This window comes from Tubulanus polymorphus, chromosome 12 (genome assembly GCF_964204645.1).
Source record: "Tubulanus polymorphus chromosome 12, tnTubPoly1.2, whole genome shotgun sequence".
NCBI classification, from domain to species: Eukaryota; Metazoa; Nemertea; class Palaeonemertea; order Tubulaniformes; family Tubulanidae; genus Tubulanus; species Tubulanus polymorphus.
In genome coordinates, this window is record NC_134036.1 from 9,907,193 (window position 1) to 9,979,281 (window position 72,089).

Genomic DNA, 72,089 nt, shown 5'->3' on the forward strand with positions numbered 1-72,089 from the left:
AATCGAGCTCTGTAGCCTGTAATGGTTGATGTGAATATTGGCATCATGACCCATGTGGTCACAAAGCATCTTAAGCTCTTCGGATTTCATGTCGAGAATCTGAAAAAATTAGTTATCTGAATGTAAATATTAGTTTCATTCATGAAATATAAAGTTGTCAATGAAAGTCGTACTTGCGAAGTAGTTGCCAAATAACGCCTCAGAGCTGAACTTCTGATGGAGGTAGCATTTTGCAAGTTTGGACACAAACTTGTGATGACTCGAAACGCTTCACATCCGTCCAACGGGGTTCTACTAAGTGGGCTCTGTCTGAAATATACAAAATTGATAGTCAGATAGTTTTTCAGTTGCAGAAATTTTGGAAAATTGCCATTTTTGCAAATCCATTGTAGCATTTAAAAATCTTCCCAAAATAACTTGATTCTATCTAAAACGGACGCTGGAACCTAAGGCGAAAGCTGATAAGTGAGCTGAAAGTGATGTCTAAACAGAATTGAGCATAAGATTGATACACAGATGAGACATTTCATGAAAAATTTACCGCGCGAATAAATATGGATTCAACTTATTCTGATTAGTTTGAGTCAGGTACGTTATGGCATCGATCATATCATTCGTCATCAGAATGAACACCTTCCTCAGGCCTCTCGTGCTCTTCCCTCTAACCTCGAAAAGCGACATCCTGAAAAATAATGAATATCAAAATTACTTGGTTTTCTCATTATATGTAGTGGACTTTTTTTTAACCAAATTCCAAGAATGAAACTGAATTTGAAAAACTTCTGTTAAGTATGTAAACCTTGTTAACAAGAGGACCGTAAGGTCCATATGGTCGAAGACAGTGTTTAAAATTGACTAAATAGTAGTGATTGGATGCATGAGAAGATGTCATCAGTGACAACAAATTCATGTTTCCAGGGTTTTTCTATGAGGCTGTTTTTTTTACCGCTTAACATTTTCCCCCAGGCAAAAGTGGTCCTATTTTCCCCAAATCCTGAAAAATTCATAGAGGAATTGTGAAAATAAATTATTTGCTTTTATAATTATAGTGTTTTTATATTAGTTTATTTGAATGTAATGATCTGTTTGAATAACAAAATGCGTGGCTGACGATGTAGTGTCATAGTAATAGCGCAGAGGCCATATCTACCTCCCCTACTAAGTATAATCCCCCAGACAATCTTTCCTACCCTATATTCCATAATCACTAATTTTACTAGCGACGATCCCTATATGGTCTTCGACTATAAACTAGGGGTCCAGGGACACCATGCCCGCTTGGGACGTGGTTCCAATTGCTCGACAATCTAATAATTTCAATATTCAACGCCCCCTGGTGACCATATACAAAAACCAATGAACTTGAAACTCACCACAATCATAGAAGATGTCAGCAGCTACGATTTTGTAATTCATTGTGATAACAAAATATGCCTCGTTACCAATTTAATATGGAAATACTAAGTTATTCTACTATTTAACGCCCCCTGGTGACTATATTCAAAACCCAATGACCTCAAAACTTACCACAATCATAGAACATGTCATGAACTACAACTTTGCAATCGATCATGGTAACAAAATATGCATAGGTACCAATATAATAAGGAAATATTAAGTTATTCTACTATTCAACGCCCCCTGGTGACCATATAGAATAACTTTTGTCCTTAAAACTCGAAACAATCATAGATGATGTCATGAGCTACAACTTTCCAATTGACTGTGGTTACAAAATATGCATAGGTACTAATATAATATAGAAATGCTAAGATATTGCATTATTCAACGCCCCATGGTGGCCATATACAAAATCCAATTACCTTGAAACTCACCACAATCATAGAACATTTTATGAGCTACAACTTTCTAAATGATTGTGGTAACAAAATACGCTTAGGTATCAATTTAATGTGGAAAAACTTTTTCCCACTTACGAATGAGTACTGGTGACACCAAGATGGCCACCAATTGCGTCATAATTGGCTGATGAAAAATACCTGTCTCAGGTATAAAACATCCCTTTCTAAACAATACCCATCACAAATTGCAATGAGAAATGGTAAACCAGTAGGAACTCAGAATTCGGGCCAACATTAACATTTTTGGGTACTAAAAAGGTCATAGGACGGCCATCTTGAGTCCAATTGACCCAATTGTTGTTATGCTGATGAACCCTGGGGAGATTCACATATATCCGAAAGATCAAGGTAATTGATCAAAGCGTCTTCGAAATTTCCCTCAAAAGTTCAAAAATGTGTAAAAAGTGCTGATTTTGGCGAACAACAATGGCTGCCAGTCGGCCATCTTGAATCTGACAGGGCCAGTTTTTGGGCTGAAGATGTGTCTAGGGTAGATACATGTGTAACCCAAATATCAAGACATTACCTTGAAGCGTCTGCAAAACTTCCCAAATTAACTGGATTCCGTGTACGGACGGACGACGGACGAAAAGTGAACGCAATAGCCCGCAGGGACTAAAGTCTCAAGTGGGCTAAAAAGAGGACTATCGCATACCTTTTAACGAGTGTTTGTTCAATGACATCCAAAGAGTTAGTGATTTCAGTATTTTCAGTCTGTTGGCATTCAACGAACTCGTGACATTTGATTTCGGCAACTTCAGAAACGCGTCTTTTATTAAACATCACGATTCTCACCAAGATCAGCTGAGCCATGAAAGTCCACTCTTTTCTGTCTGGATTAGGATTTTTCTGTCCTTCTTGTATTTCATCAACGCTCCAATTCTTTAAGGTCACAAGGTCATCCGTAAGTGGCGTGATAGATTTCGTGTTGATCTTTCGAAGACGTTTCCTCCTATTAGCAACACACGACACCATATTGTTCCAATGGGCACGGTATAAATATTCAAAGTCTTTTCCTTCATTTTGAATGTCAACGGAGTTAATCTTGATGCCGTAGCTAATTTTAAGAATTATGGAATGCTTAATGTAGCTTCCTAATTGGACAGCCAGTTGTGGGGAGTCACTTTCTTCTGAAAGCGATTTAACACCTTTGACCACAGCATCGAACTCCTTTCCTGTTATATAATAGTTTAAATCATTTTTTGTTCCGGCTTGTTCATTCAATTTGATCAATAAACGGCCAATCAGACGAACTTTTGATCTGACGTTTGCGAAATCTTTTAATCTTTGCTCTTCGGAAGTTCCCAGTCTGCCTAACATGGAGAGTGCGAATTCCCGTATCAAGATATCATTCCTGACAGCTTTTGCGATGCCAGGGTTGGCAGCAGTTTCCTTCAAATTAAAGACATCGTTTACTGCAGCGATCTGCTCGTCATCCTCACTCAGGAACGGCATAACCATAAGGCGGCCGCATCTCACATAGTCCGCAGATGGCTCCTTTGACGAAGGTTTGAGAAGACATGCCTTCATATGTTTCCATAGTGAGTTTTTTAGAAAGAGACCTTTGCCGTACTCACAAAAGATGAAGTTAGAAGGGCTCTCTACGGACGTTGGTCTCCGATTCACTACAAGCTCACCACCATCACCACTACTTATCACCTGTAAGGGTGGTACAAAAAATTTACTACAATATTTGATTTGAATGCGGAATAAAATTGAATGGGGTACGGGGACTCACTAGATGGCGCCAAGATCCACTCGATCGTTAGTTATGAAAATCAGTTCATGTTTAATGAAATTTGAATTTTATTTTGGGCATCCAAATCCGAAAATTATCAAACAAGTATAAGGAAATAGATTTCACTAATAATTGATTTACTCAGGGAGAAAAGTTGAAGGGAATTTAATTGCAATGCATAAGAAATTGAAGCGCAGTAACCCAGTGCTACTTAACAAACTGACAGAATTCTCACTTGCCACAGTCGAGTTGCCGGTACCACATTTGATTTGATGTTTACTTGCATAACAAAATTTGATTGAATTTGGCATACAATCACATTGCTAACTAGCATATCAACGTCATCCATCCCTAGCAGTGAATTAAGAAAGATATTTTCCCGACCATTGCACAATTACCATGGACAAATTTTGCGCAGTACAAATTTACATGGTGCAAAACAAATTTGCTCCCAAAAATCAAATCAATTTCCTAAAAATCAAATTTGAAATAAAATTCTTGGTTGTAAAATGAAAGCTGGAAGTAAAACAGTAGACGATACTGCGATACCGCGCGTTCGCGTGAACACCTCATATTTTCAAGAAAAAACCCTGTACGTTTTGACGGGTTCGTTTGCAAAATTTGGCCTCCTAGGATTTGGAAAGTGGATAATGCAGTAAAACATGACTAATGAACCATCGTATTTAATTTGCTCCATTAGTATAGCAGTATGTAAAAACCTATGGCTACCCCAAAAATTACAAAAATAATAGATTTTGTGGAAGTTATTTTGAATTAGACTATTCTGATTTGCGCTGGGTATGCCTGTATACATTTAACATTTATCAAAGAGATCTAATTAGCAAATCACATTTTTGGTAAGGGTGGTTGGGAATATATGCAAGGTGCAGAACTAGTTTTGATTTACAAACTGTCAAAGTCATTAGTATACCTTAATATTATGATGGAAATTGCCCAGATTCTCGAGTTCGTACAGGCGTTTTTTTCTTCTCTGCTGATCCATTAGGTAATGACATGATTTCTTTCACTTTCTCTTCATTGTAATGGATATTACAATAATGGGGTGCAATTTTAGAAGTGAACGTATTTTTGCAATAATAGCAATGATTAACCTTTCTGTAATCCCTTTTTCCATCATTTTTTTTATAGACCGGAATGGTAACTGAAAATATTTCATGAGTAGAATGGACATAATATGAATTTGAAATGTACAACGAAGTGGAATATTTAGTGCCAGAGCAAGTGATTATTACAAATGTGAAATAAAAGCATTGTTAACACGTTGTCATCTGGTTATTTGGTAGCAAAGGCTTTAATGATGTAGGCTGTACTTAAGGCTCAAAGCCTGTTTAATTTATTGTATTCAATTTATCAAAACATGCCTACCATTTCTCATGATGTATCGATACTTGGCAGCTATTTGATTTTCTTGTTCATCATCTTCTCGAGAAGCATTGATTTGACTTCCATCTCCATCATCTTCACAAGAGGCATCGACTAGACGTTCATATTCGCCACTTTCACTTGGGTCTTCATGTGGAGCGTTGATAGGGTCATCATCATCATCATCATCATCATCATCATCATCATCATCATCATCATCATCATCATCATCATCATCATCATCATCATCATCATCATCATCATCATCATCATCATCATCATCATCAAGTGATCCATTTTCTATTTGATATTCACTGCCACTGCTTTCTGCTACCGAACTCTCGTCACTTTCTTCATCACTTCCATTGTCGATTTGTGAGTAACTCTTTGCATCTGAAAGATCAAATATTTCTAAAGGTTCTCGATCATGGTTGATGTACATAGGTCAAAAATAATAGAGCTCATCCTCCTTTCATCCACTATCTACAAGAACGTAAGTCCATAACTAAAGACTGAAGAAAAAGGTACAGAATATCAATTTCAAGCACAAATATGGCTGTGGCCGCCACCTTGGATTAACTAGATCATTCAAAAGTAGACATAAGCCGCGAACACACAAGTGTTCTTGGCCTGTGCCAAATTTGACCCAGAACAATTGTTCACATAAGTGCCAATTGGGCCTGTGCCTGTTTTGCACGAGCAAAAACGTCGGACCAGACTCGAGCCAAATCATTGCATAGAAATCACTACAAGTTCCGGAAGTAACTCATTTCACTTTCTTTAAGCATAGTTTAGTGAGGAGTGAGTGGTTTACGTTTGATCGCACTCCCTAATAAGGCATGGGCCTGTTCCGTACCAATTTAGCCCAGGCCAAATCATGTCGGAATGATCAAGGTCCACTCTTATTCCCACAAACATGGCTATTACACCATCTTAGATTACCGACATACTTCAAAAACGATACTATACATCCTCCTCCCATCCATAATCCACCTACCAAGTAATGAGAAAATTGAACAAAATCTGTACAGCCGGAATAAACTCTTACTCGGGGCCCTCTAGCCAAGGGTGAAAAGTTGATGGTATTCAAATTTACACTTCAAGTTAAACTTATATTTTAATGGACAAGGTTGCACGATGGGAAATACATACCAGATTGTTCATGTCCTTTAAGAAACCTCTTAAATGAAGGAAGATGATACGGGTGACAAGACTCTGAAAAAGAAAATTAAATGATAGTGAAAGCTTCACAAAAATGATATAAAATCCTACACTTTAACGAAAAAGAGTCCTTGAGCTTATTCGTATAAGACTTAAGTAATATGACTGAAGTTAAATATAGGATGCATGAATCATCTATAAGTGACTTCTAGATATCAAGTGATTAGCGGGCTGTGTACATGCAACTGATTATGCTTTACCTATTTACTTCACCTATACCAAGTGCGGTGAATAAAGCTGTTATACCACATGATACACCACATTTCATTACAAATCAACGTTTGTAATTTTTCCATTTTGTTTGAAATTACTATAATCTGTTATCGGCAGAGAGTTATGTATTTGCGTAGAATCACCACCAGTGAATAATATTTTCACCCCCAGTGAATAATATTCTCACACGCAGTGAAAAATATTTGTGGGGTGAATCATCTCAGCAGCTTATGGTTAAAATAAATATTGTCATTAGGATTTGCCTTTACTTGTGGGGTGAATTATCTATCCATGGCCTATACAGATCAAGCATGTACAGGTGGTCAGGTCATCAGTCAACCTGAGTTAGACTTAATGAACATATATTGGTTTACTTAATTTCAGGTGCAGGCCATAAAGATGTAATTCGTCACTTGTAGTATGTGTAAAGCTGACAGAACTGTTGTAGGGCCTAACCAGTACATTAATAGTCATGAAGTGCAAAACAAGCTAAACCACCACAAGTTATTCCAACCCAACAAGCCAAAAACGTTCGAAGCCAAGAAATGGTCCATATATGACAAAGAAACTATGTGTCATCTTTTTCGAAATGGTTGGGTTTACTGCCCCTCCCAAAATGCATTGTCTATTGACCTTATGCATGAAATATGTATTGCATATTGTTATAAAAGTTATTATTACACAGAAATTTACTAGAAGATCAATCGTCTCATTTTTCCCTTCTGATTTGATTTACCTGTCTCATTTAGAATCACAAACATAGACATGTACGCTTTGATGCACTGTAACATACATTTATTTTGGAAAACAAAACTGGTTTCAGTGAAACCACCAGGACTAAGCTTATAAACTAATAGGCCTCCTATTTGTAAGGTGAATTATCTTATAGTCCTAGTTAACTTTTAGTAACATTTAATACTGTTTATAGGGTGCACCGATACTTGTGGGGTGAATTATCTATAAGTGACTTAGATCAAGCATATGAGTCACTTGTTGGTTGTGTACAACTGATAATTTAACATTTACCAATACCTTGTGGGGTGAATTACTTATAGGCACAGGCACATAAATCTCTAGTCTTTCGTGGGGTGTTTAAAACAGGCAATGCTTTGGCATGATATTCCTATTGTTCCAGAGCTCACTAGGGTGATTCCACTCCACCAAACTGAGAAATTGACCCCCACAATCTATCCATATATCTCACTGACTATGAATTTATTTAACATCTTGCATTGAAATTGATAGGTGCTTTTAGTTCGTTCCCGCCTGTTTTTTTCCAACCCGCTTTCGTTTCTCGGACCATTAAATGTTTCTTGCAGTTCTTAGTACAGCCAGTATTACGGCATAGGTTCCTTGCAGGTTTGAGTACAACCAGATAATTATGGGACCCTCCTGTTTTTCAAAGGGACCTGACTTGGCAATTTCTTATTGAAAAGACTGAAAACCTGTCTAATATTTTCAAGATCCCTTCCCTAAATATACCATGACAACAACATAGGAAGTAACACTCGAAATTGAGGCCAAAAATGACTATTTTGGGCACAAACAATGTCACAGGATGGCAATCTTGTGTCCAATATATCCAGTTTTACTCATGGGCAAACAGTTTGATGCACTGTACCGTATATCTGCTTTTCACAAATTTCAAGACTGGTTGCAGTGGAATCACCAGGACTAAGTTTTTCGACTAGGCCTAATAGGCCGATCTGTGAGGTGAATTATCTTTTAGTCCTGGCAAACTTATACAGTAGAACTGGTGTAAGTCTGACTATTCAAAGTTGCATCCCGAATTTTTCCAGATTATTTTCCTATTAAAATCTTTTATCAAAATTGGATTCTAGAAGTCAGAAATATCAGTTCAGAAAGTTTCAAAGGGACTAGCTAATTTCAGTTCTTTTTAGAAAAGATTGTCACCGGCGTGCAGTGTCTATTATGTACCGGCAGAATGATTTTTCTGATGACGGACAAACATGATAAGCACAATAGAAGTCCGCTATAGAAAATAGCATTGACCCTGTGTCATTAGGGTTAGGGTCTTAATCTGTAGCTTACGCATATTACTCTAAGAAAACCTCCAAAATGCGACTCATTCGTAAATAAGAATTTTTCTAATTCTGACATTTTCCGTTGTCCCTATGTGTCCCAATTGAGTCAGTTCTCTAAAACTGTTTTTAAGGTACACCTATACTTGTGGGATGAATTATATATAAGGGATATAGATCAAGCATGCAAGTGACTTGTTGGTTGTGTACAACTGATAATTTAACATTTACCAATACCTTGCGGGGTGAATTATTTATAGCCCCAGGCCTCTGTACATAAATCTCTAGTCTTTCGTGGGGTGTTTAAAACAGGCAATGCTTTGGCATGATATACCTATTGTGCCAAGAGCTCACTAGGGTGATTCCACTCTACCAAACTGAGAAGTTGACTCCATAATTTACCCATATATCTCACTGACTTGCCGGGCTTGAAATTGAGGGAAAAAATTACTACATATGGCACAAACAATGTCACATGATAGCAATCTCGTGTCCAATACATCCAGTTTTACTCAGTTTGATGCACTGTACCATACATCTGCTTTGACAAATTTCAAGATAGGTTGCAGTGGATTCACCAGGGTCTAAGCTTTTCGACTAGGCCTAGAAGGCCAATCTGTGAGGTGAATTTTCTTTTAGTCCTAGTAAACTTAGGCCCTATACAGTAGAACTGGCGTAAGTCACACTGCTCAAAGTTGCGTCCTGATTTTTTTTTTCAGTTCCTGATTTTTTTTAGTTCATTTTCCTATCAAAATCGGATTCTAGAAGTCAGAAATTCAACTAAGTCAGCTAAAACATCAGTTCAGAAAGTTTCAAAACAATGAATTTTTTTATCTCTAAGTCAGTTAGCTAATTTCAGTTCTTTTTACAAAAACATTGCCTCTGGTGTGTAGTGTCTATTATGTACAGGCGGATCGATTTTTCCGTTGACGGACAAACATGTTAAGCACAATAGAAGTCCGCTATAGAAAATAGTATTGACCCCGTGCCATAAGGGTTAGGGTCTTAAATCTGTAGCTAACTCAGATTTCTCCAAGAAAACCTCTAAATGAGACTCAATCTTGAATCGAAATTTTTCTTATTCTGACATTTTCTCGTCCTTACGTGTCCGTCCGACTTACACCAGATCTCTAAAACTGTTTTAAGGTACACCTATACTTGTGGGATGAATTATTTATAAGTGAGTTAGATCAAGCATATCAGTGACTTGTGGGCTGTGTACAACTGATAACTTAAGATTTACCAATACCTTGCGGGGTGAATTATTTATAGCCCCAGGCCTCTGTACATAAATCTCTAGTCTTTCGTAGGGTGTTTAAAACAGGCAATATTTTGGCACGATAAATACCTATTGTCCTAAGAGCACACTAGGGCGATTCCTCTCGACCAAACTGAGAAATCATCTAATATCTAATGATGAAATTGATGGGTGCTTTTAGTTCGTTCCCTCTAACACATTCTCTGTTGAACTATGTGTGGAATATGTTCTGGGACTTAGCTCTTATTGAAAACACTGCAAATGACTGATCAGATGATCAGTGTTTTCACTAAGAGTCAAGTCCCAGACCCATTCCTAGCAGGTTTTAGTACAACCAGAAAATTATGGGACCCTCCTGGTTTTCAAAGGGACCTGACTTGGCAATATCTTATTGAAAAGACTGAAAACCTGTCTAATATTTTCAAGATCCCTTCCCTAAATATACCATGACAACAACATAGGAAGTAACACTCGAAATTGAGGCCAAAAATGACTATTTCGGGCACAAACAATGTCACAGGATGGCCATCTTGTGTCCAAAATATCCAGTTTTACTCATGGGCAAACAGTTTGATGCACTGTACCGTGTATCTGCTTTTCACAAATTTCAAGACTGGTTGCAGTGGAATCACCAGGACTAAGTTTTTCGACTAGGCCTAATAGGCCGATCTGTGAGGTGAATTATCTTTTAGTCCTGGCAAACTTATACAGTAGAACTGGTGTAAGTCTGACTATTCAAAGTTGCATCCCGAATTTTTCCAGATTATTTTCCTATTAAAATCTTTTATCAAAATTGGATTCTAGAAGTCAGAAATATCAGTTCAGAAAGTTTCAAAGGGACTAGCTAATTTCAGTTCTTTTTAGAAAAGATTGTCACCGGCGTGCAGTGTCTATTATGTACCGGCAGAATGATTTTTCTGATGACGGACAAACATGATAAGCACAATAGAAGTCCGCTATAGAAAATAGCATTGACCCTGTGTCATTAGGGTTAGGGTCTTAATCTGTAGCTTACGCATATTACTCTAAGAAAACCTCCAAAATGCGACTCATTCGTAAATAAGAATTTTTCTAATTCTGACATTTTCCGTTGTCCCTATGTGTCCCAATTGAGTCAGTTCTCTAAAACTGTTTTTAAGGTACACCTATACTTGTGGGATGAATTATATATAAGGGATATAGATCAAGCATGCAAGTGACTTGTTGGTTGTGTACAACTGATAATTTAACATTTACCAATACCTTGCGGGGTGAATTATTTATAGCCCCAGGCCTCTGTACATAAATCTCTAGTCTTTCGTGGGGTGTTTAAAACAGGCAATGCTTTGGCATGATATACCTATTGTGCCAAGAGCTCACTAGGGTGATTCCACTCTACCAAACTGAGAAGTTGACTCCATAATTTACCCATATATCTCACTGACTTGCCGGGCTTGAAATTGAGGGAAAAAATTACTACATATGGCACAAACAATGTCACATGATAGCAATCTTGTGTCCAATACATCCAGTTTTACTCAGTTTGATGCACTGTACCATACATCTGCTTTGACAAATTTCAAGATAGGTTGCAGTGGATTCACCAGGGTCTAAGCTTTTCGACTAGGCCTAGAAGGCCAATCTGTGAGGTGAATTTTCTTTTAGTCCTAGTAAACTTAGGCCCTATACAGTAGAACTGGCGTAAGTCACACTGCTCAAAGTTGCGTCCTGATTTTTTTTTTCAGTTCCTGATTTTTTTTAGTTCATTTTCCTATCAAAATCGGATTCTAGAAGTCAGAAATTCAACTAAGTCAGCTAAAACATCAGTTCAGAAAGTTTCAAAACAATGAATTTTTTAATCTCTAAGTCAGTTAGCTAATTTCAGTTCTTTTTACAAAAACATTGCCTCTGGTGTGTAGTGTCTATTATGTACAGGCGGATCGATTTTTCCGTTGACGGACAAACATGTTAAGCACAATAGAAGTCCGCTATAGAAAATAGTATTGACCCCGTGCCATAAGGGTTAGGGTCTTAAATCTGTAGCTAACTCAGATTTCTCCAAGAAAACCTCTAAATGAGACTCAATCTTGAATCGAAATTTTTCTTATTCTGACATTTTCTCGTCCTTACGTGTCCGTCCGACTTACACCAGATCTCTAAAACTGTTTTAAGGTACACCTATACTTGTGGGATGAATTATTTATAAGTGAGTTAGATCAAGCATATCAGTGACTTGTGGGCTGTGTACAACTGATAACTTAAGATTTACCAATACCTTGCGGGGTGAATTATTTATAGCCCCAGGCCTCTGTACATAAATCTCTAGTCTTTCGTAGGGTGTTTAAAACAGGCAATATTTTGGCACGATAAATACCTATTGTCCTAAGAGCACACTAGGGCGATTCCTCTCGACCAAACTGAGAAATCATCTAATATCTAATGATGAAATTGATGGGTGCTTTTAGTTCGTTCCCTCTAACACATTCTCTGTTGAACTATGTGTGGAATATGTTCTGGGACTTAGCTCTTATTGAAAACACTGCAAATGACTGATCAGATGATCAGTGTTTTCACTAAGAGTCAAGTCCCAGACCCATTCCTAGCAGGTTTTAGTACAACCAGAAAATTATGGGACCCTCCTGGTTTTCAAAGGGACCTGACTTGGCAATATCTTATTGAAAAGACTGAAAACCTGTCTAATATTTTCAAGATCCCTTCCCTAAATATACCATGACAACAACATAGGAAGTAACACTCGAAATTGAGGCCAAAAATGACTATTTCGGGCACAAACAATGTCACAGGATGGCCATCTTGTGTCCAAAATATCCAGTTTTACTCATGGGCAAACAGTTTGATGCACTGTACCGTGTATCTGCTTTTCACAAATTTCAAGACTGGTTGCAGTGGAATCACCAGGACTAAGTTTTTCGACTAGGCCTAATAGGCCGATCTGTGAGGTGAATTATCTTTTAGTCCTGGCAAACTTATACAGTAGAACTGGTGTAAGTCTGACTATTCAAAGTTGCATCCCGAATTTTTCCAGATTATTTTCCTATTAAAATCTTTTATCAAAATTGGATTCTAGAAGTCAGAAATATCAGTTCAGAAAGTTTCAAAGGGACTAGCTAATTTCAGTTCTTTTTAGAAAAGATTGTCACCGGCGTGCAGTGTCTATTATGTACCAGCAGAATGATTTTTCTGATGACGGACAAACATGATAAGCACAATAGAAGTCCGCTATAGAAAATAGCATTGACCCTGTGTCATTAGGGTTAGGGTCTTAATCTGTAGCTTACGCATATTACTCTAAGAAAACCTCCAAAATGCGACTCATTCGTAAATAAGAATTTTTCTAATTCTGACATTTTCCGTTGTCCCTATGTGTCCCAATTGAGTCAGTTCTCTAAAACTGTTTTTAAGGTACACCTATACTTGTGGGATGAATTATATATAAGGGATATAGATCAAGCATGCAAGTGACTTGTTGGTTGTGTACAACTGATAATTTAACATTTACCAATACCTTGCGGGGTGAATTATTTATAGCCCCAGGCCTCTGTACATAAATCTCTAGTCTTTCGTGGGGTGTTTAAAACAGGCAATGCTTTGGCATGATATACCTATTGTGCCAAGAGCTCACTAGGGTGATTCCACTCTACCAAACTGAGAAGTTGACTCCATAATTTACCCATATATCTCACTGACTTGCCGGGCTTGAAATTGAGGGAAAAAATTACTACATATGGCACAAACAATGTCACATGATAGCAATCTTGTGTCCAATACATCCAGTTTTACTCAGTTTGATGCACTGTACCATACATCTGCTTTGACAAATTTCAAGATAGGTTGCAGTGGATTCACCAGGGTCTAAGCTTTTCGACTAGGCCTAGAAGGCCAATCTGTGAGGTGAATTTTCTTTTAGTCCTAGTAAACTTAGGCCCTATACAGTAGAACTGGCGTAAGTCACACTGCTCAAAGTTGCGTCCTGATTTTTTTTTTCAGTTCCTGATTTTTTTTAGTTCATTTTCCTATCAAAATCGGATTCTAGAAGTCAGAAATTCAACTAAGTCAGCTAAAACATCAGTTCAGAAAGTTTCAAAACAATGAATTTTTTAATCTCTAAGTCAGTTAGCTAATTTCAGTTCTTTTTACAAAAACATTGCCTCTGGTGTGTAGTGTCTATTATGTACAGGCGGATCGATTTTTCCGTTGACGGACAAACATGTTAAGCACAATAGAAGTCCGCTATAGAAAATAGTATTGACCCCGTGCCATAAGGGTTAGGGTCTTAAATCTGTAGCTAACTCAGATTTCTCCAAGAAAACCTCTAAATGAGACTCAATCTTGAATCGAAATTTTTCTTATTCTGACATTTTCTCGTCCTTACGTGTCCGTCCGACTTACACCAGATCTCTAAAACTGTTTTAAGGTACACCTATACTTGTGGGATGAATTATTTATAAGTGAGTTAGATCAAGCATATCAGTGACTTGTGGGCTGTGTACAACTGATAACTTAAGATTTACCAATACCTTGCGGGGTGAATTATTTATAGCCCCAGGCCTCTGTACATAAATCTCTAGTCTTTCGTAGGGTGTTTAAAACAGGCAATATTTTGGCACGATAAATACCTATTGTCCTAAGAGCACACTAGGGCGATTCCTCTCGACCAAACTGAGAAATCATCTAATATCTAATGATGAAATTGATGGGTGCTTTTAGTTCGTTCCCTCTAACACATTCTCTGTTGAACTATGTGTGGAATATGTTCTGGGACTTAGCTCTTATTGAAAACACTGCAAATGACTGATCAGATGATCAGTGTTTTCACTAAGAGTCAAGTCCCAGACCCATTCCTAGCAGGTTTTAGTACAACCAGAAAATTATGGGACCCTCCTGGTTTTCAAAGGGACCTGACTTGGCAATATCTTATTGAAAAGACTGAAAACCTGTCTAATATTTTCAAGATCCCTTCCCTAAATATACCATGACAACAACATAGGAAGTAACACTCGAAATTGAGGCCAAAAATGACTATTTCGGGCACAAACAATGTCACAGGATGGCCATCTTGTGTCCAAAATATCCAGTTTTACTCATGGGCAAACAGTTTGATGCACTGTACCGTGTATCTGCTTTTCACAAATTTCAAGACTGGTTGCAGTGGAATCACCAGGACTAAGTTTTTCGACTAGGCCTAATAGGCCGATCTGTGAGGTGAATTATCTTTTAGTCCTGGCAAACTTATACAGTAGAACTGGTGTAAGTCTGACTATTCAAAGTTGCATCCCGAATTTTTCCAGATTATTTTCCTATTAAAATCTTTTATCAAAATTGGATTCTAGAAGTCAGAAATATCAGTTCAGAAAGTTTCAAAGGGACTAGCTAATTTCAGTTCTTTTTAGAAAAGATTGTCACCGGCGTGCAGTGTCTATTATGTACCGGCAGAATGATTTTTCTGATGACGGACAAACATGATAAGCACAATAGAAGTCCGCTATAGAAAATAGCATTGACCCTGTGTCATTAGGGTTAGGGTCTTAATCTGCAGCTTACGCATATTACTCTAAGAAAACCTCCAAAATGCGACTCATTCGTAAATAAGAATTTTTCTAATTCTGACATTTTCCGTTGTCCCTATGTGTCCCAATTGAGTCAGTTCTCTAAAACTGTTTTTAAGGTACACCTATACTTGTGGGATGAATTATATATAAGGGATATAGATCAAGCATGCAAGTGACTTGTTGGTTGTGTACAACTGATAATTTAACATTTACCAATACCTTGCGGGGTGAATTATTTATAGCCCCAGGCCTCTGTACATAAATCTCTAGTCTTTCGTGGGGTGTTTAAAACAGGCAATGCTTTGGCATGATATACCTATTGTGCCAAGAGCTCACTAGGGTGATTCCACTCTACCAAACTGAGAAGTTGACTCCATAATTTACCCATATATCTCACTGACTTGCCGGGCTTGAAATTGAGGGAAAAAATTACTACATATGGCACAAACAATGTCACATGATAGCAATCTTGTGTCCAATACATCCAGTTTTACTCAGTTTGATGCACTGTACCATACATCTGCTTTGACAAATTTCAAGATAGGTTGCAGTGGATTCACCAGGGTCTAAGCTTTTCGACTAGGCCTAGAAGGCCAATCTGTGAGGTGAATTTTCTTTTAGTCCTAGTAAACTTAGGCCCTATACAGTAGAACTGGCGTAAGTCACACTGCTCAAAGTTGCGTCCTGATTTTTTTTTTTCAGTTCCTGATTTTTTTTAGTTCATTTTCCTATCAAAATCTGTTAGCAAAATTTGTCTCAAAATCGGATTCTAGAAGTCAGAAATTCAACTAAGTCAGCTAAAACATCAGTTCAGAAAGTTTCAAAACAATGAATTTTTTAATCTCTAAGTCAGTTAGCTAATTTCAGTTCTTTTTACAAAAAGATTGCCACTGGTGTGTAGTGTCTATTATGTACAGGCGGATCGATTTTTCCGTTGACGGACAAACATGTTAAGCACAATAGAAGTCCGCTATAGAAAATAGTATTGACCCCGTGCCATTAGGGTTAGGGTCTTAAATCTGTAGCTAACTCAGATTTCTCCAAAAAACCTCTAAATGAGACTCAATCTTGAATCGAAATTTTTCTTATTCTGACATTTTCTCGTCCTTACGTGTCCGTCCGACTTACACCAGATCTCTAAAACTGTTTTAAGGTACACCTATACTTGTGGGATGAATTATTTATAAGTGAGTTAGATCAAGCATATGAGTGACTTGTGGGCTGTGTACAACTGATAACTTAAGATTTACCAATACCTTGCTGGGTGAATTATTTATAGCCCCAGGCCTCTGTACATAAATCTCTAGTCTTTCGTAGGGTGTTTAAAACAGGCAATATTTTGGCACGATAAATACCTATTGTCCTAAGAGCACACTAGGGCGATTCCTCTCGACCAAACTGAGAAATCATCTAATATCTAATGATGAAATTGATGGGTGCTTTTAGTTCGTTCCCTCTAACACATTCTCTGTTGAACTATGTGTGGAATATGTTCTGGGACTTAGCTCTTATTGAAAACACTGCAAATGACTGATCAGATGATCAGTGTTTTCACTAAGAGTCAAGTCCCAGACCCATTCCTAGCAGGTTTTAGTACAACCAGAAAATTATGGGACCCTCCTGGTTTTCAAAGGGACCTGACTTGGCAATATCTTATTGAAAAGACTGAAAACCTGTCTAATATTTTCAAGATCCCTTCCCTAAATATACCATGACAACAACATAGGAAGTAACACTCGAAATTGAGGCCAAAAATGACTATTTCGGGCACAAACAATGTCACAGGATGGCCATCTTGTGTCCAATATATCCAGTTTTACTCATGGGCAAACAGTTTGATGCACTGTACCGTGTATCTGCTTTTCACAAATTTCAAGACTGGTTGCAGTGGAATCACCAGGACTAAGTTTTTCGACTAGGCCTAATAGGCCGATCTGTGAGGTGAATTATCTTTTAGTCCTGGCAAACTTATACAGTAGAACTGGTGTAAGTCTGACTATTCAAAGTTGCATCCCGAATTTTTCCAGATTATTTTCCTATTAAAATCTTTTATCAAAATTGGATTCTAGAAGTCAGAAATATCAGTTCAGAAAGTTTCAAAGGGACTAGCTAATTTCAGTTCTTTTTAGAAAAGATTGTCACCGGCGTGCAGTGTCTATTATGTACCGGCAGAATGATTTTTCTGATGACGGACAAACATGATAAGCACAATAGAAGTCCGCTATAGAAAATAGCATTGACCCTGTGTCATTAGGGTTAGGGTCTTAATCTGTAGCTTACGCATATTACTCTAAGAAAACCTCCAAAATGCGACTCATTCGTAAATAAGAATTTTTCTAATTCTGACATTTTCCGTTGTCCCTATGTGTCCCAATTGAGTCAGTTCTCTAAAACTGTTTTTAAGGTACACCTATACTTGTGGGATGAATTATATATAAGGGATATAGATCAAGCATGCAAGTGACTTGTTGGTTGTGTACAACTGATAATTTAACATTTACCAATACCTTGCGGGGTGAATTATTTATAGCCCCAGGCCTCTGTACATAAATCTCTAGTCTTTCGTGGGGTGTTTAAAACAGGCAATGCTTTGGCATGATATACCTATTGTGCCAAGAGCTCACTAGGGTGATTCCACTCTACCAAACTGAGAAGTTGACTCCATAATTTACCCATATATCTCACTGACTTGCCGGGCTTGAAATTGAGGGAAAAAATTACTACATATGGCACAAACAATGTCACATGATAGCAATCTTGTGTCAAATACATCCAGTTTTACTCAGTTTGATGCACTGTACCATACATCTGCTTTGACAAATTTCAAGATAGGTTGCAGTGGATTCACCAGGGTCTAAGCTTTTCGACTAGGCCTAGAAGGCCAATCTGTGAGGTGAATTTTCTTTTAGTCCTAGTAAACTTAGGCCCTATACAGTAGAACTGGCGTAAGTCACACTGCTCAAAGTTGCGTCCTGATTTTTTTTTTCAGTTCCTGATTTTTTTTAGTTCATTTTCCTATCAAAATCTGTTAGCAAAATTTGTCTCAAAATCGGATTCTAGAAGTCAGAAATTCAACTAAGTCAGCTAAAACATCAGTTCAGAAAGTTTCAAAACAATGAATTTTTTAATCTCTAAGTCAGTTAGCTAATTTCAGTTCTTTTTACAAAAACATTGCCTCTGGTGTGTAGTGTCTATTATGTACAGGCGGATCGATTTTTCCGTTGACGGACAAACATGTTAAGCACAATAGAAGTCCGCTATAGAAAATAGTATTGACCCCGTGCCATTAGGGTTAGGGTCTTAAATCTGAAGCTAACTCAGATTTCTCCAAGAAAACCTCTAAATGAGACTCAATCTTGAATCGAAATTTTTCTTATTCTGACATTTTCTCGTCCTTACGTGTCCGTCCGACTTACACCAGATCTCTAAAACTGTTTTAAGGTACACCTATACTTGTGGGATGAATTATTTATAAGTGAGTTAGATCAAGCATATCAGTGACTTGTGGGCTGTGTACAACTGATAACTTAAGATTTACCAATACCTTGCGGGGTGAATTATTTATAGCCCCAGGCCTCTGTACATAAATCTCTAGTCTTTCGTGGGGTGTTTAAAACAGGCAATACTTTGGCACGATAAATACCTATTGTCCTAAGAGCACACTAGGGCGATTCCTCTCCACCAAACTGAGAAATCATCTAATATCTAATGATGAAATTGATGGGTGCTTTTAGTTCGTTCCCTCTAACACATTCTCTGTTGAACTATGTGTGGAATATGTTCTGGGACTTAGCTCTTATTGAAAACACTGCAAATGACTGATCAGAAGATCAGTGTTTTCAATAAGAGTCAAGTCCCAGACCCATTCCTAGCAGGTTTTAGTACAACCAGAAAATTATGGGACCCTCCTGGTTTTCAAAGGGACCTGACTTGGCAATATCTTATTGAAAAGACTGAAAACCTGTCTAATATTTTCAAGATCCCTTCCCTAAATATACCATGACAACAACATAGGAAGTAACACTCGAAATTGAGGCCAAAAATGACTATTTTGGGCACAAACAATGTCACAGGATGGCCATCTTGTGTCCAATATATCCAGTTTTACTCATGGGCAAACAGTTTGATGCACTGTACCGTATATCTGCTTTTCACAAATTTTAAGACTGGTTGCAGTGGAATCACCAGGACTAAGTTTTTCGACTAGGCCTAATAAGCCGATCTGTGAGGTGAATTATCTTTTAGTCCTGGCAAACTTATACAGTAGAACTGGTGTAAGTCTGACTATTCAAAGTTGCATCCCGAATTTTTCCAGATTATTTTCCTATTAAAATCTTTTATCAAAATTGGATTCTAGAAGTCAGAAATATCAGTTCAGAAAGTTTCAAAGGGACTAGCTAATTTCAGTTCTTTTTAGAAAAGATTGTCACCGGCGTGCAGTGTCTATTATGTACCGGCAGAATGATTTTTCTGATGACGGACAAACATGATAAGCACAATAGAAGTCCGCTATAGAAAATAGCATTGACCCTGTGTCATTAGGGTTAGGGTCTTAATCTGTAGCTTACGCATATTACTCTAAGAAAACCTCCAAAATGCGACTCATTCGTAAATAAGAATTTTTCTAATTCTGACATTTTCCGTTGTCCCTATGTGTCCCAATTGAGTCAGTTCTCTAAAACTGTTTTTAAGGTACACCTATACTTGTGGGATGAATTATATATAAGGGATATAGATCAAGCATGCAAGTGACTTGTTGGTTGTGTACAACTGATAATTTAACATTTACCAATACCTTGCGGGGTGAATTATTTATAGCCCCAGGCCTCTGTACATAAATCTCTAGTCTTTCGTGGGGTGTTTAAAACAGGCAATGCTTTGGCATGATATACCTATTGTGCCAAGAGCTCACTAGGGTGATTCCACTCTACCAAACTGAGAAGTTGACTCCATAATTTACCCATATATCTCACTGACTTGCCGGGCTTGAAATTGAGGGAAAAAATTACTACATATGGCACAAACAATGTCACATGATAGCAATCTTGTGTCCAATACATCCAGTTTTACTCAGTTTGATGCACTGTACCATACATCTGCTTTGACAAATTTCAAGATAGGTTGCAGTGGATTCACCAGGGTCTAAGCTTTTCGACTAGGCCTAGAAGGCCAATCTGTGAGGTGAATTTTCTTTTAGTCCTAGTAAACTTAGGCCCTATACAGTAGAACTGGCGTAAGTCACACTGCTCAAAGTTGCGTCCTGATTTTTTTTTTCAGTTCCTGATTTTTTTTAGTTCATTTTCCTATCAAAATCTGTTAGCAAAATTTGTCTCAAAATCGGATTCTAGAAGTCAGAAATTCAACTAAGTCAGCTAAAACATCAGTTCAGAAAGTTTCAAAACAATGAATTTTTTAATCTCTAAGTCAGTTAGCTAATTTCAGTTCTTTTTACAAAAACATTGCCTCTGGTGTGTAGTGTCTATTATGTACAGGCGGATCGATTCTTCCGTTGACGGACAAACTTGTTAAGCACAATAGAAGTCCCCTATAGAAAATAGTATTGACCCCGTGCCATTAGGGTTAGGGTCTTAAATCTGTAGCTAACTCAGATTTCTCCAAGAAAACCTCTAAATGAGACTCAATCTTGAATCGAAATTTTTCTTATTCTGACATTTTCTCGTCCTTACGTGTCCGTCCGACTTACACCAGATCTCTAAAACTGTTTTAAGGTACACCTATACTTGTGGGATGAATTATTTATAAGTGAGTTAGGTCAAGCATATGAGTGACTTGTGGGCTGTGTACAACTGATAACTTAAGATTTACCAATACCTTGCGGGGTGAATTATTTATAGCCCCAGGCCTCTGTACATAAATCTCTAGTCTTTCGTGGGGTGTTTAAAACAGGCAATACTTTGGCACGATAAATACCTATTGTCCTAAGAGCACACTAGGGCGATTCCACTCGACCAAACTGAGAAATCATCTAATATCTTATGATGAAATTGATCGGGCTTTTAGGTTGTTCCCTCTAACACATTCTTCGTTGAACCATGAGTGAAATATGTTCTGGGACGTGAATCTTATCGAAAACACTGCAAGTGACTGATCAAAAAACCTGTCTAATATGTTCAAGATCCCATCCCTAAATAAACCATGACAATACCATTAGGAAGAAACACTCGCAATTGAGGCCAAAAATGACTATTATATATTCCGATGACAACAGTGCAAGATTATAAAAACATTAGACCTACCTTCAATAAAAGGAGCTAAAATTGTGGATGATTCATCTGAAATACCGATGACGGGGGATGATTTACCCGTACCACAAGCTCCAACTGGTGACAATTCATCAGCAATGCAAACGACAGAAGACAATTCATCCGTACCGCGAGCTCCGATTGGTGACGATTTATCAGTAACGCAAACGACAGACGACATATCATCTGCACTGCGAGCTCCGATCGGTGACGATTTATCACTTTCGCAAACGACAGACGACATTTGAACGACGGACGACATTTCATCGGTTCCACGAGCTCCGATTGGTGACAATTTATCAGTAACACCAATGACAGACGATGTTTCATCCGAACCGCGAGCTCTGATCGGTGACGATTTTTCAGTTTCTCGAACGACAGACGACATTTCATCCGCACTACGAGCTCCAATTGGTGACGATTTATCAGCAACATAAACGAAAAATGACATTTCATCCGTACCGCGAGCTCCGATTGGTGACGATTTATCAGCAATATAAACGACTAACGACTTTTCATCCGTACTGTGAACTCCGATTAATGGCGATTTATCAGTAACACCAATGACAGACGACTTTTCATCCGGACTGTGAACTCCGATTAATGGCGATTTATCAGTAACACCAATGACAGACGATGTTTCACCCGTACCGTAAGCTCCGATTGGTGATGATTTATCAGTAACGCAAACGACAGACGACATTTGAACGACGGACGACATTTCATCGGTTCCACGAGCTCCGATTGGTGACAATTTATCAGTAACACAAATGACAGACAATGTTTCATCCGAACTGCGAGCTCCGATCGGTGACGATTTATCAGTTTCTCGAACGACAGATGACATTTCATCGGTTCCACGAGCTCCGACTGGTGACGATTTATCAGTAACGCAAACGACAGACGACATTTCATCTGCACCGCGAGCTCCGATCGGTGACGATTTATCACTTTTGCAAACGACAGACGGCATTCGAACGACGGACGACATTTCATCCGTACCGCAAGCTCCGACTGATGACGATTCATCAGTAACACAAACGACAGACGACATTTCATCCGTACCACAAGCTCCGATTGATGACGATTTATCAGTTTCGCAAACGACAGACGACATTCGAACGACGGATGACATTTCATCCGTACCGCGAGCTCCAGTTGGTGACGATTTATCAGTTTCACAAACGACAGACGACATTTCATCCGTACCGCAAGCTCCGATTGATGACGATTTATCAGTTTCGCAAACAACAGACGACATTCGAACGACGGACGACATTTCATCCGTACCGCGAGCTCCGATTGGTGACGATTTATCAGTTTCGCAAATGACAGACAACATTTCATCGGTTCCACGATCTCTGACTGGTGACGATTTATCACTTTCACAAACGACAGACGACATTCGAACGACGGACGACATTTCATCCTTGCCGCGAGCTCCGGTCGGTGACGATTCATCAGTAACACAAACGACAGATGACATTTCATCCGCACTGCGAGCTCCGATTGGTGACGATTTATCAGTTTCGCAAACGACAGACAACATTTCATCCGTACCGCAAGCTCCGACTGATGACGATTTATCAGTAACGCAAACGACAAACGATATTTCATCCGCACTGCGAGCTCCAATTGGTGACGATTTATCACTTTCGCAAACGACAGACGACATTCGAACGACGGACGACATTTCATCCAAACTGCGAGCTCCGATCGGTGATGATTCATCAGTAACACAAACGACAGACGACATTTCATCCGCACTGCGAGCTCCAATTGGTGACGATTTATCAGTTTCGCAAACGACAGACGACATTTCATCCGTACCGCAAGCTCCGATTGATGACGATTTATCAGTTTCGCAAACGACAGACGACATTCGAACGACGGACAACATTTCATCCGTACCGCGAGCTTCAGTTGGTGACGATTTATCAGTTTCACAAACGACAGACGACATTTCATCCGTACCGCAAGCTCCGATTGATGACGATTTATCAGTTTCGCAAACGACAGACGACATTCGAACGACGGACGACATTTCATCCGTACCGCGAGCTCCGATTGGTGACGATTTATCAGTTTCGCAAATGACAGACAACATTTCATCGGTTCCACGATCTCCAACTGGTGACGATTTATCACTTTCGCAAACGACAGACGACATTCGAACGACGGACGACATTTCATCCGTACCGCGAGCTCCGATTGGTGACGATTTATCAGTTTCGCAAATGACAGACAACATTTCATCGGTTCCACGATCTCCGACTGGTGACAATTTATCAGTTTCGCAAACGACAGACAACATTTCATCGGTTCCACGATCTCCGAATGGTGACGATTTATCACTTTCGCAAACGACAGACGACATTCGAACGACGGACGACATTTCATCCATACTGCAAGCTCCGATCGGTGACGATTTTTCAGTTTCGCAAACGACAGACGACATTTCATCCGCACTTCGAGCTCCAATTGGTGACGATTTATCAGCAACATAAACGACAAACGACATTTCATCCGTACCGCGAGCTCCAATTGGTGACGATTTATCAGCAATATAAACCACTAACGACTTTTCATCCGTACTGTGAACTCCGATTAATGGCGATTTATCAGTAACACCAATGACAGAAGACAATTCATCCATACCGCGAGCCCCGATCGGTGACGATTTATCAGTAACGGAAACGACAGACGACATTTCACCCGTACCGCGAGCTCTGATTGGTGAGGATTCATCAGTAACGCAAACGACAGATGACATTTGAACGACGGACGACATTTCATCCGTACCGCGAGCTCCGATCGGTGACGATTTATCAGTAACACAGACGACAGATGACATTTCATCCGTACCGCGAGCTCCGATCGGTGACGATTTATCAGTAACACAAACGACAGACGACATTTCATCCGTACTGCGAGCTCCAATTGGTGACGATTTATCAGTAACACAAACGACAGATGACATATCATCGGTTCCACGAGCTCCGATTGGTGACGATTCATCAGTAACACAAATGACAGATGACATTCGAACGACGGACGACATTTCATCCGTACCGCGAGCTCCGATTGGTGACGACTCATCAGTAACACAAATGACAGATGACATTCGAACGACGGACGACATTTCATCCGTACCGCGAGCTCCGATTGGTGATGATTTATCAGTAACGCAAACGACAGACGACATTTCATCCGTACTGCAAGCTCCAATTGGTGACGATTTATCAGCAATATAAACGACAGATGATGATTTATCTGCAATGGAAATGAATTGTCAGCAGTGAATATTTGACTAATTTTTGTTGAGGTGAATCATGTCTTTTGTACCTAACAGTTACAATTACTAATAATGTTGAAAAGATGCAACCCTGAAATTTATGGCGTGTCTGGATGGATGGGTGCTTGTATAATATATGTATTTCACATTATTACAAAAGTATATTACGCCATATTTCATATGAACATTCAATAGTCTTACTTCCCATCCAATTTAAAATGACACCTTTTAGCATTTATGCCCTTATCTATACACGTAGCCTATATAAGAGTAACAAATAATATGAGTGAAAACTTCAAATTTAAATAGGACCTGGTGGGATACAAAGCTCATATGGAGATATTTTTCTAGCATAAGATATCAGCTTGAGGGAGAAATTATGCTCTTTTGGTCAGAACTTTCAGACTAATATTTGAGTGGTGAACTAATAGCAGCATATAGTCAAACAAATAATACATTTAAGATTTGCCTACTTGCGGGGTAAATCAATATCAATTAAGTAGCCTACATAGATCAAGCATACGTAAGTTACTTGTGAGTTTTTTTACAACTGCAAGTGTATAAGATTTACTTATACCTTGCGGGGTGAATTATTCATAAGTGGCCTATAATCCTATGGCCAAGTCAAAAAGTGACTTGTGGGTTGTTAACAACATAATTACACCTGATTAATAACATAAAGTTAATCAGATTTAACTATACCCATGGACTGAATCATTTATGAATTGATAGTGTTTAAGCAAGTATACCCCACTCTTTCAGAAGGATGTATTCTCGTTGAAGTTTATGTTTAAACATTCTGAATCTAAAACATATATGATTTACCTTCTATACCAAGATTCTTGGGCATGGATGATCCTTCATTGATGCAAGCTTCAACCACGGATGAATTATCTATAACAGAAACAATTCAATGGACAAAGGATAAAAAATATTTCATACACATTCCACAATCATAGAAATATGTGTTTGTAGGCTACTCCACTGTTTTACTCTTTTCAAATGCTTTTGAACAACTTAAAGTACGAACCCCCAAGGATGAACTCCATAACACGCTTTAAGGGACATACACTATAAATTTCATATTGAAATACACTCTAATAATTAATAATGAAAAGATTGAGGTTCAAACTAGTGTATTGAATGAAACTTCAATCCATCTGTAGGTATCACTGGAGTGAGCATCTATCATCCATGCAGTCTGAATGAAATGTGCTGTTACAACATGTAGCTTATTTACAGTTACAGATAGAGTATGTCCCCTTTTTGCAAAACAATAAGCAAACTAAACTTACAACAAATTACAGACCTCTCTCGGGTCATATCATCAATCAGATCATCATAGAAATATAATTCTCTAGCAAACCATATCATTGCTGAGCTCACTGAGGCCATATCATAAATATAGTAAGAGACTACCAGTAGTTAATTAAGAGCCCCTTTTTAAGTCTGCTGAAGTCTGATTTAACCTAAAACACAATGAAACAATTTTGGCCTAGTGATAGGCCTACAAATGTAGCCTAATATGCATCGTTATTTATTTTCAAATTATAACTGGTGAAAATTGATCAGGATTGGATGGATAATTTTTTAAAATCAGACATATAGTTGACATAAAAAATTATACATTTGTATCAAAATTTGAGATACGCTGATCGGACTTAAGCAGGCTCTATCTTGGGTTCAAATGCAATACGTTATTCATTACGTTAATTACCTAGCTGTATATTCATTTCCTGAGAAAGAAAATTTATCTGATTATATGATGGAATCAGTACTCAATAGAAAACATGTGTTAAAATCCATGACCAACTTACATTCTTTTCCCAAGGATAACTATCCAAGCCATAATCATACAACAATTCTTGATGTTTTTTCAAATCCTTCGTAGCAAATAAAGCAAGAAAAGGTTTGCCATCATCAGTCTCCAATACCTTCATCTTCGAATTGATTTGTTTCTTATCACCATGATTAATGAGCCTCCCAAGAATAGGCCCATCAACTGGCTCATCGGAAGCGTCAATGCTATTTAAGTATAAAGAATAGCAGTTTCGAAAATGATGAAAAACTGAATGCCTAAGTCTGCTCTCAGAGTTTGATGAAATTGAAATAGATTTACAGCTTTAAAAGAAGTTCTTCAAAAAAGTCTGCCCCAAAATGAAGTTATTGATAAACTTTGACATGCCCATCATACGGCAAGTTACCAGTGCAAAGGCAATAATCCTATTTACAATTGTCAGCATTAATCAATACACCTATGAGCATTATAGATAAGGCCTACACATTTTTAAGGATTTTTCACATAGGCCTAAAGGTAAAATATGTTTCTTACCAAAACTTTTTTCCCTTCCATTGAAAAAAAAATCGGAAGCCAGATGACAATAGGTCTTCTCTGATGGAGCCCACATTCTCAGACACAAGATCCCCGACATAATTTAGAAGGAAATCACCACATTTTCGCTCTTGAACTGTAACAACTCCCCTTCCTGAAATAAGTGAATATCACATTGTAGCATCAGTTATAATTTTTGATATGACACTACTTTTAATTAGAGAAGGGACATAGGACATACATCTTCAATTGGTGAAATATATGAAGAACATCAGATAATATAAGTATTATTCAGAAACAAATCGGCATGGTTGCGAGAACAACAAGGGGCCTAGGGACACCATGCCCACTTGATGAAATGTCACATTCAATATTCAACACCCTGGTGAATTAATCATGGTTCACTAGGCAGCCATCTGATACCCGATCGACCCAAATTTCTCATGATGATGGGCCACATGGGTACACCAAACCATCTTCAAAATTTCCTGTCGCAAGACGGACGTACGGTATGCCCTTCCAGGTGTAGATCGCAATACCTGGCTTACAAATACAATGGGTATCCACCTACCTTTTCCTTCAAATTGCTCAATACAGAATCCAGGTGGATCACAGTTCTCAAAGAAATATTTCACTGCCATCTTCTGGGGATTCACTCGCTGTGAAAAAAATGAAATCATCTGCAATGCTGCTATAGAGCAGGCCTCACTTTTGTGTTAAGTAAAGGCTAAAGCCAACCAAAAAGCACTGATCTCTTAGCCTACTTAGTAGAGGCTAACATACCTTATTTTTCCTTACATCCATTATTCTCGCCTAAAAATGGAAAAGGCTTGATGTATTAGTTGGTTTAGATACTTGGGCCATGAATTCCAAATACTTCCTGAATTTCCAAAATAGGGAAAGTCATTTATTAGGCTTATGGATGGGCGGAACGATGGTTGTTTTTAAATGCACCAGTCTGGCTCTATGGAACAGTATAAATGTCACTATTTACTGCTTGTTCTCATATCTCTACCTGGGGAATATACGCTACCCCCTTTCCCTCCGGTGGAGCATTACCTCACTGAATATTTACTGCTATAACTCCAACTCAACTTTTAACCGTAGACAGTTTGATCAGCCCTGGTCCCAGTTTCACAATAAGGACTGAGGCCTCAATCGATTGAAGATATGCCTAAACTGAATTAACAAACAAATCAATTCGATGTAGAGAGAATCCCACAATTATAACGACAAAGTCCGAAAATGAAACTTCGAAATAGTAGTTTATTTCAACGTTTCGACTATATCCTAATAGTCATCTTCAGGAATAATGAAGATGACTATTCCTGAAGATGACTATTAGGATATAGTCGAAACGTTGAAATAAACTACTATCTCAAAGTTTCATTTTTGGACTTTTTCGTTATAGGCCTATTTGTGGGATTCTCTCTACATCGCGTCAACACGGATATAGTGTTCTATCAATCGAAATCAATTCGATTTATGAATATTTCACAAACTGTGAAAAGCCTCTGTGATGAGTTAAAAATTAAACATTTTTGTGAAACTGGGCCTGGTTTGATTCATCGACTTAAGTAACCCTGGGCTTAGGCCTAATGCTGTGATTCACTGCAAGTAACATAAATCAATAAAAACGGAGTGTAAAAGTGCAGATCCGCACCTCTCCGCGTAAACGGTTCAATCAATTACATGAAATATCATTGTTTCAGATTCAAAATGTCATCAGCAATTCAGTACATTGATTGCCATTGGCTAATTTTAAGATATCTTTACTTAGAGTAGAAAGATTTTAGCCTGGATTCTGTCATTCAGCAGATTGCGTCGATCACGAGAGGTGAGGATCTGCACCTTCACCAACGGAGATTTTGGCAACAAATCTGCATTCTTTCAGCGAATCTTACCGTTTAGTTTATGTTTGTTTAAAGGAAGTGGATATTTTGCCAATGCGGCATTATTTTAGTAAACGCTATTTTGCCAATGGCTCGTTCTGATTGGCTGAAATATATTGTGACGTCATACGGGATTTTCCGACACTAATTCCAACTAAAAATGGCGCGTTCTTCAACTTCGTCGGGGATTTTCAAAGTTGGAGACAAATTTTCGTCTTTTGACGATGTTTTGGCTGCTATAAAGTTGTTCGAAGATGAGCAACTTATGTCGTATTGGCGACGTCACACTCGTTTACTGGATGGCGCACCAAAGAGTACACCAAAGACAAATGAGAACGCTATAAAATACTATCAAGTATATTATCACTGTTTGAAAGGGGGAAAGAAACACAAGACATGCAGCAAGGGCTTGAGACCAAACCAGAAGTATGTATATATCACTAAGGTCTATCACTAAATTGATTTTGTGGTTACTACTTAGAATCTCATGTACAGTGGGATCGGACTTAGAACCAGGATTGGACTTTGAGTAGGCCTACTGAAAATTCTTCATTATTCCTTCTCTCATTATTTTCCATTTTTACGTTCTAATTATATCCACATAATAAACACATAATGCTAAAAAAAAGTTGGCAAAATCAATATCTAAGATGTAGATTGCCATTAGAAGTTTAGATGGCAATATTTATGTCTTGATATTTAGGGATTATTATTGGAATGCGACTGTCTTGTTGTGCAAAGATATTTTGACAGCTGAGCAACCACTAGCGCCATCTATCGAACATAAATTGAAGCTTTTGTCAGCTTATAGAGCCACCAATATATAAGGACCAATATATAATGATATATAATAGAACATTAAGCTTTTCGGCGTTGGTGACTTAATATAATGAAGGAATAATGGATATGAATAATGAAAAAAAACCTCATCAACTTTTGACATTTGAGGTGACAGTAAACTGATACCTTAATTCTATAGGCTTTATAGCTGCAGTAAGACCATCACAACATTAATATGTTCGCAACATTATTTCTAGGTATCGTTCTTTCTAAAACAGCTTTAAACTCTCGTTCTCTGTTTTTTATGGGCCTTTTTAATCATGTTTTCCTTTCCCTGTATTTACAGGACATTCCGTCAAGATTGTGAATCATGTGTTCACTTCCGCGCTTCAAAGGATGGACAACATCTTGTGGTGACATATCTGAATACTACACATAACCATGAATGCACAGAGGGGGCATATGCTTTTATCCCTAAGTGTCGGAAATTAGATGAAAAAGAGACAATCGAAGTTAACAATATTCTAAAGACCAGACCGAACAAAAAAATCTTACAAGATCACATCAGGAGCATTTCTGGCAAGAAGTTAACTTTGCGTGATATTCAAAACCTACAGAAAAGATTAAAGGGGACGCCAGGTGACTTAGAAGAGATTTTAAACAGTCTCATTTCTGAAAGAGGTAATTATGATTCATTTCAGATTCATTTCAGTGATTTATATAGCGGCTTTGTTTACCTATCATAATTTTTTCCATTCTATCGGACTGTAAACACCATTTTTTCACTTTGAATCTGGCTCATCTTTTTTGGAAAGGATTTTAGTTAGTTATACTGTGAAATCTCCTCTTTCGTTGGCTCCGTCAAGAAAGGGGGATCGGAATAATCGTTGCCACAGAACCTCTAAAATAACCTAAGATCACGCCGAGATTTACCTAACGTCTTGCTTGCTTTATTCAACACGCCAAAGAGAACACAAGAATCACTACACAATATGGTGTCACTAAAACGCAGATTTGGACTCGGTAAAAGCCGGATACCGGACTTTACCGGTCCATCACAATACTACGGACCCTATGAACCAAAGGCCTATAGGCCTACAATATACAGATAGGCGATATTGATAACTAACTTGCCAACTTTTATTTCCAGACGCTACGGTAGAAGTCGTCAGTGATGATACCGATATGCTTCGCGCGATATATTATCAGGATAATATCATGAAAAAGAAATTCAACAAGTATCCAGAACTATTGATAGCAGATGCTACTTACAAGCTTAATAATCTACGAATGCCAGTTTTTCTACAAATAGTGGTTGACGGAAATGGAGAAAGTGAGATAGTGTCAGTTTTTTTGATCGTCAGCGAAGATCAGGGAACGTTAGAGATGTTGCTTGAGATATTTAAGAAACATAACCCTGCCTGGACAAGAACAAAAACTGTTCTTACCGATAAGGACATGACAGAGCGTGCCGTGTTTAAAAATCTGATGCCTGATGTTAGGTTACAGCTGTGTTTGTTTCATGTCCTCAAATCAATGCGAAGAGAAATACATTGTGAGAAAATGGGCATCCGCATCGGAGAGAAAAATGCTTGTCTAGAAATAATTCAAAAAATTGCGTATTCAAAAAATGAAGAAGAATATACGAGCAACGTAGACAAACTCAATAATACTCGAATACAGCCCGTTATCGACTATTACAGACATTCTTGGCATGATATCAGATCTGAATGGGTGTTAGGTCTGAAGCAATCCTGTCATTATGGCAATAATACATCTAACAGAATTGAAAGCATAAACCAAAAACTGAAGCAGGTTGTGGCGCGATTTTCGAATTTAGAGAATTTCTTTCATGATCTCAAGCTTGTAATTGCTTGTCTGAGACAGGAACGCGACAGTCGTATTGCAAATGTAATCACCAAGCGTTTGGTTCATTCACATCCCGCCGGTTCACCAGCAGCCATGTACATGGACCTTCTGACACCTGTTGCGTATCAGCTTGTGATTGATCAAATCAGCTTGGCATCAAAAGTCAGATTCCAAGATGTTGCAGATAATCCCGTATTTGTCGAAATGCGCACATCACATGGAGTTGCAATGGTATCCTGTGAAACATGTACATGCAAGTATGTGGAATTCAATTCATTACCATGTCGACATATTTTCGCACTTCGCCGGAAGAGAAATCATCATCTATATACCGATACCAGTGTTGCCGAGCGTTGGAAGATAAGATGTTATATAGATCACAGTCTACAGCAGTATAATTGTACGACGGAAAATGTCAATGATGCTGAGATACCTATTACACAACTTGGTCAACAACGTCGTAAGACGGCTTTGTCCCAACCACAGAAATATAAAGCTGCATTTGGTGTTGCTCAACGTCTCGCTACACTCGCAAGTGAAGGTTCGATGACCAAATATAAACAACGCATAAAGGTGCTACGTGATCTTGTTGCACTGTGGGAACAAGATAGTCAAGCTGTAGCCATTGAAATTGATCGTGAAGAGGTAATTAATAAGCCAGTTAATAAGTGAAACTAACGATGATTTGCTAGCTAGTTGCAAAAATAACCCATGTTGCTTGTGAATTGTTTCGCTTTTTTAGGACTGTTAAAATTGAGTTTTTATGTACATATAGACAGGGGTCATAATCAAGGACCTTGAATATGCGGAAACTCATATCTGCAAAAGAAAGATACTTGCCAATTGCATATTTTGTTCATAGCTTTTTTGATGATAATGAGGTAATTATAATGGACCAATTATAATGGTTCATTCAAGCTAAGTCTACACTTGCTTCTTCGACCTGGCTTGTGTATCTATAATACGCTAGAAACAATACAGAGTTTCTGGCAAACCTGAGTCTTAGAAACCAGGTGTGGATTCGTACTACCATAGTGAGTAAGTGTAGACGTTACTCGCTGTGGACATAGGTTTTCATCAAACCTGTGTTTACCATTGCAGGTTCAATGAGCTAGTGTAGACACAGCTATATGCTAATTTAAGTTAAATTCCCATTTTTGTTAGTTGAACAATGATTGTTTGTTGCATGAAGTTAATCAACTCCTGTTAAGTTGCATGTTGTTTCATTTTTTTCACTCCCATAGATGTATGATTGTTATACATTTGTACTTGATAGATGAATCATTTCAAGTAAGTACTTAACATCCTTCATTTGACCTTCTAAAGAAGAATTGGGATAATATTACACAATTTTGTATACAATTACAGTACTTTGATCCACTTAATGTTGGTAAAAATAAGGAAATCAAAAATAATAAACGTAGACAATAATTGTGAGATAGGCCCCTACTTGGTGTATGAATGTTGTATATGTTCATCTTTTACAGGAAAGCAGCAACGTTCGTTCTACAGAAAGATCAGTCGTTTCTGCGTCGTCCGGTAGTAGTTGTAGTATTCAACGACAACAGCCGTCAGTCGTTTCTGCGTCGTCCGGTAGTAGTTGTAGTATTCAACGACAACAGCCGTCAGTCGTTTCTGCGTCGTCCGGTAGTAGTAGCTGTAGTATTCAACGACAACAGCCGTCAGTCGTTTCTGTGTCGTCCGGTAGTAGTTGTAGTATTCAACGACAACAGCCGTCAGTCGTTTCTGCGTCGTCCGGTAGTAGTTGTAGTATTCAACGACAACAGCCGTCAGTCGTTTCTGCGTCGTCCGGTATGATAGCTGTAGTATTCAACGACAGATACCACCGTTGATACAGTCGGCGCCATCGTCATCAGAAGTTTTCACTTCCACAATCAGTTCACCTCATTGTCAGGTAATATATATTACTTCTCTTTTTGATAACCCTAAATTTACTTTACTTTAGTTGAAATGATGATTAAACCTGCCCCAATTTGTCCTAAATTACAGTAATTCTTTCTAGGACAGATGCAGAGGATCATTCTCCTCAAGTTTGCAAGATTAATGATATGGATTGATGTCATTTCATTTGTATATTCCCATCTATCAACTTTTTCAGGTATCAAAGCTCAAATTACCGCCAGTTAGGAAAGTAAGGGGCAGACCCAAGGGTGCCGAACTAACTGCGGTAGGTATACCAAAAAAGCGATTCAAACCTGCTTCAAAATCGATGAAACCAATCCCATATCACAAGAAGTTGCCACAGGAGAAAGACAGATGTAAGTATTTACCACTCTATTATTTGTTGGGTTCAAGAAATTAGGCCATTGTATAATTATGCAGGTCATTTCTATTTTAAGGTATGTTAAAATGGTTTGTGAGTGAGTTTGCAGCTGATGCTGCCCTAGAAGGAAAACTTTTGCTGAAAACCGATATAAAGAATATTCAACATATTTCTCATGCCTGCAAGGATGATTCAATTTCAATATCCAGGATACGACATTACTTTTGTGAAGAATCGTGGCTGATGTTAAAGGCACGAATAACTGAACTGCAAAAGATGGGATGGTTATGTGGATCATGCCATGATGATCTCCATGGAAATCAATTAGCTTGTGATGGCTGCCTAGAGTGGCATCACCTGAATTGTACCGGCCTTAAAAAGGCTCCTAAAACCAAAAAATGGTTTTGTAGCACATGTTATACTAATGCATAGAAAGTTGTGAATACACCCACAATGTAGATTAAAGAAACAATAGCTATTGTTTTTATTCTGACATTTCAATTTGAAATAAATCTCTGAAGATGGGTGGAAGTATTCCACTCGAATAGCTATTGTTTTTTTAATCTACATATGTTCGTTATAACCGATAGTTCGTTATATCAAGTATGAAATTAGTCAACTTGTCTTACTTGGGACGAAATTCTTTATTTGTTATATCCGATGAATCGTTGTATCCAAGTTCGTTATAACGAGGTTCCACTGTATGTATGTAAAACAAACTTTCAGTTATGACTTAAATAGATTCTGTTGCCTGAAGTTTGAGATTCCAATGTACAGATAATACAAAACAACCCAACTATAGTCAGTTAAGAGTTTGTTATTGATCATTTATTATTTCATAATCATTCATGATATTGTAAGATTGAATGAGAGATCGTTATTAAGAAGGTCCTATTAAGAAAGGAAACCTACGTCTTATTAATTCTAAAAGTATTTATACAGAATATACAACAGTTTTTACGATCCTTACAAATGACTATATATAAACAGAATAACAAAAGTTCTGGTTTCGGCCTTGAGTCAAGTGTATTGTTGATGACCATCGCTGATTGATACGTACAATCTTACTTATCAATTGTACAGCGAACCCCACTTAACTCTGATCATTAGGGACCAATGAGATTAATCTGCTTCATGAGGTATCTGGATTAAATATAGGCTTAAATATATTTTTCTAAGCATTTTATGAAGTTACTTTGAAAATGATATTCAGATAAACCATAACAACCAAGCTCATCAGATCAAGTGGAGTGTACTGTTACATAGTCATGTGTTGCATTCTTTTTGATTACTTGGTACTTTATATTTCATTTCTATCTGCTGGTCTGAAATAAATGTATTCAGTATGTATCAGAGAAACAGGATATGAGAAATAAATTTTAAAAAATTTTGCGATGCATATATGACATTGTTTTATGTTCTTCCTTTCTCAAGACTTTATTGAGCTTCTACTCTATGGTGCCAGTATTGTCCATATACAATGATCAACAGTCCAAGCTCGTTGCTTACAGTCTCCCAGGTTTACCTTGGGATGAAAAGTTGCCCCCAAAGTCTCCCAGAATCGAATGCAGTGATTTATTTTATGAATCTATACTAGATAATGGATCTTTGGCCAGGGTTTTATCCCGAAAAGTTTGACGATCGCTGAAACGATAGGGTAACCAGCGCATACAATTTATCAAAATTTTTGTCTCAACTGTCACTGGGGTTATTGATGCTAGACAAATTGTCTGATATCATTGTTGAAATTGACAGTAAATTTTCCTTCCTCAAATTGAGTGGGTCATGAAACATTGTTTCAGCAACTATTTTAAACCTTCACTTTAGATTTTTGCCCATGCAATATGGCATCTGGTTCATAAATCGTGACGATTCCGAGACAAAAACAATGCAAAAAACTCTACTTTCTTGTGAAGATAAAAAAAATAATCCAATGTACTGAATTCCTAATGACACTCTGAGTCTGAAACAGTGATTTTTAGTGTGATTGATTGAACCATTTACGAGAGGTGCGGATCTGCACTTTTACCCAGTTAATGACATTTAGATCAATCGAAACTAACGAGGCCCTACACTTTCAAAAGTTTTCAGACCGCGAGCCCTTCGGCAATCATCACGTCGGGGTAGGCCTACCCTTCTCGACTACGTGTACCCTGATCGTAGCTGTGAAACGGCCATTCACCACGCGTCACTTCTTCCGCTTGAACTTGAAGAATGAAGATGAACTTGGGAGCGTACTGGTTGGTCAGCCAGGCCGATTATCTCAAGAACAGAATTTGCACACGGTGGCCTAAGCTCTAGACTTTTTACCGAAATGTCTTTAGAAGTACTATCTTTAAAAAATACCTACGTATATTGATCGAGAGTGATCAATTAGACTGCAATTAATCCACTACAGAATGGCGGCCATTTCAAAATCATGCGCGGTATCATGGGATTGCATACACTAGCGCCACGAACGCAGTGAGAATGACGTCATGATCTAAGCCCCGCCCACTTCGTCCTAAGCTCCGCCCACTTCGTCGACAATGCCATCTATCGACGGCAAAACACATTAGTTATATACAGTGGCCTATGAAACCGACTTACGCGAGAATGATTGTGTACATCAAAATCGATGAAAGAACGATACTGAGGGGTGTCAGACTCGCGGGGTGGCATACTCATCCCACAAGTTTTTCTCACCCCGCAGGTAAGGTCTCAATAAGATTGCCACCCCATATCTAGCACATATAAGAGTATATATATATATATATATATATATATATATATATATATATATATATATATATATATATATATATATGTATGTATGTATGTATGTATGTATGTATGTATGTATGTATGTATGTATGTATGTATGTATGTATGTATGTATGTATGTATATATATATATATATATATATATATATATATATATATATATATATATATATATATATATATATATATATATATATATATATATATATATATATATATGTACCCATATAATGATAATTATATATTTATATTTATATTTGTTTTTATACTTTTATTCCTAGAACCATGTAGACACTAGGGAAAACGTGTAAGTGGGTCACGGGGAATTCCTCATATAACAAGTGGACTGCCAAAAACTAACTACGCCAAAAACGGCGGAATACGCCAGAAATGGCAAATGTTTTTATGTGTACCCATGGCAACGTTTACTTGAAAACTTTATAATTGTTTTTAAAACTAGTTCCCACATTTATTTTTAACAAAAATCATGATACATAAACTTGTTTCATGCTGTAGTAGTTTTGAGAGTTTTCCCGGAGTTTTTGGGCTTCATATCACGTAATCATTGAGAAAAACGTTAATTTAACCACTTTACCTAGCTCAAAAATTTCCATCCTAGCGTCATATGAAAGCTTATCGTCTGCTCGAGATTATGACGTCATCGGCGACATGCGCAAATTAAACCGGAAGTGCGCAAAAAACTTTAAAGCAAAACTCGAAACTTAGTCAGCTGAAACTGGCTGATTAAGCCATAAACGACTGTGAAAGTTTCAAAACTGAGTGATCCAAAAACGGCTTATTCTGCCGTTATTGGCGAAAATTATTGGCGGAAAACGCCGAAATTGGCAGAATAAGCCGTTTTTGGAAAGTGTTCCTGACTGAGTGTTCCAAAATGGAAGACAAATAACACAAATATGCGCTTTTTAGTGGAAAATTACCCGTAAATATCGATATACACCAACCGAATTCGTCTTTTGCAAGCATGGAGTTTAAAAAAAAGAAATTGCAAGTAAAAAGGCCAGTTAAAATACGCGAGTAGGCCTACATGTTAAACATTTGAAGGTAAGATCATTTTAAATAATGTAAGCTGAAGCAAATCAAATTGACTTTATTGGTCCTTATCAATATCAATAAACATGTATATTATTGGTTTGACAGTTCAATAAAGTTGACAGGACAAACAAGAGACATGGAGAATTATGCAATTGCATAGGTCAATTGTTTAGTTTAATGTTAATGTTGTTAGTTGATCTTTTAATCCAGGTCCGATCTGGTACTGTTCATCGCAACAATAGGCTACAAAATCGCTAGCTGGAAATCAACCTACGTCGTATAGGCCTACTGTAGCCTTAAGTTCTATATGGGTTCTATTTGGGAATAATTTAATCTCAAATTACTTTTTGTTTTGTAGATGGTAATATGTAGCTAAATGATGGACATTTCGATTTTTCAAGAAGTGGATTTTGAGAATCTGGAAGATTTAAGAATTGAAAATGGCCACAATCCACCAATAATGCAGACAATGGTTATGACAACGTAAGTTAGAAATACAGTGCCTTATGACTAAAAATGCAATCTTAATTGCCAATCTACTCATCCGATATGAACTTGACCAATCACAAAAATGTTTAATCTGTTTTGCAGCCACAGCTCATTGATGGAAATAGATGATCCTCTCCACACAAATGCTGAGGTGAACCATCGTGGGGCTGTTACTACTATTATGGCGTTCTCCCTCAAAGCTGGATCTACATCAACTGTTTTGACTGGATTGTTGGATCAGTTGAATTTACTGTTACTGAGAAGCGGTTCTACGCAGTTCTAATTAGCCTATTTTCAAAAGATTTTCTCTATGTCCGGAGGTGAACAAATATTACTGCCCTGTATATAAGACATTATTCAAAAAACTGCAGGTATGATACAAATGTTCATTATGTGATATACAGTATGATAAGGCAACATTAGAGGAAAAAGGACATTTTTTTGTGTACATGCCCATTAATGAACAACTGAAAAGACTCCTCGGCTAAGAAGAGCTAGCTGGCAACATAAATGAATGGGCCTACAAGGAAAGCAGAACACTTCGAGCTGGTGACAGCAATATATTCAACATTTTTCATAAATAACATTGTAATTCGGGGCTTGGGCAGTCCCCTAAGCCTCTAGTTATCTTGATAATAAATGAAAAATATCCAAAATTTTTTGTTCAGATCATGATTTTTGTGAAACAGTTTTTGGATTTATTCAAGGGGCAACAAAGACATGTGCTTCATTCATACAGGATCCAATCTAGTCAATACAGGACAAACAACATGACTTTTTTGACACGGCATCCTGGAAAAAACTACTAAATGAGGATCAAACAATTAAAAAGACAGGAGATTCCTTCAAATCCTCGAACATTACATGCACAATCTTACTTTTTATAAAATCATGTGAAGCTAAATGTTGTAATTACAAATTTTATTGCAGTTTACAAAAGTGACCAATTATGAGAAACAAGGTACATGTATAATTTTTTAGCCTAGTACATGCATCCAGATTGCACGTGTATTTCAGAAGCCACATATGAATTTACACGTGTTTTTAAAATACACGTCCTAAGTTACACGTGTATTTCAAAATACACGTCAAAAGTACACGTATAACAAATATATACTCCACACTAATCTGATACAGTATTAGTGGGTCATGTTTTTATACGAAACTGATCCATAGGACCATTACACACGCACGCGCGCGCGCGCGCACGCACGCACGCACACACACACACACACACAGTCCCTCGAATATTGGGTTTTCAATGTGCTATAGCCCATTGCATGCCATTCCACATGATAGATAGAACGACCATTTGAGACTTGGGACTCAAGCACCAGCAGAGAATTCGGGGCACGACAGTCCTTATTGGGTCTTGTATAAAACTTAAATAGCATACCGGTATATCGGGTACCCGGTATATGATTTCGAGACCAACAGAACGGTGTGTTTCCTTTGTAATAGTCATCTCCATACACCCCCGATACACAACCAGCCTCGTACCCTCCGATACACCACGGGCCTCGCAAACAGCCGACGCTTTTCAAAAATACCGAACGCGAACGCCTAGCTACTCGATCAGGGACGTGCCACCTGCGACCGTAAAGCGACATGCCGCACCAATAATTGAATAACCCAAGACGCCATAATAAATGTTATTCTGCATTTAAGGGGGGGGGGGGAGTATCAAATTAGTCCGAATTGCAAACAGCAGCATTTTGTTCTGAGGCACAAATACGGTGATATTAAAGCAGTTGGGATTTTCGGTGTACGGGCCACATGCAACAAGAACAAGTTTGAGTTTGGTCATATATGAGCTGTCCAATTTAAGTTGTTGTAAGCATAGCCCTTTGACAGTGAAATGCCACAATAATAACCACTGAGATAGTCTTAGCTAAAGGATTGCTTAATAGTTGTCGAATAAACACTATAATCCGTGTATACTGTAGATAAATGAAGAAATCCCACACTTCAAATTTAAAATTATACGATCAAATTTATTACTATGAAACCACAGCCATCATCAGGTGGAATGACCAGAAAAACAAGTGTTTACGGTAGGCGGCCGCACTGAACCAGGAAGGTTTTTTTCATGAAAGTTGCCCAGTAAACGGATTCAAACAAATCTAAATCTTCGATCCAATTGAACCATTTGTTTTCGATTTTGATGAAGTTTTGACTCAATAGTATCAATCGTATACCCGGTACCTAAGATGACATTTTCATAACCAGGCGGATCTAGGAAATTTGGAAGAAAAGAAAATGTATTTTTTTAAAAATTAGCTCTTATGGCCTCTAGAAAATTGGTCAAAGTGGTCAAAATTAGCTCTTATGGCCTCTAGAATTCATCTAAGATGTGAATATTTAATCACCAATCCCCGATGTCGGCTGTGTATCCTGATATTACTGTACGGTACATAATTTTATATATATTCATATGGTAGACTTTACTTACCTATTGGGACCTATATGGTTTCATACTAAAAATTATATATTCCATAGATTTTACAGACTTATTGGGTGCCTCAAACTGCGGAAACATTATGTACAGGTCTATTGGGTCATCACCTTATGAGTCCCAAGTTTGAACTGCTTATTCAAATTAGTAAATTAAACATTATTTCGAGTCAAAGTTTAATTGTAGTGACGACCCAGAAGTGGTTCTAATCTCTTAAGAATTACAGTGATGGAGCTGTCGTCATAATGACGATCACCTAATCGGATTTTACAATCTTAAAATTTCGTCTTGTACGTTTTCTGTAGCGCAGGTGATCAAGTATTAGGATCAACTTCATTGTAACAAATGATTTCAAATATCAGGAGCCCAATGTGTTTAATGATTCAATTAAATGGTATCGTGCTGATTGGATGAAAGTGGGGTAAATCATTTTATTGTGATTTTATTCTTTTTGAATTGGTCATTGGTGGTCAATGGTCAATTTATGAATCTTCAATAGCGAATCTTTTCTAGTTTCACACCAAACGCGGTATATCGTTCTCATGTTCGTGAAATTGTAATTCGTCAGTAGTGGTCAGTGTTGGTCAGCTTATGAATTTGCAATGATGAATCCTTGGTAGTTTGTAAACAAACATGGCTTGAGAAATTTCCGATATTCGAAGTCTGAATCGTTCAGACTCGGGGATCATATCTCAATTGGTCAGTTTCTGACCATCTCGGTGTCAGCATTGTGGTCGATAGCTTATATGAAATATTTGTAGATAACCAACGAAGGGGCCCAAAAGCACAAGCCAATTTCCAGTGATGTGATCCAAAAAATGCCCTACTGAAAAAAGCAGTCTCTCAATTGGACGAAACCAAATCGCACAGGAATATTAATTTAGAAATTGTCGACTAGTAGCCACAGCGGTGGTTTTTTCTACGTAGTCTCTCATTTCATATCATAAGATTTCCCCCGTTTCAAACTGTTGGGTTTATGAGTCAATATTAAACAGACATATTGGGGCCCTCAGTAATAACTAATATATTTCTTTTGATATTTGTACCTATCTGTTGGGTCCATCAAACAGTTAGTTTTCTGTAGTAACTAATATATATCACATGATACATGATTGTACCGATCTATTGGGTCAAATATGGTCTTATATCAAACTTATACATTCCGAATGTACCCATATGGAAGACTTTAATAGACCATTCAAAGTGGTTTCCTGTGAAATAATTGTTATATTTTCTGTTTTCACGGTACTGCATTGGCATAATCCAAGAGAATGGAAGGGATGTATGGATTCATGTAATATGGCATATTCAAGTGCCGCTGCATATCCACATGGAAACGATTGGCAATGTGAGGATGTTCCTGCACTGTTCCTTCCTTTGAATTCACCAAATTACTAAATCAACTCAGCATAGTCATCAATATACATGTAGTTTATCCCTCAAAATCGAGCAGTGCTTGCGCATACACGTAGGCTAAGCTAGGCTAATTCCACTATGTCTTGTATTATCGAAACCTATATCAACCCCATCTGACAAAGTTTAAATCAAACTTTGTCAGAAGGGGTTGAGAATTGAATAGGTTTCAATTGTTTACATTGGCTAATCTGGATCAGTTCAATTTTGATCTCATGTTTGTCTGTACATCAATGTATGTTAGGAAATTATCCAAGTTTAGCGCAGTCTTATGTGTATACGGTTCCTAGAAAAATCAAATCGATATTTGGGTAAAGCCTGTGAATCTAACACAAACACTTGGATTATACATCATTATAAGTTTATTTGGAATCTTTCTCTTTTTAATAATGTTATTCACTCGTTCTAATCTGAAGTAGAGTTCTCTTTGTCAGCATTTTAGTGGCTTCGTCCAAAAGTTCACGATAAGCCATTCTGTTGGAACGAATGCAAGATCGTATGGAATATTTTTTCTTCTTCCGATGACCAGCGCCTTCGTGTTTTCATTCTGCCTATTAAAAGAAAGAAAATTCATTTATTTCTATATTTGGTTTAGGCTAAAAAAGTGATACTTTGTTTCTCTGCAGCTGCCGGGAAATTGTGTAAATTCCAATAAAATTTATAATCAGTTCATTTCTATAGCTGCTGGGTCTGTAATTGTATGGCTGGTAGTGATAAAAAAAATAATGTACAGGGTAGATAGGCTGCAGGGTAAATTAACTTTAAGCTAGGCAGAGTGGGGAAACAATGTATCATTTTTTCCCTTAATTGACCAATTTGAATACATGACCTGTCAAACCATGTAAAACATACATGTACAGTCAGAGTGGCACTACTTGTACAGGTACTTGAGCTATTTAAATTAACCTTTTTGAAAGTAAGCTACCTTGGTAGGGATATCAAAATTGTGACATTGAAACTCGGGAAGTGCACTATTTTTATATTGAACATCACCTCAGCCTGGCAGCATATCAAAAAAGGTATGACCTTTAAATGTTATATATTCTTTATGATATACTAGTAACACTAAACTGCTTTCAAAAGTTATTACAGTTAATTTCAACCATTGATATTTAGCACTGCTTGGTGGCCATGATGAATAATGCATCCCTGTAAAACTTGATGTACATGTTCATTGGGACATAATCTGCAACTTTGCACTACATCATAATATTGAATTTCGACCAGAGAATAATCTGAAGAATATGCATTGGTTATGTTTTAAATTACAATTGCTCATATGTGACCTTGAAACTCAGGACGGCCATCTTGCATCTGATTGACCCAAAATTTCTCTCATGCTGATGCACCCTTCTGGTATACAATCTGATAGATCAAAATTTCCCTTGAAAACTTCAAAAATAAGCAAACAAGGGGTCCAGGGACACCATGCCCTCTTGGGAAGTAGTTTCAAATGCTCAACAACAACCCTGAATCTAACATGACCCTGAAACTCTCTGCAATCAATTAGAATATGTCAACAGCTACGATTTTGTAATTGATTGTGATAACAAAATATGCCTCGTTACCAATTTAATATGGAAATACTAAGTTATTCAATGCCCCTGGCAACCACATGCAAAACCCAATGACCTTGAAACTCACCACAATCATAGAACATGTCACGAACTACAACTTTGCAATTGATCATGGTAACAAAATATGCCTAGATACCAATCTAATAAGGAAATACTATGTAATTCTACTATTCAACGCCCCCTGGTGACCATATAGAATAACTCATGTCCTTAAAACTCACCACATACATAGATGATGTCATGAGCTACAACTTCACAATTGATTGTGGTTACAAAATATGCATAGGTACAAACATAATATAGAAATGCTAAGTTATTGTATTATTTAACGCCCCCTGGTGGCCATATACAAAATTCGATGACCTTGAAGCTTACCAAAATCATAGAACACGTTATGAGCTACAACTTTCCAATAGATTGTGGGAAAACAATATGTTTAGGTATCAATATAGTGTCGAAATTTGAAAATGTTGATAATTAATGGATAGGAGCACCCTTAATACGACCAGTCAAACTGCGCAGTTTTAATTAACCATCGTTTTTATATCCATTTTACACTGTATTGAAGGATTGCCAAAAAGTTTTCATTTTCGCATGTTAACATGAGAAAAAATAAGCCATTTTTGAAATTCTAACAATATACGTCCTGAGTTTCCATGCCTACGAACCATTGATTTGTGATGATTTGATTATAATTTCAAATGGTAGGCACGGAAACATATTGTTAAAATTGATTTACAGTCAACCCCCTATATACAACATCTGGTAATATGAAGATCAAATTCAGGTATGTGTTCAAAAGTTTTAAAGAAATATCCCAAAAAATCGACTTTCGGTCTTAAGTCCCTAGTGGGCTAAAAAGGTATGAAATAACTAAACAGATTTACCGTCGGTTGCGCAAAGTTGACTCATATCTACCATAAGACTCTCTCTATGTGATTCAACTGCGGATTGATTGGAATCTTTCACACGACTCGTATCGAACTCGGTGGTCCATCTTCCTATGAAAATTGAAAATATCGACATGCATTAGCAATTGAGTAGTTGTTGAAATTGAGACCAAAATTGACATTTTTGGGTACGAAAAAAGGTAACAGGACAGCCATCTTGCATCCGATTGACCCAAAATTTCCCTCATGCTGATGCACCCTTCTGGTAATCTGATAGATCAAGGTAATTGAATCTTCAAAATTCCCTTGAAAACTTCTAAAATGACTAGGAAAGTGCTGATTTCAGAGAAGAAAAATGGCCACCAGTCAACCATGTTGATTCTGACCAAGCTCAGTTTTTGGGAAGAAGATGTATCTAGGGTAGATACATGTATATAAATATATTAAATCAATTACATTAATATATTTCTATAAATGATAATGGGCCTATTACATTTTATAGATTGTACCTATCTATTGGGTCCATCAAACAGCTGGTTTCCTGTGTAATAACTAATACATTCCACATGATAGATTGTACCGACCTATTGGGTCCTTTGTCTTATCGTACATAATAATCCATATGACAGATTTACCAGACCAATCTAACTGTGGGTTTCCTGTGTTATAACAATACATTCTATCATAGATTTCCCTCAATTCGGGGATTCCTATGTAATGAATAATATACATTCAGTATGATAGACTTTATCAAACATAATGGGTCCTTCAAGGTGATTAGTTAGTACTTGGTGAAATACTGAACAATCTGGAAATGTCAAGAATCACCATAACCATAGGGCTTTTCATGCACTGGCACAACATGCAATTGTTTGTGGTAACAACGTCATATGTCTAGGTACTAATATACTGTAGTACCATATTCTTCGGCTAATTTGCGCCACCGGTGAACATAAACAATACCTAGAAACTCACCACAATCTTAGGGCAATTAATGTTAGAGCAAGTCATGAGGCCAAAATATTTACTGCGAATGAGAGAAATTGAGATAAATGATCGAAGCATTCTCAATATTTCCCATGAAAACTAGAAAAACAATGTCTAAAAGTGCTGATTTCAAATTGTATCAGAATAACTGGATTCTGTCAAGCTTGGGACAAGTGACACAAAGCGGATGCGATAACCCACTTAAGTCCATTCTTTTATGTGACATAGATATTTTTGGATATTTCGCTTAATGTTTTGAACACATACGTCTAATTGGTTTTAATACGACCAGTGAAACTGTGCAGTTTTAATAAACCATCGTTTTTATATCCATTTTACACTGTATTGAAGGATTGCCAAAAAGTTTTCATTTTCGCATGTTGAAATGAGAAAAAATAAGCCATTTTTGAAATTCTAACAATATGCATCCTTAGTTTCCATGCCTACGAACTATTGATTTTTGATGATTTGATTATAATTTCAAATGGTAGGCACGGAAACATATTGTTAAAATTGATTTACAGTCAACCCCCAATATACCAGTTTCACTGGCAGTATAGAGATCAAATTCAGGTACAAAAGATTTAGAGAAATATCCCAAATAATCGACTTTCCGTCTAAAGTCCCTAGTGGGCTAAAAAGGTATGAAATAACTTAACTGATTTACCGTCGGTTGCGGAAAGTTGACTCATATCTACCATAAGACTCTCTCTATGTGATTCAACTGCGGATTGATTGGAATCTTTCACACCAATTGTATCGAACTCGGTGGCCCATCTTCCTGTGAAAATTAGAAATATGAACATGCATAAGCAATTGAGTAGTGGTTGAAATCATATGGTCAGAGGCTTTGCCATATGTCATGTGTTAAATAAACGTCCATGGGTTTTCATAGTTAATATCTCCTAATACGAATCAGTTAAAATCGGATATCATGCTTGTCTAAGCTTACCGTACGTGAATTTTTGTTAGACAGGTTGAGGCTATTTAAAAAAATGAAACAGTCTTTCTCATCACCATGCGCGTCAAAAAAAAAATCAGCGACGGAAATCGGATGACAGTCCATCAATGAGTATTAACTTACATATTTCATATGAAAGACAGTACCGACCTTTTGGGTCCACCAAACTGTGTTTCCTGAGTAGTAACCAATCGGGTCCAATATGGTTACGTATAAAAGTCATATATTCCATGATGCCGACGTTCGGTATAAAATGGCAATCATCTGTCAGACATGGCAGTATCTCTGAACCCATGGTGCAGTCAAGAGCTCCAGCAGTTGAAAATGGTATTTCCCTATTATCAAGGTCAGTTTTAACCGATTCAAACTCTACTTTTTTTCGAGGATATGCGTGGACATGCAATATATTCATTCCTATAGTTTAAATTTCGAGCATAACTTAGCGATTTACTTCAAAATTCTCCATTCTGCATTCTTCAAAATTTCAAATCTTTGAATAACAAGGTTGCAGGAGTTATCCAGAAAAACCGTGCATCATACACAGCACAGTTACAGGATACCTAGTCATTAACCTATAAAAACAAAACAGTTGCTGCTCTCTAGTGCATAATTTTTGGGGGAAGAAAACTTTTTTCCTATCAATTGCAATGAACTGAAAAATTCATAATCAGTAATATTATCTAAATTTCATCAAAATCGAACATAAATTCGCTAAATTAATACAACAGATTTTTTGGTAAAATCTTTATAACTCTAGCAATTTTCATTGAATACAAAAACACCTACAGAATCAGCATAATGTGATTGAGAAAGGTACTATGTTGAAAATGGTGTTAAAGAAATATGAAAAAAGTTTTCTCAACTTTGATACCGTCTGAAACTAGTGTCAGCCAGATGTGTTCCTGTACATATTATAAACAAACGACGACAAGCTGAGTCGCTGGTGGGATGTGACCCACTGAAAATCTCACCACCGGATTTCAGATGCCTCTGAACGTCAGGTTTAAAGCCAATGAATCTTACACAAATACTTGGATCATCCATCATCGTACACATTTATTTTGAAATCTTTCTTTTTTTAATCATGTTACTGACGCGTGTTCTGATCTGTAAGAGAGTTCGTGTTTTCAGAACCTGCGTTGCTTTATCTAGAAGTTCGCGGTTCGGCATTTTATTGCAACGGATGCAACTATGAAAAATCTGTTGAAATGTGTCATCTTCTTCTGCCGACCATCGCCTTTTAGTACCGGTACCCTTAGATTTCGTTTTGCCTGTTAAAAGAAATAAAATTCATCCATTTTAATATTTTTTTTTGTATTTTAACCATCTTCGAATTCAATTATTAGTCCACATAAACATAAATGAACATATGTTTAATTTCTGAAATCAAACAAATACCTAATTGTGATGGAATTTTTTAAGTTGTTTTTTTTTTCATGGAATTTAAAATATTAAGCTATATCAATACTAAGATATTAAGCTACTCATGCAGCTGTGCACTCGGGCTAGTGTGTCAGGGTTTTGATAACGCGGCAATGTCGATGTCATCAAGTTTGAATCCCTGCCAAGGAGGATGAGTATGTGGTTCTAGCTAAATTTCATGTAAAAGGGCATATGATAATTTCAATAATACAACTATTCAATGGTATTTGGTGGACATTCTAAGACAGTAACTAGGGGAATGTAGCTGGTGAATTATTCATTTAATCACGTCACACTCGACAACATTGATAGAACATGTCACAGGCATAATTTTTTGCAATTTATGGTGTTATGATTTAAATTACGATTGCTCATATTTCAATATTCAGTGCTGGCTGAGAAACAAACGAAGAAATAGTAATTGTGGGTTTAAACGGGATCAATTTATATATTGATTTATTATCATTATTACTATTATCATTATTATTAATCTACCTTTTATCATTTATTCATGCGGTCTAACCAGGGATTGATTAACCGAAGTTAACTGAATATACAAATATGTATGTAACTTACCAATATCCACACGTGTTAAACTTTTTGAAATGCATGGTTCATCTTCAACTGAAAATAAATAAAATGAATCGTAGGGAGGCTAAAACCACATCAATTTATTTACTAATTTATCCATTTTCTATAAATTCATTCATACGGTTTAAGTTAACTGAACATACATATAAGTAACTCACCAGTATCCACACAGATTTCCAGACTTGAACTGCATGGTTCATCTTCAATTGAAAATAAATGAAAGAAACTGTAGTATGAACCCCAAACGCTCAATTCAAGACGAAAATAGACAAGAGGCCCATGGGCCTTGAAGCATTGGTAGATTATACTGTGGTATTAAGTGGTTATAATGTTTTACATCTGCCGGCAAATCTTCTATGACGATGTTGATTGGGAGGACCACAGACTTAAAGGTCTATTTGTCTAGTACGATTTTATCCCTGAAAATGAATCTATTTTCTGCCGATCAATTTAGCCGGTAGGACTCGAACCCACTTGTAACTCAGCATTGATAGTGGATTCAATAGCATCACGCCTTATCTCACTGAGCTACCGAGGCCGCTCGATTCAATTCCAAAAAAACTACAGCAGCGGCAAATAACCATCGCTATATTGCAATTTACGACAAACAACGCGTAAATTCAATCACTGTTGTTTAACGCATGGAAAAGATGATAAAAGGTATTTTTTCCCGGCGCGCATTACAAAGCGAATCTCTACCGAGTGCGTAAGAAAGTGCTACCGCCTTATGAGTGTGCAGCAGGCGGATAGGGCGCCCTAAAAAGAAAACTTATATTAGAATATAGCCGAATACCGTTAGATGTTTCGTGTCATCATGAAATGGTTTTAACTTTAGTAAAGGCGTTCCCGCACGATCACATACGGGTTTCAGTCTCGAGTAGGCTGCCGTTCCACTGCTCTAGAAATACGTATTCTGACGCTGAGAATTAATCCCAAATAATCCCATGGATACTGATAGTTGGAATAACAGTGATATCCAAACACTGTGATATCTATAAACCGGAGGTACATAATTTTATGTTTTTACTATTCAGAAGAGGCTGTTCCCCATTCTTTACTGCCAATGTCAATACGGACATATCGCTACGTGATTGTTTACCCGCTCTCAGCAACCAGATAATGAACAAGAAAAATGCGATCGAATAATTTTTTGGACCATTAAATCAGAAATCTGGCGACGCTATGTTGTGGGGAATAATTGAAACATTTTTTTAGTCATTTTCAGCTGTTTCTAATGTTTTACGTGAATGGAGTAACAATTTGAAGTTACTATGAAAATGAGAAGAGTCGGCGCTATTTTTTCGTACTACTTTTTTCAATCCATTTTACTAGCATTGGCATGACGTCATAGACGTCAACCAATGCTAAAAAACTACACACCTGCGCTGCAGAAATTTTTGGAAGTAGCCAATGCAGAGATATCTTCACCGCTGTTGTCGGCACTGCTGTCGGCACTGCTGTCGTCATCGAAAGAAGGAAGATCTGAAAAATTACTGTGAATGATATGCCTGGTCTAATCTATTCAGTATGGCATGAAGAATACAGGAACATCTGCTCACTATTTCAAGAAATTTGTGCATGACATGGGCAACAGTTTTGCAATTCATTGAGGTAACAAAATATGTCTAGGTTCCAATACAAACTGAAATACCATATTATTTAGCTTATCCATGCCCCTGGAGGAGGCCTTAGAATTGACCATGTACTGATCAATGTTGCCAAGCACCACTTCGTTGTTACACATCGTTCAGATAAGCATGTTACAGCATTTAACAGGCATATCATAACAATCTGACAAGCCAAAGTTAGTGAGACCAATAAGCAATGCCGCAAAGTGGAAGGCTCCGCGAGAAAACTGTAAAAATAAAAAGCTATGGAGATGTGATTTCCTATAAGTTCTGAGACATTCTGGGAGCATGAATTTGGTGAAGTTAAAGTCTGTTTGTCTGTAATGTGCAACCTAACATAAAATTAATGAACAATAGTGAATGGGACTCGGCTTAATGATCATAATCACTGTTACAACTGAAATTACTCAGCAACAGGTAGAACTAGGGGTCCAGGGACACTATGCCCACTTGGGAAGTGGTTTCAAATGTCCAACAATCTAACAATTTCAATATTCAACGCCCCCTGGTGACCATATAGAAAACCAATGACCTTGAAACTAACCACAATCATAGAACATGTCAGCAGCTACGATTTTGTAATTTATTGTGATAACAAAATATAACAAAATATGCCTCGTTACCAATTCAATATGGAAATACTAAGTTATTCTACTATTCAACGCCCCCTGGTGACCATATTCAAAACCTAATGTTCTTGAAAGTCACCACAATCATTGAACATGTCATGAGCTTCAACTTTGCAATTGGTCATGGTAACAAAATATGCCTCGGTAAGAATATAATAAGGATATACTAAGTTATTCTATAAGTCAACGCCCCCTAGTGGCCATATAGAATAACTTATGTCCTTGAAACTCACCACAATCATAGATGATGTCATTAGCTACAACTTTGCAATTGATTGTGCTAACAAAATATGCATTGGTACAAATATAATATAGAAATACTAAGATATTGTATTATTCAATGCCCCCTGGTGGCAATATACAAAAACCAATGACCTCGAAACTCACCACAATCATAGAACACGTTATAAGCTACAACTTTCTAATTCATCGTTGTAAAATATGCCTAGATATCAATAAATTTGTCGAAAAACTTTTTCCCACTTACGAATGAGTACTGATGACACCAAGATGGCCGCCAATTGCGTCATTGGGCACTAAAAAAGAATACGACAGCCATCTTGAGTCAGATCGACCCAATTATTCTTATGCTGATGGGCCCTTGGTAGAATCAGATATAAACTAAAGATCAAGGTAATTGATCAAAGCATCTTCAAAATTTCCCTCGAAAACTTCGAAAATGTGTAAAAAGTGCTGATTTTGGCGAACAACAAGGGCTGCCAGTCGACCATCTTGAATCTGACAGGGCCAGTTTTTGGGCTAAAGATGTGTCTAGGACAACACCAGTTAAACCAGCTCCACCTGGTGGTGAATCACTGATAATATCATTACAATTGAAACCCACCACTATCAGAGAACAAGTCAGCAGCTACGATTTTGTAATTGATTGTGATAAAAAAATATGCCTCGTGACCAATTTAATATGGAAATACAAAGTTATTCTACAATTCAACGCCCCTGATGACCATATTCAAAACCCAATGACCTCGAAACTCACCACAATCATAGAACATGTCATGATTTACAACTTTGCAATTGATCATGGTAACAAAATATGCCTAGGTAACAATAATTTTTGGAAGTAGCCAATGCCAGGGGGCATTGAATAGAAGAATAACTTAGTAATTCCTTATTAATAAGGAAATACTAAGTTATTCTACTATTCAATGCCCCCTGGTGACCATATAGAATAACAAATGTCCTTAAAACTCGCATCAATCATAGATGATGTCCTGAGCTACAACTTTCCAATTGATTGTGGTTACAAAATATGCATAGGTACGTTTAATAAAGAAATGCTAAGATTTTGTATTATTCAACGCCTTCTGGTGGCCATATACAAAATCCAATGACCTTGAAACTCACCACAATCATAGAACACGTTATGAGCTACAACTTTCTAATCGATTGTGATACCATAATATGCTTAGGTATCAGTATAATGTGGAAAAACTTTTTCCCACTTACGAATTAATACTGATGACACCAAGATGGCCGCCAATTGCGTCATAATTGGCTGATGGAAAATACCTGTCTCAGGAATAAAACATCCCTTTCCAAAGAATACCCATCACAAATTGCAATGAGAAATGGCAAACCAGTAGGAAGCTACAGGATTCAGAATTAGGGCCAAAATTAACATTTTTGGGCACTAAAAAGGTCATAGGACGGCCATCTTAATTCCGATCAACCTAATTTTTGTTATGCTGATGAACCCCGGAGAGATTCACATATAACAGAAAGATCAAAGTAATTGAGCAAAGCCTCTTCAAAATTTCCCCCAAAAAGTTCAAAAATGTGTAAAAAGTGCTGATTTTGGCGAACAACAATGGCTGCCAGTCGGCCTTGATTCTGACAGGGCCAGTTTTTGGGCTGAAGGTGTGTCTAGGGTAGATACATGTGTAACCCAAATATCAAGACATTACCTTGAAGCGTCTTCAAAGCTTCCCAAAATAACTGGATTCCGTCTACAGACGGACGACGGATGAAAAGTGAACGCGATAGCCCGCTGGGACTTGAGTCCCAAGTGGGCTAAAAACCACCTGATCGTCAACAGAGATGGTAAAATTCATGCAGGCTCCATGATGTCATGTCAATATCAGAATTCATGAAGAAGCAACTTCCAAATGTTCATCATATGTAGAGTTACATATCATCAGCTTGTTGGATTTTGCAAGGGCTCAAAATAACATATTACCTGGTGAACATATACAATGACTAATATCTATATGAGCTACAAATTTTAACTGAAAATAGGAAACATTGATATAATTGATCAAAGTGTCTACAAAATTTTCATTGGCAATTTTAACAAGGGTCTTAGGTCTAAACTGGGCTAAAAAGATATCTGTACATGTAAATAACTAAATTGATTTACCTTCAGTTGATATTTCTGAGAGTTGTTTTCCTTCCCATCTATTTACATGCCCAGCATCAACAGCAATCAATAGTTGAGAGACCTTCAAGAACAGGAGATAAGTGAAATGAATGCAAAATATACACTGAAGAATATACTCACTGGCCCTATCTGGCTCTAAATTATTATGGTGTGAAGTAATGAAGACATCGAAAGTTGTTTCACCTTGGAAAGTTCTACTGTTGCACTAGAAAGCCTATAGTATTCTATATGCGTTTTGACATCGTGACCCAAGTGCCTTGCCAAATATTCTACCTCCTTTGGAGCCATGTCTAGAATCTGTTAAAAGAAGCAACATAGTTTAAAATATCATGTATTGTGTATATGCCATTTACTTACAAGGATTTTTTTGTGTGTGATGTAACATATAGCTTGGAGTGGATTATTGAGAACATATTTAACAAATAATAAGTATGTAATCAACTAATTAAATTCACTATTGAAAGTCCTGGCATCTCAAATGAATATTGAATGAGTTATCAAATTATTAGCTTCAATAAACTCTATTTTCGGGTACAGAAAACATGAGTTTGCCTCATGTATGCTTGTCATCATATCAAAAATTTATTATTGCTAAGGTACAGCCAAGATAGAACATTCCAATTGCAACTAAAGTGCAATCATTTCAATGGCGCACAAGGTTTTGTTAGGCATTTCTCCCGGAGTAATTAAACGCATAATGTGCCTTTGACATCGCATGTTAATCGACGGTGAGACTCAGATTGAGTGCACCCTAGATACCACTGACTTGCGCAAGACGTGCCTCCAAATGTCGAAACTTATATCTTGGCTGCACCATAGTTAACAAACTAAAATTGGTCAATAAACAAAATTTTCAGTTTTGTGAAGCGACTAATCGCATCAATACCTGTGAAACAGTAGCAATGTATTTTCGGAGAGAGGTTGAACATATCCTTTCTGGATAACTTATATTTGGACACGAAGTCACGATTTCTTTCAGTTCTGTATTTCCAGTGAAGGGAGTGATCGCATTTGGCCGCGCAAACACATATGCGTTAGCTTTCAGGGTCCCGACAGTATCTCTCTTAGCATTCAAAATATCTATAGCAGACTTCGCCTCTGGTGGCAATAAAATGAAACTTTCAACATTTTTCCTTGATTTACCAGCGCATACCACCATATCCATTCTAGTGAGCAAAAAAACAATTATATGAAGTAAAGGTCATGATATTGGCTAAACATATAATCAACCTAAATAGCTCATACCTTTTGGCTAGTAAAATGTCCATTGGTTTTAAAGACGACTTCATTTCATCATTCATTATTTGATGCCATTTTGGACGATTCAGATATTCACACAGTTTTAAATCTTTCACTTCCGCTCTTCGCCTTTCATTAAATAATATCAGTCGAGACATAGTGACCTTTGCCAGATCCACCCAGGTTTTCTTATCCAGAGTGCTTAGTAAGAGTTTGGACTTCTCCCTCATTTTTTCAATCATGAAATCTCTTAGTAGCTTCAGATCATTTGTAACCGGAATCAACGGTACTTTTTTCATCTTTTCTTTGACGATTTTCTTGGTTCCGACAGAATTCACACGGAAGTTCCACTCTGATTCAAAAAGAAGCTTAAATGCTTTGGCTTTTTCACATTGGGTATTTCCATCTTCTAATCTCAAATACATGCCAATTTTAATCAAAATTACATGGCTCAAAATATTTCCGATATAGCTACACAGCGAAAATGCTTGTTTTTCTTTCGAAAATGCCAATGACTTAGTGGTTTTAACAACTAGGTCAAATTTTGCCGGATCAATCAGTTCATTTAACGTAATGTTGGCTTCATGTTTACATGCTTCTTGGACTAACCGAGCCAATGTGCGTGCACAAGCACTTACCCGATGCATGTCGTTTAATTTCCTATCATCTCTATCACCGAGCGATTCGACTCGTAGACTGGAATATCTCCTAATAAGTTCGTCATTCATTACAATCTCCTTTATGCCATCGTCTCTCATACGCTCCAGCATTTGCGCTAGAAATTGGTCACTTTCATTATTATTTCCAAAGACTGCACTTAAGAGTAGTGACCTGCCTCTTCTTACGGCATTCGCTGATCTAGCTTCTTCAGTGCCATTATCTATATCTCTTTGAATAGATAAGTGTCTTAAGGCTGCTTCACATCGCTTAACATGCAACCACAGTGTTGATTTATGTATAAACTTTTTACAGTATTCGCAAGGCAGGTATTCATGTGGTGGTCCTTGACCTTTATCACGAGACGATCGACGGGCGATAACAAGGTAACCATTTCCTGTTTCGAGCACTTCACAATTGTGGTTAAAATTACCCTCATTTGCAAGCATATTTAGCTGAAAAATCCGTTCTTTCGACTGCTTCGGCATTAATAGGATGCTGTATACTCTTGGTTGATCTTTGTGAGCAGCGAGTAAGTGGCGCGATATCTTACTCTTTATTCCTTTTTTACAGAATACACAATAGCTAACTTTATCATATACCTGTTTCTTCCCAGGTTTTACTTTGTTTTTTTCAGAGATTGATACTTTAGCAGGGGAAGTAGGCTTGACCTTAGCGCAAATACTATGCGACAGGTGATCCATTGATGGTTCTAGTGGGAATTTAGATACATCAAGAAAAGGAATAACATCAGATTCAGCATCTGAAATCGAACTGTCTTCCATATCTTCACTGTCATTGGAAAAGTCATCTACGTTAAAATCTGAGTCATTCTCATCTGAAGGCGAGGAATCCAAGTCGTTGTTATTAAAATCAATCTCATCAGTATCAATGGAGGGTTCTTCTGCAGGGAGTTGAATGGGTTCCACCACAAGACTTGCTTTGCAGGTGTCAACTGGGAAAGGAAGACATGATTCTTTCGTACAACTGTTTTCACAGGCGTCAACTAAGGAAACTGGACAGGATTCTACCAAATGACTGTCATCGCAGGGCTCAACTGCAGGAAGGTGACAGGATTCTAGCTTAAGCCGCTTTTTGGAGGGCTCAACTGTGGAAAGTTCACAGGATTCAACCAGACGACTGTGTTTGCAGGCCATAGCTGCAGCAAGTTGACAAGAATCTACCATATGACCTTCTCCACAGGCGTCAACGGATCGAACTTGACAATATTCTACCATACGACTGTCTTTGCAGGCCGTATCTGCAGGCGATTGACATGATTCTTCCATAGGACTGTCGTTGTAGTCTGCTACTGCGGGAAGGTGACAATAATCTACCATACGACTGTCTTTGCAGGCTGTAACTGCAGGCGATGGACACAATTCTACCATACGACTGTTTTTGCAGTCTGCTACTGCTGGAAGCTGATAATAATCTACCATACGACTCTCGTTGGAGGTGCAGTCAGCTACTGCTGGAAGCTGACAAAATTCTACCATAGGACTGTCTTTGCAGAGTGTAACTGCAGGCAATTGACACAATTCTACCATACAACTGTTTTTGCAGTCCGCTACTACTGGAAGCTGACAATATTCTACCATAGGACTGTCTTTGCAGAGTGTAACTGCAGGCAATTGACATGATTCTTCCATACAACTGTCTTTGCAGTCTTCTACTGCTGGACGTTGACAAAATTCTTCCATGCAACAGTACTTGCAGGCCGTAACAGAAGAAAGTTGACAAGGATCTACCATACAACCTCCTTCGCAGGCGTCAACGGATGGAACTTGACAAGATTCTACCATACGACTGTCTTTGCAGGCTGTAACTGCAGGCGATTGACACAATTCTACCACACGACTGTTTTTGCCATCTGCTCCTGCTGGACGTTGATAAGGTTCTACCATACGACTGTCTTTATAGGCCGTAACTGCAGGCGATTGACACAATTCTACCATTCGAACTGTTTTTGCCATCTGCTACTGCTGGACGTTGATAAGGTTCTACAATTCGACTGTCTTTGCAATCTGTAACTGCAGGCGGTGGACACGATTCTTCCATAGGACATTTTTTGCATGCAGTGACTGCATGAAGCAGATATGATTCTTCCATACGACTGTTTTTGCAGTCTGCTACTGCTGGAAGCTGACAATATTCTACCATAGGGCTATCTTAGCAGGGTGTAACTGCAGGCAATTGACACAATTCTACCATACAAGTGTTTTTGCAGGCTGTTACTGCTGGAAGCTGACAATATTCTACCATAGAACTGTCTGTGCAGGCTGTTACTGCAGGCGGTTGACATGATTCTCCCATACGACTGTCTTTGGAGTCTTCTACTGCTGGACGTTGACAAATTTCTCCCACGGGACTGTCCTTGCAGGCCGTAACAGAAGAAAGTTGACAAGGATCTACCATTCGACCTTCTTCGCAGGCGTCAACAGATGGAACTTGACAAGATTCTACCATACAACTGTTTTTGCAGGCCGTAACTGCAGGCGATGGACACAATTCTACCATCCGACTGTTTTTGCATGCAGTAATTGCAGGAAGCTGATATGATTCTTCCATACGACTGTTTTTGCAGTCAGCTACTGATGGAAGTTGACAATATTCTACCATACGACTGTCTTTGCAGGCTCTAACTGCAGGCCATGGACACAATTCTACCATACGACTGTTTTTGCCATCTGCTACTGCTGGACACTGATAAGGTTCTACCATATGACTGTCTTTGCAGGCTGTAACTGCAGGCGATGGACACAATTCTACCATATGACTGTTTTTGCCATCTGCTACTGCTGGAAGCTGACAATATTCTACCATAGGACTGTCTTTGCAGGCTGTAACTGCAGGCAATTGACACAATTCTAACATACAACTGTTTTTGCCATCTGCTACTGCTGGACGTTGATAAGGTTCTACCATACGACTGTCTTTGCACGCTGTTACTGCAGGCGATGGACACGATTCTTCCATAGGACTGTTTTTGCATGCAGTAACTGCAGGAAGCTGATATGATTCTTCCATACGACTGTTTTTGCAGTTAGCTACTGCTGGAAGTTGACAAAATTCTACCATGCAACTGTCCTTGCAGGCCGTAACAGCAGGAAGTTGACAAGACTCTACCATACGACTGTTTTTGCCATCTGCTACTGCTTGACATTGATAAGGTTCTACCATATGACTGTCTTTGCAGGCTGTAACTGCAGGCGATGGACACAATTCTACCATATGACTGTTTTTGCCATCTGCTACTGCTGGAAGCTGACAATATTCTACCATAGGACTTTCTTTGCAGGCTGTAACTGCAGGCAATTGAGACAATTCTAACATACAACTGTTTTTGCCATCTGCTACTGCTGGACGTTGATAAGGTTCTACCATACGACTGTCTTTGCAGGCTGTTACTGCAGGCGATGGACACGATTCTTCCATAGGACTGTTTATGCATGCAGTAACTGCAGGAAGCTGATATGATTCTTCCATACGACTGTTTTTGCAGTTAGCTACTGCTGGAAGTTGACAAAATTCTACCATGCAACTGTCCTTGCAGGCCGTAACAGCAGGAAGTTGACAAGACTCTACCATACGACTGTTTTTGCCATCTGCTACCGCTTGACATTGATAAGGTTCTACCATACGACTGTCTTTGCAGGCTGTAACTGCAGGCGATGGACACAATTCTATCATACGACTGTTTTTGCCATCTGTTACTGCTGGACGTTGATAAGGTTCTACTATACGACTGTCTTTGCAGGCTGTTACTGCAGGCGATGGACACGATTCTTCCATACGACTGTTTTTACTGTCAGTAACTGCAGGAAGCTGATATGATTCTTCCATACGACTGTTTTTGCAGTCTGCTACTGCTGTAAGCTGACAATATTCTACCAGAGGACTGTCTGTGCAGGCTGTTACTGCAGGCAATTGACACAATTCTACCATACAACTGTTTTTGCAGGCTGTTGCTGCTGGAAGCTGACAATATTCTAACATACGACTGTCTTTGCAGGCTGTAACTGCAGGCAATTGACATGATTCTTCCATACGACTGTCTTTGCAGTCAGCTACTGCTGGAAGTTGACAAAATTCTACCATACGACTGTTTTTGCACGCAGTAACTGCAGGAAGCTGATATGATTCTTCCATACCATTGTCTTTGCAGTCTTCTACTGCTGGAAGTTGACAAAATACAACCAGGTGAATGTCCTTGCAGGCATAAACGGATGGAAGTCGACAATATTCTACCATAGGACTGTCTTTGCAGGCTCTAACTGCAGCCGGTGGACATGATTCTTCCATACGACTGTTTTTGCCATCTGCTACTGCTGGACGTTGATAAGGTTCTACCATACGACTGTCTTTGCTGGCTGTTACTGCAGGCGGTGGACACAATTCTTCCATAGGAATGTTTTTGCACGCAGTAACTGCAGGATGCTGATATGATTCTTCCATACGACTGTTTTTGCAGTCAGCTACTGCTGGAAGTTGACAAAATTCTACCATGCGACTGTCCTTGCAGGCCGTAACAGCAGGAAATGGACAAGACTCTACCATACGACTGTTTTTGCCATCTGCTACTGCTGGACATTGATAAGGTTCTACCATACGACTGTTTTTGCAGGCCGTAACTGCAAGCGATTGACATGATTCTTCCATACGACTGTCGTTGCAGTCTGCTATTGCTCGAAGCTGACAATATTCTACCATACGACTGGCTTTGCAGGCCGTAACTGCAGGCGATGGACATGATTCTACCATACAACTGTTTTTGTCAGCTGCTACTGCTGGACATTGATAAGGTTCTACCATACAACTGTCTTTGCAGACTGGTACTGCAGGCGGTGGATTAGGTTCTTCCGTAGGACTGTTTTTGCACGCAGAAACTGCAGGAAGCAGATATGATTCTTCCAAACGACTGTTTTTGCAGTCAGCTACTGCTGGAAGTTGATTTGTTGAAATTCGACCATGCGACTGTCTTTGCAGGCCGTAACAGCAGGAAGTTGACAAGAATCTACCAAACGACCTTCTCCACAGGCGTCAACGGAGGGAACTTGACAAGAATCTACTATATGACTGTCTTTGCAGGCGGTAACTGCAGGCGATTGACATGATTCTACCATACGACGGTTTTTGCAGTCTGCTACTGCTGGACGTTGATAAGGTTCTACCATACAACTGTCTTTGCAGACTGGTACTGCAGGCGATGGATCAGATTATTCCATAGGACTGTTTTTGCAGTCTGCTACTGCTGGAAGCTGACAATAATCTACCATACGACTGTTTTTGCACGCAGTAACTGCAGGAAGAAAATATGATTCTTCCATACGACTGTTTTTGCAGTCTGCTACTGCTGGAAGCTGACAATATTCTACCATAGGACTGTCTGTGCAGGTTGTAACTGCAGGCGATGGACACAATTCTACCATACGACTGTTTTTGCATCTGCTACTGCTGGACGTTGATAAGGTTCTACCATATGACTGTCTTTGCAGGCTCTTACTGCGGGCGGTGGATGGGATTCTTTCATAGGACTGTTTTTGCAGTCAGCTTCTGCTGGAAGTTGACAAAATTCGACCATGCGACTGTCTTTGCAGGCCGTAACAGCAGGAAGTTGACAAGAATCTACCAAACGACCTTCTCCACAGGCGTCAATGGACGGAACTTGACCAGAATCTACCATATGACTGTCTTTGCAGGCCCTAACTGCAGGCGATTGACATGATTCTTCCATACGACTGTTTTTGCAGTCAGCTACTGCTGGAAGTTGACAATATTCGACCATACGGCTGTCTCTGCAGGCTGTAACTGCAGGCGATGGACACAATTCTACCATACGACTGTTTTTGCCATCTGCTACTGCTGGACGTTGAAAAGGTTCTACCATAGGACTGTCATTGCAGGCTGTAACTGCAGGCGATTGACACAATTCTACCATACGACTGTTTTTGCATGCAGTAACTGTAGGAAGCAGATATGATTCTTCAATACGACTGTTTTTGCAGTCTGCTACTGCTGGAAGCTGACAATATTCTACCATAGGACTGTCTGTGCAGGCTGTTACTGCAGGCGGTTGACATGATTCTTCCATACGACTGTCTGTGCAGTCTTCTACTGCAGGCGGTTGGCATGATTCTTCCATACGACTGTCTGTGCAGTCTTCTACTGCAGGCAGTTGACATGATTCTTCCATACGACTGTTTTTGCCATCAGCTACTGCTGGAAGTTGACAAAATTCTACCATGCAACTGTCCTTGCAGGCCGTAACAGCAGGAAGTTGACAAGACTCTACCATACGACTGTTTTTGCCATCTGCTACCGCTTGACATTGATAAGGCTCTACCATACGACTGTCTTTGCAGGCTGTAACTGCAGGCGATGGACACAATTCTACCATATGACTGTTTTTGCAGTCTGCTACTGCTGGAAGCTGACAATATTCTACCATAGGACTGTCTGTGCAGGCTGTTACTGCAGGCGGTTGACATGATTCTTCCATACGACTGTCTGTGCAGTCTTCTACTGCAGGCGGTTGACATGATTCTTCCATACGACTGTCTGTGCAGTCTTCTACTGCAGGCAGTTGACATGATTCTTCCATACGACTGTTTTTGCCATCAGCTACTGCTGGAAGTTGACAAAATTCTACCATGCAACTGTCCTTGCAGGCCGTAACAGCAGGAAGTTGACAAGACTCTACCATACGACTGTTTTTGCCATCTGCTACCGCTTGACATTGATAAGGCTCTACCATACGACTGTCTTTGCAGGCTGTAACTGCAGGCAATCGACACAATTCTACCATACGACTGTTTTTGCAGTCTGCTACTGCTGGAAGCTGACAATATTCTACCATAGGACTGTCTGTGCAGGCTGTTACTGCAGGCGGTTGACATGATTCTTCCATACGACTGTCTGTGCAGTCTTCTACTGCAGGCGGTTGACATGATTCTTCCATACGACTGTTTTTGCCATCAGCTACTGCTGGAAGTTGACAAAATTCTACCATGCAACTGTCCTTGCAGGCCGTAACAGCAGGAAGTTGACAAGACTCTACCATACGACTGTTTTTGCCATCTGCTACCGCTTGACATTGATAAGGCTCTACCATACGACTGTCTTTGCAGGCTGTAACTGAAGGCGATGGACACAATTCTACCATACGACTGTTTTTGCAGTCTGCTACTGCTGGAAGCTGACAATATTCTACCATAGGACTGTCTGTGCAGGCTGTTACTGCAGGCGGTTGACATGATTCTTCCATACGACTGTCTGTGCAGTCTTCTACTGCAGGAAGTTGACATGATTCTTCCATACGACTGTTTTTGCCATCAGCTACTGCTGGAAGTTGACAAAATTCTACCATGCAACTGTCCTTGCAGGCCGTAACAGCAGGAAGTTGACAAGACTCTACCATACGACTGTTTTTGCCATCTGCTACCGCTTGACATTGATAAGGCTCTACCATACGACTGTCTTTGCAGGCTGTAACTGAAGGCGATGGACACAATTCTACCATACGACTGTTTTTGCAGTCTGCTACTGCTGGAAGCTGACAATATTCTACCATAGGACTGTCTGTGCAGGCTGTTACTGCAGGCGGTTGACATGATTCTTCCATACGACTGTCTGTGCAGTCTTCTACTGCAGGCAATTGACATGATTCTTCCATACGACTGTTTTTGCCATCAGCTACTGCTGGAAGTTGACAAAATTCTACCATGCAACTGTCCTTGCAGGCCGTAACAGCAGGAAGTTGACAAGACTCTACCATACGACTGTTTTTGCCATCTGCTACCGCTTGACATTGATAAGGCTCTACCATACGACTGTCTTTGCAGGCTGTAACTGCAGGCGATGGACACAATTCTACCATACGACTGTTTTTGCAGTCTGCTACTGCTGGAAGCTGACAATATTCTACCATAGGACTGTCTGTGCAGGCTGTTACTGCAGGCGGTTGACATGATTCTTCCATACGACTGTCTGTGCAGTCTTCTACTGCAGGCGGTTGACATGATTCTTCCATACGACTGTTTTTGCCATCAGCTACTGCTGGAAGTTGACAAAATTCTACCATGCAACTGTCCTTGCAGGCCGTCACAGCAGGAAGTTGACAAGACTCTACCATACGACTGTTTTTGCCATCTGCTACCGCTTGACATTGATAAGGCTCTACCATACAACTTTCTTTGCAGGCTGTAACTGCAGGCGATCGACACAATTCTACCATACGACTGTTTTTGCAGTCTGCTACTGCTGGAAGCTGACAATATTCTACCATAGGACTGTCTGTGCAGGCTGTTACTGCAGGCGGTTGACATGATTCTTCCATACGACTGTCTGTGCAGTCTTCTACTGCAGGCGGTTGACATGATTCTTCCATACGACTGTTTTTGCCATCAGCTACTGCTGTAAGTTGACAAAATTCTACCATGCAACTGTCCTTGCAGGCCGTAACAACATGAAGTTGACAAGACTCTACCATACGACTGTTTTTGCCATCTGCTACCGCTTGACATTGATAAGGCTCTACCATACGACTGTCTGTGCAGGCTGTAACTGAAGGCGATGGACACAATTCTACCATACGACTGTTTTTGCAGTCTGCTACTGCTGGAAGCTGACAATATTCTACCATAGGACTGTCTGTGCAGGCTGTTACTGCAGGCGGTTGACATGATTCTTCCATACGACTGTCTGTGCAGTCTTCTACTGCAGGCAGTTGACATGATTCTTCCATACGACTGTTTTTGCCATCAGCTACTGCTGGAAGTTGACAAAATTCTACCATGCAACTGTCCTTGCAGGCCGTAACAGCAGGAAGTTGACAAGACTCTTCCATACGACTGTTTTTGCCATCTGCTACCGCTTGACATTGATAAGGCTCTACCATACGACTGTCTTTGCAGGCTGTAACTGCAGGCGATGGACACAATTCTACCATACGACTGTTTTTGCAGTCTGCTACTGCTGGAAGCTGACAATATTCTACCATAGGACTGTCTGTGCAGGCTGTTACTGCAGGCGGTTGACATGATTCTTCCCTACGACTGTCTGTGCAGTCTTCTACTGCAGGCAGTTGACATGATTCTTCCATACGACTGTTTTTGCCATCAGCTACTGCGGGAAGTTGACAAAATTCTACCATGCAACTGTCCTTGCAGGCCGTAACAGCAGGGAGTTGACAAGACTCTACCATACGACTGTTTTTGCCATCTGCTACCGCTTGACATTGATAAGGCTCTACCATACGACTGTCTTTGCAGGCTGTAACTGCAGGCGATGGACACAATTCTACCATACGACTGTTTTTGCAGTCTGCTACTGCTGGAAGCTGACAATATTCTACCATAGGACTGTCTGTGCAGGCTGTTACTGCAGGCGGTTGACATGATTCTTCAATAGAACCGTCTTTGAAGGCCATAACCGCAGGAAGATGACAAGATTCTTCCATACGACCTTCTCCACATGCGTCAACAGAAAGAATGTGAGAAGATTCAATCAGACTGTTTTTGCAGGTCTCAGCCAAAACATCGGGGAGTTTGCAGGATTTTTCCATACAACTACTTTTGCAGTCTGCTCCTGCTGGAAGTTGACGAGATTCTACCATACCACTTGCGCCACAGGCGCGAACTGACAGAAGTTGACAGGATTCAACCCTTAAACCGTTTTTGCAGGCTTCAACAGCGGGAAGATAAGAGGATTCAACCATATGACCTTCTCTCCAGGCGTCGACAGAAGTTGACAGGATTCAACTTTTAAACTGTTTTTGCAGTCTACTACTGCTGGACGTTGATAAGGTTCTACCATACGACTGTCTTTGCAGGCCGTAACTGCAAGAGATTGACATGATTCTTCCATACGACTGTTTTTGCAGTCTGCTACTGCTGGAAGCTGACAATATTCTACCATACGACTGTTTTTGCCATCTGCTACTGCTGGACGTTGAAAAGGTTCTACCATACGACTGTCTTTGCAATCTGTAACTGCAGGCGATTGACACAATTCTACCATACGACTGTTTTTGCAGTCTTCTACTGCTGGAAGCTGACATGATTCTTCCATACGACGGTCTGTGCAGGCTGTTACTGCAGGCGGTTGACATGATTCTTCCATATGACTGTCTGTGCAGTCTGCTACTGCTGGAAGCTGACAATATTCTACCATAGGACTGTCTGTGCAGGCTGTTACTGCAGGCGGTTGACATGATTCTTCCATACGACGGTGTGTGCAGGCTGTTACTGCAGGCGGTTGACATGATTCTTCCATACGACTGTTTTTGCATGCAGTAACTGTAGGAAGCAGATATGATTCTTCCATACGACTGTCTTTGCAGTCAGCTACTGCTGGAAACTGACAATATTCTACCATAGGACTGTCTGTGCAGGCTGTTACTGCAGGCGGTTGACATGATTCTTCCATACGACTGTCTTTGCAGTCTGCTACTGCTGGAAGCTGACAATATTCTACCATAGGATTGTCTGTGCAGTCTGTTACTGCAGGCGGTTGACATGATTCTTCCATACGACTGTTTTTGCAGTCTGCTACTGCTGGAAGCTGACAATATTCTACCATAGGACTGTCTGTGCAGGCTGTTACTGCAGGCGGTTGACATGATTCTTCCATACGACTGTCTGTGCAGTCTGTTACTGCAGGCGGTTGACATGATTCTTCAATAGTATCGTCTTTGAAGGCCATAACCGCACGAAGATGACAAGATTCTACCATACGACCTTCTCCACATGCGTTAACAGAAAGAATGTGAGAAGATTCAATCAGACTGTTTTTGCAGGTCTCAGCCAAAACATCGGGGAGTTCGCAGGATTTTTCCATACAACTACTTTTGCAGTCTGCTCCTGCTGGGTGTTGACAAGATTCTACCATACCACTTACTCCACAGGCGCGAACTGACAGAAGTTGACAGGATTCAACCCTTAAACCGTTTTTGCAGGCTTCAACAGCGGGAAGATAAGAGGATTCAACCATATGACCTTCTCTCCAGGCGTCGACGGACGGACTGTTTTTACAGGCCGTAACTGCAGAATCTTGGCGGGATTGTACTGTATCATTCTCTCTGGAGGGCTGAACCGAGAAACAAACTCTTGGTGGTCCCTCTACCTATCAATATTACAGATATCAAAATGCATAAGAAATCGGGTAGTAGTTTAAGTGTACGTACGTACATGGCAGTGAATAAATAATTAAAAGGTTATAGTAAGCAATTATATGGATTTCCCAAGTTCCCAGGGGGTCCACGGGCCTCGAGTTTGTATAATTCATTAACACAAGGAAGGAGGCGTAGACCTTGGTTTCCTGAAACTGTGAAACTCCTTCAATGTATTGTTATACGGTCCTGCAAGCAGCTGTCAATTTGCTGACTGAAAACCCCCTCAGACAATCACTGTTCGGACTTCGAAATCCGGGTGAACACATTTTTTGCAAATGGTGAATGGATGATCTTGTTTTGGGAAAATGCATACAGACGGCAGGTTGATAGCTTCATTAGTTTCTAGTTCTCACATCTGATGCTGCAACTAATATGGTAAACTCGATATGATAAATAGTCTATTATAAACCAGACTGTTCCTTGTAAAATCGTTATATATTTCTATATGAAACTGATTTACAGACATGTTGGGTCTTTCAAATTAAGTATTTAGATATCTATATGTTCCGCATACATAATTACCATAGTAAATATAGGCCTATACAGTCAAACCCTGTAAGGACGATTCGGGTTTTAACAAAACCTTAGAGATACGATGAAGTACATAAGGCCCCAAGAGGCAAAATGTCAACATTCGCTTTTCATAAACGATGCAATCTGTGGGTTACATTCGTCAAAGAATACACTCCTGGCACAATTGTGTTTTACACAGTACAATTGTGTTTTATAAGTACCGTAACAGTACTACCGAAGACAGGGAGATGGCAAGAACGAATACCTCGGATCAATATTTTGCATTTGTCATGGAATGTGGAATAAAATTAATTTGAATTTAGTGTAATTTTTTCCAATAAAATAAAACTCAATTTGATTATTTTTGTTCAATAATATAAAAATTGACTTGGATTTTATATTTTTTGCCGTAGGTTGAATTTGCAATTCGAGTACATAGAAAATCTGTATAACAAGTTTCCACTGTATTGGAAGCATCAAACTCATATGCACTACATGAGAGATCAATACTCAATTGGACCGCAATATTGGTAGTCAATGATGTTTAATAGCCCAGTATTTTCCATATCAGAGATAGAAATAACCATGGGAATTTGAAAAAAAGTCCTTTTGGGTCCCTCAAACTGCGGATTTCCCTATGTTCAACAACTAATACATTCCCTATGCCTTTTTTTAATAGCTTGGTTTACGGGATAGACCAATTAAAATATTCTTTTGGCGGAGGAAATAAAAAAAAAATTCCCTCAGTGAGATAAAATCACTTTTTGAAGGAAGAGGGAACTGTCGATAGGGCAATATACCTATGTCCAAACACAAATGATTCTTGGAAAGTTCTAATTTTGCACACTGTGATAAAAAAAGAAGCTTGTTCCACAGACGGGAATAAAAACTTTATTTGACTTTTCTTCAAATTTAGGGAGCCAAGCTATTAAAAAAGGCCTTATTATAGATTGTGCAGATTTATTGGGTCCCTAAGACTGAGACTAATAAATACATATTGGGCCCCTGGACTGTAGGAATCAAATACTTTAGATCAATCCTCCGAACACAATGCACAATTTATGCTGAATTAAATTAAAACTCTACAATACAAACTAGATCACGTAACTGGGTTGATTGTGCACGTGTGTGGTGCGTGTTTGTGAACGTGATCTTTTGACAAACCTTCAGTTCAAATTAGTAAGTGAGACTGTAAAGGCTAAAACATTTGTCACAAAATAGTTGAAAAGATGTGTTTTTTACCTTGCTATAACTTCTTTTCACAGAACCACGAAGACTTTGTCTTCCTTAAAACAAACAAACAAACAAACAAACAAATAAACAAATGCGTGTATCAATGAAGTATATACCAGGGCCTGTTTGTGTAGCCCTAGTTAATGAACCAAGATCATGAGGCACCAGTGAAGTATTTTTACACATGTCACCTTGTTAGCAAAAGTTCTGGTAATACTTCTGAATGTTTTCTTTTACCTATTGGCCAAGATAAATAGTACAGCCATGATTTGTCTTTAAATTGTTGCCTTTGTGGATTTTTGATATTGAGATATAAAACAAGACAAGTTTTAAGTATGGCAATTCTGTATGTTGGCTGCATGAGACATATCAATCTGAGGTTGCACTGACACATGCCCATTAGAGAATAAACATTTACTCGTCAGACATTATACATACCACAGGAACTACTTTTTCGCCAAGGTAGATTTGGCGCGTTATAGTTGTATCTTATCTCATCACCGATGTTGATGTCACCTTTAGCCATTATCGCAAGACAAATGGTCTGCTTGTGTTCGACAGCAACTACCTTCGAATTTTCTGTCTCACGAGGCCAGGCGTCGTTGACAAACTTCCCCAAACTATTGATATTCGTGGCATCAATACTAGGAGAAAGAACTCATTTCGTTTAAGATATATGGGGAAATTGTCAATTAAATAATTTACTTGACATAACTATAGGGCCAAAAATGTCATACAAAACAAGAAAAAATATTTATTCCGGGGTATATTGGTCAATGATTCTAAGGTTGGTAAGCTTTTGTTATGATAAAACAAATATTACACGATGCTACGAACCTCTAAATAAATCGCTCATGGGCAAAGTGGTTTACCTTCGAAACCGTAGCTTGTTTGGCAATGGCATTACCTATAAAAACTATTTTGATTTCTTGAGTTCAAAGTTCTATTTTGTATTTAGGGTTTCTGCTTCTTTCGCACTTGTACGCTTTCCAGTGCGATATGAACCAGTTAGGCAGAAACCCGTTATCACTGCTTTGCAGCTAGGCCTATATTTTATTTTATCTTTTTCAAAGAGTAATTTTGTAGTCAAATAAGGCCAAAAAACATACATACATTTTTTTAAGCCCAACGCACACGGCAAAACATTTGTTTCGCCGAAACAGAAAACACGTTTTTCGTAAAACGCTTTGCCCGCAAACGATAAAACGTTCAACGCACATGTGACGAAAAACGTTTTCGACTACACAAAACGTTTTTCGCAAATCAAGCAGTGCTTGAATCGTGAAAAACGATTTTTGCTCGCGAAAATCGTTTTTCAGTTCGGTGTTTTGTGCTTTGCCTCCCCCGCACATGGCATAACAAAAAACATCGAAAACGTTTTCGGTGCCGTGTGCGTTGGGCTTTACAGTCCATGTCCAAAATTTGGTAGGGTACAGGTAGGTAGGGAAACTATTTTATACTTTGAGAAAAATATTTTTCACGACAAATAAAAATATTTGAAAAATATTTAGATTAAAAATTCATATGATATCACCAATCAGAGGACGGCTGAATATTGAAATTTCTGGCAGCCTCTTCCAATGTAGGGCCGGAGAAGTTACTGGTACCGCAAAATATCAGTGTATGTAAGTGGATCGTTTTAAACCCCGGATTTTACCTCTTAAATATTGAGCTCTACTTATACACCGAGAAAAACAATAGTTTGCTGCTTAGTATTAGGTCTCAAGAAATTACAATTTATTACAAATGGTACCAAATTTAAAACACAGTGCTCATCTTTAGCTAAAACAGTTTAAATGATTATTCATGATAAATTATCATTACTTTATAAGAAAAATAACTTATATTTAAACACCACTCTAAACAATGCACGTGCGGTAGCAAGCAGCTTACAGTATCGCTATGTAAGAGTGTACACTGTCCGAGCTTGTGTGTGTGTAACACTAACAGTCTACTTATTGATTATAACTCCCACGCTTGAAGTGAATGTGAACATTTGCTCACACTTTTATGGTCAATGAAAACAAACTATGGGTATTAAATGAAACAATACCTATGGCGTATAAAAATATATTCTTACAAAACTATATTAGAAGTGTCTTTAAAATTGTATTCTGTCCAATGACGGATGGATGATGGAGAAAAAGTAAACAGGCAATGGCCTGCTGAGGTGTAAGTACCACATTAGGCTAAAACAAGCAGCAGCGGTCTTCTTAAATCGGAAATGCAACACCTTACAAACTTACATACCATAATTTGCGTTTCTTGAAATTGAAAAAATATAAAAACGATCCTAAATCGTTAGAATATGTTGAGAATCTTTTTTCTCCTTCATCTAGGGAACATAGTTCACCATAGTACTCCAGGAGAAAATCCCCTTTACGGAATTTTCTTTTTGAGAAAATACCAAAACCTGAAATAATATAACATGGTCAATTTAAAACATCCACTGTTTAATTTAAACCAACCTTTGAGCAAATTATCGAGGAATGGTCATTACTACGTTATCAACAATCATACGATTCCAAGACACCTCGCATGAATAAGAGCCCCAAGCAGCACTACGGCCAGCTGTTCATATTCGCTTTTCATAAATGATGCATGTAGGTTATATTTATCAAAATACACTCCCCGCTCAATATAATTCATAAAGTACAATTGTTTTTATTAGTACCACAGACAGGAGGATGGCAGGAACGAATACCTTGGATCAATCTTGCAATTCGAGCACTTAGCTAATAAGCACATCATCTAGGCTATCTGTTTTGTGAAAAAGCACCATTATGTTTCTAAAATCAATTTTTTCACTAAAAAGAGCTACGAGCACTATCAGTTAATAACCATGGGTTTATGTTCGCTCATTCAGCACCCCTTTTCAAACCATACAATCAGCTTTCAGTATAGAGTTGTAACCTATAACTTTTGCCTTAAAAAAATCTATAGATCTTACCTATGTCAGCGCTAATCCATTTTTTTTCGAACCATTGTGGATCTCTAAGATGTTCCCGGTAGCAGATTACTGGTACTGTTTCCTTGAAAAACATTACAGGCCTAAATCATTATGGGATTACAACACATAGCGGCCACCACCTATTTCTTCCATATATTCGTGGAAACATGACATGGTGTGCTAAAGTCTGAGGGTGAGCTACACATTACTTGGTTTTCTAATTTTTGTCAGGAGGTATGCAGTTTTAAAATCTGATGAGAACTAAAGCTAAGCTCAGGGTGACAAGAAATTTTCCGGTTGAAAAATTTGCAGAACGATCCAACAAGACGATTGGGTCATAAGTGGTACTGAGCTTACCTTAAGTAAGGCCTATCTTTGTAGGGACCTTGCACTATACAGGTCACATGTTCATCAAAAAGATACAATGTTAACACTAGACGCTTACTATTTCTTAAGCCTGACAAAAAGAACAACTAACTGGGTCATTGCAGTCAAATATGAACAACTATCTCATTAAAAGAATTCTTAAGATTCTTCATGGGCCTCTCTAAGGGTGTTAGAAAAGTGGTAAAGTTATATATTTGAATACATACCCCGACTTGACGTCTTCTGCTAGTTCGTTTCATTATCTGCAAAAAATGCTCAGATGAATGAGAGAATCAATAGTCCACCAGTAACAAACCTAAACAGTTTCTGTATATGGCATGCGATATAATTAACAACATGAAAATATTGGGTCTACCACACTGTGGGTTTACTGTGTAATAACTAATATATTATATAGGGCCTACAGTAGATTTCGACCGAATTCTTGGGCCATCGAACTGTGGCGTTCCTGTGTGTTAATAACTAATTATTTTCATATAGGAGTTTCCCCTAACGCAGTAGGTTTCCTCAAAAATATCCCAAATGATAGATTTCAACCATATTCTTGAGTCTAACAAAATGAGCCTTATCAACTTCCTTATGAATAATTAAACGACAGTAATTCATCTCTTATGATGACTTGGTCTCCGAGCATAAAAAAAATAGATTGAAATAAATGTTCACCTCGATTATTAAAATCAAAATGGTAGTTGATAAACCA

The 72,089-nt window shown here is 38.5% G+C and overlaps 6 protein-coding genes across 7 annotated transcripts in view; 1 reads left to right on the top strand and 5 right to left on the bottom strand.

Moving 5' to 3' along the window:
* Positions 1 to 664, bottom strand: part of LOC141913965 (uncharacterized) — a 3,652-nt gene extending 2,988 nt beyond the window's left edge. Inside the window, exons 1-3 of the mRNA XM_074805196.1 lie at positions 542 to 664; positions 174 to 309; positions 1 to 99 (exon numbers count right to left, since the gene is read on the bottom strand). The exon at positions 1 to 99 is cut by the window's left edge and continues 97 nt beyond it. Coding sequence (XP_074661297.1) covers positions 1 to 99; positions 174 to 309; positions 542 to 621 — 315 coding nt within the window. The 5' untranslated portion in view covers positions 622 to 664. The remainder of the gene's footprint in view (positions 100 to 173; positions 310 to 541) is intronic.
* A 5,150-nt stretch (positions 665 to 5,814) lies between these two features.
* On the bottom strand, positions 5,815 to 22,492 carry LOC141913963 (uncharacterized). Of its 2 annotated transcripts, XR_012620676.1 has the most exons (4): positions 21,524 to 22,492; positions 21,198 to 21,371; positions 6,136 to 6,198; positions 5,955 to 5,976 (listed from the first exon to the last, which is right to left on the bottom strand). XR_012620676.1 is itself a non-coding variant. In XM_074805195.1 (3 exons), exons 1-3 carry the CDS (start codon positions 22,437 to 22,439, stop codon positions 5,873 to 5,875), a joined length of 1,083 nt encoding a protein of 360 aa, XP_074661296.1. In that variant the 5' UTR covers positions 22,440 to 22,492; the 3' UTR covers positions 5,815 to 5,872. The 2 variants fall into 2 exon arrangements, 1 of the variants encoding a protein (XP_074661296.1); XM_074805195.1 differs by lacking the exon at positions 21,198 to 21,371 and having other exon boundaries at positions 5,815 to 5,976.
* A 2,096-nt stretch (positions 22,493 to 24,588) lies between these two features.
* LOC141913966 (N-lysine methyltransferase KMT5A-like) lies at positions 24,589 to 27,962 on the bottom strand. Its single transcript, XM_074805197.1, has 6 exons — positions 27,940 to 27,962; positions 27,728 to 27,815; positions 27,157 to 27,310; positions 26,642 to 26,849; positions 25,650 to 25,718; positions 24,589 to 24,802 (listed from the first exon to the last, which is right to left on the bottom strand). The coding sequence occupies exons 1-5, from the start codon at positions 27,958 to 27,960 to the stop codon at positions 25,653 to 25,655; spliced, it is 537 nt and encodes a 178-aa protein (XP_074661298.1). The 5' UTR covers positions 27,961 to 27,962; the 3' UTR covers positions 24,589 to 24,802; positions 25,650 to 25,652.
* A 1,246-nt stretch (positions 27,963 to 29,208) lies between these two features.
* LOC141913845 (zinc finger SWIM domain-containing protein 3-like) lies at positions 29,209 to 33,550 on the top strand. Its single transcript, XM_074805010.1, has 4 exons — positions 29,209 to 29,474; positions 30,175 to 30,509; positions 30,979 to 32,342; positions 33,185 to 33,550. The coding sequence occupies exons 1-4, from the start codon at positions 29,209 to 29,211 to the stop codon at positions 33,548 to 33,550; spliced, it is 2,331 nt and encodes a 776-aa protein (XP_074661111.1).
* Positions 33,551 to 42,533: 8,983 nt separating this feature from the next.
* LOC141913846 (uncharacterized) lies at positions 42,534 to 46,864 on the bottom strand. The gene is made up of 4 exons (XM_074805011.1): positions 46,720 to 46,864; positions 46,276 to 46,389; positions 44,619 to 44,732; positions 42,534 to 42,705 (listed from the first exon to the last, which is right to left on the bottom strand). Exons 1-4 carry the CDS (start codon positions 46,862 to 46,864, stop codon positions 42,614 to 42,616), a joined length of 465 nt encoding a protein of 154 aa, XP_074661112.1. The 3' UTR covers positions 42,534 to 42,613.
* A 761-nt stretch (positions 46,865 to 47,625) lies between these two features.
* On the bottom strand, positions 47,626 to 54,634 carry LOC141913847 (uncharacterized). Its single transcript, XM_074805012.1, has 8 exons — positions 54,483 to 54,634; positions 54,124 to 54,403; positions 53,421 to 53,534; positions 53,217 to 53,298; positions 49,963 to 50,064; positions 48,741 to 48,782; positions 48,568 to 48,615; positions 47,626 to 47,840 (listed from the first exon to the last, which is right to left on the bottom strand). Exons 1-8 carry the CDS (start codon positions 54,632 to 54,634, stop codon positions 47,626 to 47,628), a joined length of 1,035 nt encoding a protein of 344 aa, XP_074661113.1.
* Between the last annotated feature and the right edge of the window lie 17,455 nt (positions 54,635 to 72,089).

What these genes read in the sequence shown, in the direction of transcription:
- LOC141913845 (XM_074805010.1), top strand. Translation starts at nt 29,209, where the DNA reads ATGGCGCGTTCTTCAACTTCGTCGGGGATTTTCAAAGTTGGAGACAAA. An exon ending in GGCTTGAGACCAAACCAGAA is followed by an intron (nt 29,475 to 30,174) that starts GTATGTATATAT and finishes CTGTATTTACAG; the next exon opens with GACATTCCGTCAAGATTGTG. An exon ending in CAGTCTCATTTCTGAAAGAG is followed by an intron (nt 30,510 to 30,978) that starts GTAATTATGATT and finishes TTTTATTTCCAG; the next exon opens with ACGCTACGGTAGAAGTCGTC.
- LOC141913963 (XM_074805195.1), bottom strand. Translation starts at nt 22,439, where the DNA reads ATGTCGTCTGTCGTTTGCGTTACTGATAAATCGTCACCAGTCGGAGCT. An exon ending in TTTAGCTCCTTTTATTGAAG is followed by an intron (nt 6,199 to 21,523) that starts GTAGGTCTAATG and finishes TTTCTTTTTCAG; the next exon opens with AGTCTTGTCACCCGTATCAT. An exon ending in TAAAGGACATGAACAATCTG is followed by an intron (nt 5,977 to 6,135) that starts GTATGTATTTCC and finishes ATTACTTGGTAG; the next exon opens with GTGGATTATGGATGGGAGGA.
- LOC141913847 (XM_074805012.1), bottom strand. Translation starts at nt 54,634, where the DNA reads ATGTCTCGACTGATATTATTTAATGAAAGGCGAAGAGCGGAAGTGAAA. An exon ending in CTCAGAAATATCAACTGAAG is followed by an intron (nt 50,065 to 53,216) that starts GTAAATCAATTT and finishes GTAATTTTTCAG; the next exon opens with ATCTTCCTTCTTTCGATGAC. An exon ending in GGAAATCTGTGTGGATACTG is followed by an intron (nt 48,616 to 48,740) that starts GTGAGTTACTTA and finishes ATTTATTTTCAG; the next exon opens with TTGAAGATGAACCATGCATT.
- LOC141913846 (XM_074805011.1), bottom strand. Translation starts at nt 46,864, where the DNA reads ATGGGTTCAGAGATACTGCCATGTCTGACAGATGATTGCCATTTTATA. An exon ending in TCAACTTTCCGCAACCGACG is followed by an intron (nt 44,733 to 46,275) that starts GTAAATCAGTTA and finishes CAATTTTCATAG; the next exon opens with GAAGATGGACCACCGAGTTC. An exon ending in TCAACTTTGCGCAACCGACG is followed by an intron (nt 42,706 to 44,618) that starts GTAAATCTGTTT and finishes TTCTTTTAATAG; the next exon opens with GCAGAATGAAAACACGAAGG.
- LOC141913966 (XM_074805197.1), bottom strand. Translation starts at nt 27,960, where the DNA reads ATGGATGTAAGGAAAAATAAG. An exon ending in TGGATGTAAGGAAAAATAAG is followed by an intron (nt 27,816 to 27,939) that starts GTATGTTAGCCT and finishes TTTTTTTCACAG; the next exon opens with CGAGTGAATCCCCAGAAGAT. An exon ending in GTTATCCTTGGGAAAAGAAT is followed by an intron (nt 25,719 to 26,641) that starts GTAAGTTGGTCA and finishes TTTCTGTTATAG; the next exon opens with ATAATTCATCCGTGGTTGAA.